Here is a 61557-nt window from a genome sequence, read left to right as displayed (position 1 = left end):
AATTTGTGTAAGGTATGTGACCCCTTTATCGGCCAGACCCCCTTTATCGGCCACTTAGTCGAAGAATCGATATATTTCCATCATAAGTATGTATTCATGCATAAATAGTTTTAAAAAAAAAAAGTAAAATTAATCTAGTTTAGATTAAACATACTCTGATTATTGTAAAAATTCATTTTATAATTAAAAAAAAATTGGTAGTGCGTCAGATGCGATTTCTGGTGATTTCTTATCAGGTTGGTTAAGGTTTCTTATTTTTTCAATAACTTATTACTAATTAAAAATAACAATAAAAGTCCGATTTTTTTTTGTAATCTCGTTAGCTCGTTTCATAGTAATTTTAGGAGTTAAAAATTTAATGATTTTTGCCTAATTTATATTAAAAATAGGGTGGCCGAATATAGATACAAGAAAATTACCTCTGTATGCATTATCGGCCACCTTAGTTTTATTTTTTTTTGAGGTTATCAGCATTTATATGCAAAATAGTCAATTTAATTTGTTAATATCAAAATAAATAAACAAATTGATTAAGTTATATTTCGAAATAAATATAAATATTTAGAATAAATGTAAATAAATTACATAAATCCGATGAGCTAAAATTTTTATCTATAAGGTGGCCGATAAAGGGGGTCTAGGCAGGCCGATAGAGGGGACATCAGGAATTGAAGTTATTTTCATTTATTATTTAATTTCTAATAAATATTTTTACATATATATTTTTTTAATTTGAAGTTAAATGTAGGGGAGGGAGGGGCAAAAAGAGGTACTTAAGGAAATACCAAGTTTTCGAGAACTCAAATACGCTAAATCTTTTTTTTTTAATGATATTCAAAGTAAATAGAAGAAATTTTCAGTTACCGTTAAAAAAAAAAATGTTTCATTTCTGCGGGCAAAGTGGGGTACCCCCTAAAACAGGTAAAAAAAAAAAATTTCTGGATTTTAAACGAATTTGATTAAGTTGAGTTTTTTTTTAAGTAATTTACATGAAGAAAAATTATATTTTTACATGTTTATTAGATACAAAAGAAGAAAAAAAATTTCAATAGTTTTTATCATAAAACAAACGTCATTAATATTTTTCAACTGACAATTGATTTTTGAAAAAGTTTACCAAAAAAAATCTTAAGTAACGCTTAATTATATTTACAGAAGTGATTTTGGAATGTTTAAAAACCATTTGAAATATAAAATTTTTTTTTATCAAATTTTGGGAGAACCCGTTTTGCCTACCCTACCCCCTTTTGTCCCCCTTCTCCTATAAGCTTCAAGGTTCTATCACTGTTTTATACATAAATTGGTTTTTTATATTTTAATTCTTAATTCGAAAAAAAAATACGCTTAACTGGCCGATAGAGGGGTCACTTACCTAATTCGTTTTAAATTTATTTGTTAGCAGAAAAAAATCAACCATCTGCCATCTTTACTCAACTGTCCCAACCACTAATTACGTTTTCTTTTACCACCAATCCCTCGTGTAGTTATATATATTTTTCCTAAATTTCATCAAAATGCCAAGTCCAAAATAGACCAATTATAAATAAAATCTCATTATTTATAAATTTTTTCTTTAAATAAACATTCATCTTATCAATCTATTATTAAAAACCAACGAATAAAATTCAAATTTACTAACCGAGTCTTTTTAATTTAAAAAATTTCATATTAAAAAATTTATGATTCCTAAATAATTAAATCAATTTTTTATAAATTTAAAAATTATTAATTTCAATTAATCATATATACATATACATACATATAACTTAAAAAAAAATTATCCAGAATCTACAGTTACCGACTGAAAAAATTCAATCATTTCAAGGTCTAGTAATATATATAAAACAAAAAAGTATCTAAAAATATATACTATATAATTACATTAACTCTAATAATAAAGTAATCCATTGTCACCACTCTGGTATTAATAATAAATCTAATTTCTTAACGGCTAATAATAATAATTAAAAAACTGGTGATATACAACAATAATAATTTTTTTTTTTTTCAACTTCAGGTATAAATGTGATCTAGGGTCAAAATCCAAGTCGACAGTTACGTCACCAATGGCAAAACTTGTACAAGTATTTTTTCCTTGATATATATCATAATAAACTCTTATATATCTCCAGTATAATAACAATCTGCGTATAAGAATGACGGAATAGACTACAACTTTTTTCACTTAATATGTAGTGAATATTTATATATATATTAAATATAAATATAATATTTAATGTTTATTACAGTGATTAATAATAACAATAATAATATTAAAAATATTTTAAAAATAATAACTCCAATAAAAATAAACAAAATGTTAAAGTTTATAAAATCAAATAATTTAGACGTGGGTTGTTTGATAACAGTGATGACTATTAGAACTAAATATTTAATTAATTGTGACAATGAATTGTGATCTTAGTATTTATTTATATATTTATTATGCAGTGCAGTGCATTTAACATTTTTTATTATTTTATTATTTATTTATTTGTTTTTTAAATTTGAATTTCTGGATTTAAAAAAAATTAATCTGAGGATTTTAAAAATTACACTGAGCCGAATTGATGATTAATAATAATTATAAAAAATAAGTGTAAATTAATTGGAATGGCAGCAGCCCAAAAAAAAAATCAATCACGTAGACGACTTGCAGCAATAACATTTCTATCAAATATATCATTGGACGGAAGTCATCGGGATACAAATTTTTCACTTCTACCTCACAACGGAGCTATACACCGGCGTGAAATAAAACTAAATAATATTATTAATAATAGTAGTAATAATAATAATTCAAATTATAATGATAATGTTAATGAGATAATAAGATATAATGACACATCAATAGGAGTTGTAACAACAGATACAAATACATCAGATGAAATTATTGAATTAGTGCCAGGGTATGTTGCAGAAATTAAAAATAATGATTCTGGTGAATTGCCACATAAAATAATAAATGATCATAATTCAATAAGTTCGGATTCTGATGGTATTTTCACTTCTGCTAAAAATACAATATCTGCTTTGCTTGATCAAGAACGAATACAACCATTGTTGTCATCGATACCTGGCTCGTTTCGTGAACGGTAAAGTATTTACTAAATTACATATTATATAAATTTATATGAGTGTGAATGTACCTGGCAATTAACAATTTTTTAAATTTTCAAAAGAATAAATAAAATGTAAGTGGACGATCCTGAAGTTAACAGGCAGTTACAAATTTTCGGTTTTTTTTTTTTTCAACAAATAAATTACAAAAAAAAAAAAGCTAAAAAAATGCACATGTAGAAAATTTAAAAAACTATAAGTGCAATTTTTCAAAATATTTTTTTTTTTATAATTCATTGTTTAAAAAAAAACCAAAAACTATTGGACGTCGGCTAACTTCAGTATCATGTAAGTGGAATAAAAATTAAAGAATACATATTTAGATAATTTAAAAATAAGTACGCGCATTTTTTCAAATTTCATTATTTTAATTAATTTATTTATTTAGTTATTTAAAATTTATAATTGTCACATATCTGCTACATGCACTCTCATAAATTTATTTTATTATTAAACTGGTAAAATTTATGAGTGTGAGTGGAGCAGATATGACACAAATTTTAAATTATAAATGAACGAACTAAACAATTAAAAAGATACTAATTTTTAAATTTGATAAATGCGATTTTTTTTTTTACTTCTATTCATTTTACATTCTGTTTATTAATTTCAAAATTTTAATTGCCGAATGTCTGCTACATTCACACTCATTAAAATTTAACTATAAATTCATGACATTGAAGTTAGCCGACGTTTAATAATTTTTGGATTTTTTTCAAAATGATAAATTATAAAAAAAAAAATACTTAAAAAAATTCCCCTAGAGTTTTGTTGATTTTCTACATGTGAAAGTTTTTGGTTTGATTATTTTTGGAATCGATTTGTTGAAAAAAAAATCCAAAAATTGTTAATTGTCTGTTAACTTCCTGATCATTTAAATTCGAATGAATTAACTTGAAGTTATTGACAAGTTGAAATATAAATATTATGATAAATTAACTCATTTACTGACTTTATTTTTACATAACTTTTAATTTCCAAGTCATAAATGTCATGCAAATTAAAATCACGTTATTTTATTTTATTTCATTTGAATAATTGATTTTTTAGTGTTCGTAAGTCAATTAGTTTTGATTTATATTTATTTTGAAGCTGATAGTAATTTGAAAACTAATAATTTTAATTAAAGATTCTTTTTTTTTGTATAATTATTTTTTAAAAGTGGTTATCAAATATTTTTGGCTGAGTTTTTTTCGCAAACAAAATCTCTAAATACAAAATACAGGCTGTACATCGATGTACTACTGTCTAATCTAGCAAAGTGCGCTTCAATAATTTGATAATATTCGTTTGTTTAAGAGAAAAACTCGGCCAAAGTTTCCATTTACTGCACAAGTGCAACAAAGATAGTACTGTTCGTGGACTTGAGTGTAACAGAGAGATAAGTGCGAACCCCTGTTCAATACGAGAAATTTCATAGCGAGACTTTGATCAATTCGCAATTACCAAAAACTAATTAAGGTTTTTTTTTTAAAAAAAAGTTATATTAGTAGCCGTGTAAAAAAAATTTGTTCCAAAAATGTTCCTGACAGTGAACTTTCAAAGTGGAAATAATTTTGAACTTTGAGTTGAATATTTTTGGAACTTTAAAATAATTAGTGTGAAAAATTTTTCAACTAGTGTGGGCTTTTCTTGCGGGTTTTATTTTGAAATTTTTTGAAATTTTTTAAACATAAATGATTTGAATTAACAATTTTTTGAGTTCATAATTAGTTCAAATCAGTCATTTTTTGGACTATTTTTGAACAAGTCAAAAATTAGAAAAAAAACTGACCTTTCCAAAAAGTTTTGATTAACATCAAAGAATGTTTTAAATATTTTCAAATCTTTCTTATTTTTTTTTGCCTCACCTGATTAATTCTGGTAAGAGTCGTAAACGTTCATAATTTCTAATTAATTCCTTTCTTTTTAATGTTCTTCAAACCCAAAAAATTGTCAAATCAAATTATTTTTGCTCGAAAAATAAAAAAAACGCACGGGCGAAGCCTTCACCAGTTGAAATTTGTTTACTTTCTAATTTTTTCAGCTTTAAAGCTCAGAATTCTCTTAATTTCTCAAGTTTACTGACATTAACTTTTTGAAACGACTTTTTTTTACACGGGTAGTGTACATTTAAAAGTTTTTTAATTAAAATCCAATTCAATATTTTGATTAATCACACAGAACATATATTTTTAAACAGACCCATTATATTTTCATTAAAGATTATGCTTTAATCTTGTAAATTATGTAAACAAATTGATATTTATATAAAATTCTGAGTGTGAATGTAGACAATTGTCAATTTTTTAAATTTTTGAATAAATAAATAAAATGTAAGTAGAATAAAAATGAAAAAATGCGTAAATATTTGAAAAATCAGTACGCGCATTTTTTTAAATTTCATTATTTTCATTAATTTAAATTTATAATTTGTCTCATGTCTGCTACATTCACACTCATATAAAATTAATAAATTACATTATATTAAGTACCATAATATGACAATTATCCTTGAAAATGATAAAAAATTTCTAACAATACAATGATTTATTATTTATAAATTATTAATAATTAAAAACAATAATAAATTAACAGAGCTGGAACAGCAGGAAGTGAATATTCATTACCAGAAAGACGTGTTGGTTCATTATATTACAAAAAACGTATTGTACATCAAACATCAACATTATCTGAAGACATAAAACACCATTACAATAGCAGTAGTGAAAGTATTGGATCTCAAAGATCTAAATCAATTTCATCTAAAAATAAAGGAAAAACATTAAATAATGCTCAGACATGTGTGACATCAAATGCTGTTATTATACCAGAAGTAACACGAGAATTACGAATAATGCAACGGCCAACAAATGGTCATAAATTTGGTGACGATCGTCTGGTACTGGTGTCTACTAAAAAAGTACCATTTCTTGTCTTCTCAGCATTGCCTTACAACAAAAATCAACGAACCAGTTGGTTAGTTTATTTAATTACTTATTTATTTATTATATTATTAATAATTAATTGTTATTTATTTCATTAATTCAATTGTCACTAGAAAGGTCACATCTAGTTCCACGTTTTTATTTAATTACTAGATAATTTATTTACTTTTATTACTTTATTATTTTTTTTTGTGTTTTTTTAATGAGTTAAATTGATAATTATTATTGTTAATTAGCTGTTCAAGTGTTACGAGTATACCGGGGTTCATAAACATCAGTGTTTCTAATCGAATTCTACGCAGGTATCACGATGGATATTATTAGATAGACTCGTGTACTTGTTTCGTCACACTTTTATTATTAATTATATTTTTAAGCTTATTCACGATTTTATAGCACGATTTAAAATTTTTATAAATAGTTTTTTTTTTTTTTTTAACATGATCCTGAAGTTAGTAGACAATTAAAAGTTTTCTGATTTTTTTTCAACAAATCGATTACAAGAAACAAGAAAATAAAAAAATGCACATGTAGAAAAATAAAAAAACTATTGGTGCAATTTTTTTAAATATTTTTTTTTTTTATAATTTATCGTTTTGAAAAAATACAAAAATTATTAGACGTCGGCTATCTTCAGAATCATTTTTTTATACTGCAAAAAAATTTCGGAGTGAACGCGGATTAAATCCGGAGAGAAGTTTATTTTAATATTGAAACTATGAATTGGAGTAAATGCGGATTTATATAAAATTCAGATCACTCCAAAATCATTCCGCTGAAAAACAAAACTCTGGAGTGATTTTTTTTAGGTGTGCCGTCAACTGATCCCAACAATTTTATATCACAACAAGTGTTCCTTACCAGTTGATTCCATCGATAATTGATTGTCAATTAATTTTTATCAACAATTAATTTACATAATTTAACTTTTTTTATTTATAACAGTGAGTTTCAATTACTCATGTCATAGTAATTAATTAATAATTAATTATTTTATGAAATTGTTTGTGGGATCAGTTGTCGTGTGATCGCTTGTCATGGATCAGTTGTCAAGGAACGATTTTTTTAAAGCTCCGGAACTCCGAGTGGTGGAACGAATTTTGACTTGAATAAAATCCGTAATCTCTCCGAATTCGCTCTCAATTTTTTGCAGTGTATTTATAATATAAATCATTTATTAAAATTCAATAGACGTTTTATGCCGTTATCTATGCCTATGTAAATATAAGACTATGATTTTATTTGTTTGTTTTTTTGTTATTATTTATATTTTAGGTCGGAATTACGTAGAGATACTGGTCGTAGACGAAATACATCGGGTCCAAGGCCACTTTCGGCTATTAATGATAATTTAGATCCATTTGGTTTATTGGGAATAGAACGTGCTAAAGATGGACAGGTAAATAATAAAATATATTTTTATTTGTTATTCTTACTGGAACGCTTAAAAACAAAAACCTTGTATTTTATTCGCTTGATTATAATTTTAAAATTGTAATTTAATACCACTCCTTATTTATCATGAAACATAAAACTGTTTTAAATATTTTATTTTTGCTAGTAATGCTTATAATATGATAATCTCTTATATAAGTATTTAAATTGAATTTTTATTATTACATTCTTTGAATTATTTAAATTTGCATGGGGTCAAGTAATTGCTGGTTCCTGCTGTACATTTTTATTTTTTTTTAAATATTTTTCAGGTAAAATAATTATTTTATTCATTTTCTACCCATTAATTTTTTTTTTAACTCAGTTGTTATTTTATTAAATTATTTTTTAAAAAATTAATAAAATAATTAAGGGAAACTTCATATTTATTTATAGTTTACTGAAAATTGATTTATTTTTTCATATGATATTTATGGAAATATTACAAATATGAAAATAAATTTCAATTATTCTCAAGTTCGTACAAATGATTTTTAAATTTTTTTCATACTAAGGTATTAGAGGTAATTAGAGTGCTACTAGCAATCGAGTATTTCATCCTTAAAAATTTTTAAAAAAATTATTTAATTATTTAACGATTTCCGCGATTTAGAAAATTTGATGATATTCATTCGCGTTATCAGTGCGAATAAAAAAAAATTAACATATAAGTGATACAAAAATAAATAAACATGAATAGTCATACAGTTTAATTATCGGACTCAGTTTTCACTCTATTTTCCATTTCCACTTGAATTTTTGAATGCATTTAGAAACCCATCAAAAAATTGTCTTTATACTGTGGAAGACCTCAAAGTTGATAAAAATGAATAAATACACATGTACCTAAAGATTGGAACGTTTTTCGCGCAATGAAAAAAAATAATTGGAAAGTAAAAAATCTAATGGGTGACTAGATTTTCGAAATTTATCGCAAACAGATGCTGGTATGTCAGCCAAAAATCTTAGGCCACTTCATCAACCGGAACTACTCCTTAAGCAGTTGAATTACATAAATTTTTTCCATTTTCCTTGCGTGAAAAACGTTCCAATCTTCAGGTTCGTAAAATTTTCATAAGGGGATTGGGTTCTTAGTTTACTTTAATTAAATTTTAAATTATTAATTGCAAGTTGGATGATTATCATTATTGCAAATTCTATGAATCATAATTCCAAGTTTATTTATTTAGTGAAAAATAAAAATGCCATGAGTGTTAGAATGTCATTTTGTAGCAACAATTTTGTTATGGCCATTTGTTAATATTTGAATTTAATATTTTATTGAAGTAAAAATAAATGCATATGCCTTAAAAAAGACTTAAAATGAACAAATAAATAAAAAATATAAAACGTTTTAAGTTTGATAAAAATTTATGATAAATAAATAATTCAAATATTTTTTAACTTTAAAATTATGTTCTACAAAACTTTATAATCGATAAGACCAAACAAATATATATATTATATATATAGATGTTAAAAGATAATGATAAATGGCAATTAAAAAAATTCAGTCCGACTTTTTAAAATTCTACATACGGGTGTAAAATTTACTTTTAAATATTTATGAAAAATTTAAATAATATGACCATAAATTACTAGTGTCCTATTAGACACTTCTGTAAATACTAAAAATGATAATTAAATTTTTTTTACTTAAATATTTAATATCTATAGGAAAACAAAACGATAGCGTAAACATGTTAGATTATGCTTACACCCGCGGAAAACTTATCGCTTGCATATTTTCAGAACTAACAATATATAATAAACGTATATTCAACTAATTTAGAATTTAATCTTCATGTATTTTTTTTTCTTTTCTCATATGATAAAGAATTATTTTTTATTATTTTGTATTCTTATCACATTTTTGTTTAGTGTCACATACTTCGCTGTTCTTATTCGTTATAAAATTATTTTATACTGATAAGATTAAAAATGTCTGGTTTTTATATTTAAGTAAATAATAATAAGTAATCAATTTCACTAATATTTTAATTTTAATTTATTTAATTTAAAACATTTAATTCAAATTTTTTCGAAATAATTTATTAGAATTAATAGAAAAAACAATAGGGGAGGGGATGGGCAAAATGGGGTACTCCCTAAAAAAATTTTTAGATATTAAATGATTTTGTTGAAATTAAATTTTCTTGTGAGTAATTTACATAAAGGAAAATTACATTTCCCATAATTATTAGATGCAAAGGAAGAAAAAAAAATTTTTAACAGTTTTTATCATAAACCAAAAGTCATTAACATTTTTTGATTGACACTTTCGATTTTTGAAAAAGTTTAACTAATTGCTTTACATTGTTAATTTTTTATTTGATAATCACTATTTATTATTAACTTCAAAGAAAAAAATCCAAGTTAATTTTAATTCTAAAGAAGATATTTTTAAAAAAGCAATTATATATATTGTTTAAAGTAATAGATTGGAAAATTGTTAAAAGTTAATTGAATTTTAAAAATTCAAAATATTTTCAACTGGATTGTTGAAATACATCTGAAGTAATTTGACAATGGGAGTTCTTTTATTGTAAATTGATAAGAAAAAAAGCAAATTGATTTCATATTATTTTTTTAAAGAAACAAAATTTTTCGAAAACGGTGAAAAAAAAATTCAAAATGCAACTCAATTATACAGAAAAAAAATTGTAATTCTTCAAACCATAATATTGTAGTAAAAAATTTGTAGTAGCGAGTACTCCATATATGGTAAAAGATACTACACAAATAGTACTAATTTTACTACACGTATGGTTGAGGTTATTCCAACTCGTAGGAACCTCAACTACAGCTGCTGTTGTAGTAACTACAATTTTTTTTTCCGTGTATATTTACAAAAGTGATTTTTGAATTTTGAAAAAACATTAACACGAAAATTTTTTTTTATAAAATTTCAGTACCCTGTGCCCCACCCCCTCCCCTAAATACTGAAGCCTTATATTTAAAGAGTTAATTATAACAAAATAATAAAAATACATATTTTTCTTTTTGTTATCATGACAAATAGGAAATGTCTTATGGTCAATTATTGGTGCCGTCACGACAATTTCAACGTGAAAGAAAAATTCTTGCAAATGATTCTGAGGCTATTGAACTCAACCATATTACCCCAAAGCAACATCATATTGTTTCAAGGTATACAAACAAAACTCCACTAAACATTTACTTTATTAAACAAAAAAAATAAGTGATCAATTGTTCAAAGTCAAACATCTGAAATAACAAATTTTTCACTTTATTCAATTGCGTAAAATATTACGCATAAATTACGCAATATTATGCGAAGAAAATATTTATAAAATTATAATAAATACAATAATTTGACTATAGCTTTTTATTAATGTGAATTTGATTAATTGCATAAAAATTTTTTCTAACAAAATCGATCACACTTTACAGGACAAAAACAATAACTTGGAATAAGGACCATAGTAAATGGTAACCAATGAATATTTTTAAATAATATTAACAAAAAATAATAATATTGTGTGGTAGATAATGATTATATGAAAAAATTTGTTTTGCATGAAATCAAATTATAATATTCATATATATATACATTTTTTTTTGCCTATTTGTTTATAATTATTACTAATTTATTTTGTCATGTACTAATTATTTATTGTTAACAAATATTTTGCCCAATGCTTTTTTTTTTTTTTTTTACTAATAAAAAGTAAATAATGATAAATTTTTTAAATAAGTGTGAGTTGTTATTATTATTGTGATATATTATTTAATATTTTTTATCTGTTTCAGGTGTCTGTCTTATGACACTAATTCACATCGCGGCCAGCTCGTGACATCTGATTCTCCACCGTTATCGCTTTCGAACGACAGTAAAAGTATGTAGTATTTTTTTTTGTTTATTATTATTAATAATATTTTTTTAATCATTTTGATAACAAAGATAACGCTGGAATTGATATTTTTTTTTGTATAATTAATAATTGATTATTTATTTATCTCAAATTATTTTTTAATCTTTATTTAGATTACGATTGGGATGAACATGGAACTATGCCGTATAATCCGAATCTACTAGATGATCCAGAACTAATTGCTGGAAAACATCGTACACTTCTTACTTTTACTTCTTATATGGTATTTATTTATAAAGTATATTCTTATGATATTTTATTTATATTATTAATCGTTTGAATATTATTTTTAGGCATCGGTTATTGATTACGTACGTCCGTCTGACTTAAAAAAAGAACTTAATGATAAATTTAAAGAAAAATTTCCACATATCCAATTAACGCTCAGTAAATTACGCAGGTATGTTATATAATTAAGTTATGTATTTTTCATGATACCAGCATCGAAACTCGGCATTGCCTCGGTCAACAATTACATGTCATTTGAGACTTCTTATTTTACTGCCCTAGGTATGTAATATCCTTGTCCTTTTAAAAGGCATCTCAAAGTGTACTTTTTCGCTTGCTCTCACATGCGCAGAGGTCCAAAATATTCTCATTGCGTTGATTCTCCGATCTGGCAACGTGGTTTTCTTTTCTCTGTTTATTCTTATGTAAAGACGCGTGGTACTTCTCAAGGGACGAAACAAATTTGTTTCTGCTCGCTGACTGAAGCTATTCCCAATCGAGCTAAACTTAATTTGTTTCGACGGCTGTACAGCCACTGTAACTTGAAGTTTCGATGCTGGTATCATGAAAAAACTATATGATTTTAAACTGGTTCTGAGAATTATTACGTCTCTACTCGAAATTTTTCTGCTCGAATTTATAAACTATTAAACATTTCTATCCATGGAATTTTTTTCCATAACTTTTTTAGGTTTAGCCCTTAAAATCTTGAGGATAAAACTGGTATGAATAGAAAATATTCTTAATAGAATTTTTACTGATAAAAAGAATCAATGATTTTGTACTAGAGTAGAAAAATTGAGTAGAAACGTAATTATGTCTAGATCTAAACAATAATAATAATAAATAATATTTATTTGTTACTATAGTTTAAAACGTGAAATGCGAAAAATAGCAAAATTAGAATATGGAATAGATTTATTAACAGTTGCAATGGCATATGTCTATTTTGAAAAGCTTATACTGCGTAATGTGGTTACAAAACAAACTCGTAAATTATGTGCTGGAGCTTGTTTACTATTAGCAGCAAAGCTCAATGACGTAAAGGGTGAAGTACTTAAATCACTTATTGAGGTAATTTTATAAATAAAATAGTATTATAACTTAATAACAGTATCTTATACATTATGTGGAATCGGTATTATACTCGATCTCACTAGATGTATACAAAGTTTATGTAATGAATGCACGAAGAAAAACGCCGTTAGATGTCTTAAGTCAGAGTTATAAAAATAATTAACTGTATTATTATTAAAAAAGATTTATACTTTATGAAATTGGATACTCTTAATATTATTCACTTGAAAAAACTTGAGGGTTTTCTCAGACAGTGCCCCCACTTTCATAAATATTACTCTCAATTGTCATGACGGTATTATAATTTTATTGATTAAAAAAAAAAAAATTGTGGCATTAATTAACAATTACTTACAGTTTTTATCAATTAGGAGTCAAACAAAATTTGTTAAACAAATTTTAGCCTACAAAATTTGAAAATTCGAATTATAATATTAACATGAAAATTTTACTGAAATTTGTCAAATAAATTTCGTTCAACTCCTGATTGATAATCACTGTAAGTAATTTTTTTCCAAATCTATATTTCGACGACATTGTAATTGCGTTGTCCTTTTTTCAATTAATGCTTCAATTATTTTTTAAGTAATTAACGAAATTCTAGTACAGTTATGACAGTTCGAGGTCATTGAATATTTAAAAAAGGGGCGGGGGTATTGTCTGAAAACTCCCTTAACTTGCAATAAAAAAAGTCATTTTTAGTGTATTGTCGTATCAATTAATAGAGGTATGTAAGGTTATAAAATTCAGCTGGCGCTGACGTTGCCTTGATCTACACCTGCGTGTGCTGATTAATTGAATGCGCATGTGCAGTCTGGAGATTTAGGTCCTGTTAATAAGGCAGCTAAATTCAACGTGACGTCATCAGAGAGAAAAGTGATAGATTAATTATCAATCATAAGAATCAATGAGTAGGGATATACTCTGCCCTTTCACTAAAATGTAGTGGCTTAATATAAAAATGAGTGTTTTAATATATATTAAACTACTCTTTTGACCAATCAGAAAGGATTGTATTTTAATATAAAAATTTATGAGGCTGACTTTAGACAGTGAGCGGCATATTCTTCGGCATGAATTACATAAAATATTTTATTTCATTAAAAAATTATTAACATTAAAACAATTACAGAGAACTGAAAGTGTCTTTCGTTTAAATCGTAAGGATCTTATTGCATCGGAATTTGCGGTGCTAGTCGCACTTGAATTTGGATTACATTTACCAACATGGGAAATTTTTCCTCACTATCAACGTTTAATATATGAATCTTGACCTCATTTACAGTTTCCTAATTCATTTAAATTAAATATTTTTTCGTCTGGAAAATAATTTACAAAAAAAAAATACTTCGTCCAACGTTTACTCTCTTTCCAGCTTAAATTAAACATAGATAAATACAAGCGTAAGCAATAATGTACCTTGAATATACTCAATTTATAATTTTTGACATGCTTTCATAGATTTAAACAACGTTTTAATAAAACAAAATGAGTATGAGTCTAAAAAAGTTTGTTATTATATTCAAAAGACGTGAAATGTTTGATACGAAAAAGAAAAAAAAATGATGGGAAAAATGTTTAATTACTTTTTAACTTTTTAGAGTTTTATATTCTCATATAAAGTATCTTTTTAATATTTAAAAATCATTAGAATGGCATTTATATATTTGTCTAATCGACTAAATACTAAGAGTGATATTATTAGAGTCCAATTATTTTTTTATTAATTTAAAAAAAAAAGTTTAACTCATTGTTGTTAATTTTATAAATAATTAATTATTTATTCTATCAGAATAATTATAATTATTAAAAATTGGACTCTAAAATCATTTTAGAATCTGTCATAAAATCATTTTCATAAAAAAAGAAAAATATTTTTAAAATTAAATTTTTTATTAAAAATAACAAAACTCAAATATTTATTAGATTTATTAAATTAAATTGTTATGTCGTTATTGTTTTAATTTCATGTAAAATTATATTAATTTAATTTAACTGTAAATATTTGTTTTAATTGTTTTTGTGTACGATAATTTGTAAGTACAGTTTATCGATTTGCTCAATTATTTTATTGTTTCATACTGTGTACTTGATTAATTAATACGTCAAATTATACGTTTATTTGTATATAAATAAATATTTATTATTTTTCGTTAAAAATTTTATACCAGATAAAATTGGATAAAATTGGAAGCTGTTAATTTTTTTAAAAACAGATTTATAAATTAATGAGTCTATTAAATTTAATTTAAATTAATTATATTTATAAAAACAATAACAACAAATTTAAAACAGTAATACGTATAGTTTTATCATATTAATGTGAATGTAACTAGATAGTACTTGACAAAAAAATAATAAAACAATCAGCTGTATGTTAGGCATTGTATAAAATGATTTATGTACTTTATAATATTTATAATTAATGAATAGATTAAGTAATTTAAATGATTGTATATCAATTCTAGTCGAATGTTGAGGTCGTTTGTAATACTGAATTATGGACTAGTAGATTTATTGTGATTCTTTATTAATTCTTTATTATATTATCTATCTATATATATTCTATGAAATTTACACGTTATATTACCAGACAATTATATAAGAGTACTTAAATCATGTAAATTATAATATCCTCATCAATAAAATGAGTACAAAAAAATAATACGTTTATATTTATTTTATTATAACCCTATAAAAAAAATCCACGTAGAATTGCATGGGGACGTAGACTTGAAAATATTTGCGAATTACGAAAAAAAAAATTTTGCTTTGTTTTTTATTGATTTCTCAGAAACGAGTTGAACGATCGACTTTAAAAACTACTCAGCTCTAGAACTTTATAAGCCGCGTCGAATGCGACCTCAACCACCTCAATCGATTAATTTGTTCGAGAGATCGTTGGAGAAAGAAATGGTAAAAAACGGTTTTTTTCCAAATATCTTCGGAACGGCTGAACCAATCGATTCCAAATTTTAATCAGCTCTATAATTCAAGAAAACGCGCTGATTGCCACCTTAAACGTCAAAATCGGTTAATTAACAAAAGATATCGGCGCTAAAAAGTTAAAATAATAAGATAAAATGTTATTTTTTTCGGATAAATCAAAATATAATGTGCTAAAATGTGTGTGAAATCATACCAACTCTTTCTCTTTATAGTCTCTTTCGATCATCATTGAATGTCATCTAACTTGTTCTTTAGTTTTAATCATATTGTCAGCAAAAAATTGAAAAAACCCAGTTTTTAATATTTTTCGCGGATATTTCATATATTATTGCTCTGACCTAAGTCAAAACTCATTCAAATCTTAATTTTGATCACTGACATTGATTTCTGCCTCAATACATTTATTTCATAGAACATAATCGGCAATAAAAATTTAAAAGCCGCTTCTTCATTAATGATTTTCGATTCTTAACTTTTCAAACTCTAACATAAAACGTAACTTGTTAGAGCTTGAAAAGCTCATAAAAAAATAATTGCATGTAATAGCATTTTCGAGCTTGGAAATATATTCACAGTGATGTTTTCAAGCTCCTTGAGCTCGAAAACAGCGGGAAGTTTTGGGGCTGGCCCGCAGGGCCAACCGACGCCCAGATTTTTTTGTTTGAAGACAATAAATTTTCTCGGAATAAGTACTATTTTTTGAACGCAAAAATTTTTGTATGCTCCAACCAAGAAAAAAATGCTTAAACTAAGAGGAAAATAACTTGGGAATAAAGTTATATATGTATATATGTAGGAGAGGGAAGTCATCGGTGCTATAAGCAGCAACGGAAGTAGTTCGATGCTCGCCACGAGATCGCGCCCAACAGTTGTAGTGTCCCTGATAAGACACTTATTTCAGAAGTGTTATATTCCAATGTTGAAAGCAATTTTAGTACGAGTACTCCTCTGATATTTGACAGAGTGATAAATACCTTGTTCGATGTTTACATAGTATATCCTGTAATACATCGTGGCATTAGTATTTATTATCAATGCTTCTATGAATAATTATTCATAGAAATTAAACGTGGACTAACAGAAAAAAAATATTTTAATGAAAAGTATAGAGTCTCTACTATATGAACAGATGCTTAGTGAAAATGCAATAAGTATATTGTAATTTTTTAAAACTAAGTTAAATTTAATTGTAATAGAAATTTTATAAAAAGCTCTTCGTTTCCCTCCTCGTATCTATTATTGTTCTCCATCATTCATGCTTGAGCTCTAAAACTCGGAGATTGATCTATTTTCGTCTTGATGTTCCTGGTTTCATTGCTTTGAGAGTAGGTGAGTTTAACCCTTTTTTCTTGTTATAAGTGTTATCATCACCCATTGTCTGTGTGTATTTTTTTATTTAATGCAAGGTAACCAAAAGCTAACAGAATTTTGCAGTATGGTAAAAAAGAGCGAGATGTTATTTCTTAAATTTAAATTTAGTAGTAGTAATAATAAACAAACGATTACTGACTATGTAAATATGTTAGTCAGCAGTGTAGACTGTAAGCTTTAAGCTCTAAATCTATTAAACAAAAGATATTAGTGTTTTCTGAATTCTATTCAACAGGCTATTTTTATTTTTAAGGACTTGCCTATAGGGAAGGAATGCTGATTGAAGTTATTATGATGATATGTACTAATTGTTTGTGTTTTATCTTCAGTATAGTTATCAATTGGATTATCATGTATAAATCCTTGTATTCCTGGAATACTTTGGATGGAACCGTTTTAATTTTCCTTATCCCTTGACACTGTTAAATATATGCTTCGCTGAAACTGCTGTTGATTATCTTTGAATGCGCGTGGTGGTCAATTCTTTTACCGCAATTTGACCTCCTTGAACTTTAGCTTTTATTTATTTAGCTTTATTTTTTTCCGAAACCTAACTCCGAGGGGGGTTTCAGTGAGGTAATATACTCGCATTTCTTCATCATTCGGATTACAGCCTTGAACTTTGGCGCGAATATTCTCAACAATCTTACGAATTCACTGCCTTGGGTAATTTTCCAAAAACTAACTCCAAGGGGGGTTTTACTGGGGTGAAAGATTAAAATACTTTCGTTTTGACATAATGAGACTTACGGACAAGGCGTGAACTTTGGCATTAATGTTCCTAACAATCCCAGAAATCCCCCACCATTTGTATTTTTTTTTTAAAACCAACTCCAAGTGGGATTTTTGTGTACTCAAAGTTAAAAATATACTCTTTGATTCTATCATAAGTTAATTTATTCTATCATTAGTTCATTTAATTATTTTATCTTTAATATTAAATTATTTTAATTGTTCTATTTTTAATAAATTTTATTCCTTATTATTCAATCGTTGCAATAAATTATCTATAAAATTGCAAGTCTTCTTTTAGATTTAATACGTCTCACCGGAATATATTACCTAATACTATGATGTAATTGACATGCATTAGAAGGTAATCCACCTGACATTGGTAAAAATGAAAAACCTTAAAAATCGATCGTGTTCACGGTCAACGAAGATTACTGTGACAGTAACACTACTAAATGAATGGCTTCTTACTACCTAGTGCTTCATCTAAGCTCAATATAAATTCAAGATCATACTAAATTCCCAGCAAATGTCATTTTATTCGCCATCATCATCATTCTCACTTTTATTTTGGTAAAAAAATCTAAAAAGTAATAAAGTGTTATAAGTTATAAACAATGATGATGATAACTGAAGACGTTGTTTCATTTCAAAAAGGTTTGATGGATTGGTTAACTGAAGAAAGTGAATATGTATTACAACGTTTAGATCGTTGGACATCAATAGCACGTGGTTACAATCGTTTATATCCTCAAAGATTGTCTCGCGGCTGCATGACAATGCAAAAAGAACCAGATGATGAATCATGGCGTCATTCGCCAAGTTTTCATACTCTAACTGGATCATCATCGAGACGAGTAACACGAATTCCTGATGAAGTGAGAAAAATAAATTGCTGTGGTACATTCAATTATCAATCTAATAGCCGTGTTGATAATTCGTGCTTAGAAGCTTATCGGTATGACCACAGCATATACTTCAAGACTATCGGTGATATAAAGAGTAGCAAAAATATTAAAGAGACTGAAAATCATGAATGTAAAGAAGAAACTTTAGATTGTAGTGATGATCAAGATCTAAATGATGTTTCTGGTGACGAAACATTGAATGATGAAATAATGAATGATCTCAATGATGTTGAGAGTCCAATGGACGAAGATTCTATTTCAAACAATGAAATAACTTGGTTTGATAAAAATTATTGTGAAGTTTTAAATCAAGAGTTCAGTAGAAATTGTTGTATTGATCAAACAACTGATACATTTATTGATCATAAATATGATTGCCTTAATAATAACAATAACAATAATAATGATAATAATAACAATAATAATGAAGTTCAGTGTCAGAATTTAAATAATAATTCAAGTTCAAGTACAAATTTATCAACTGAAATTATGAATACGAATCAAATGACTTCAGTGGAAGAAAAAAATCAAGATAATGGAGTCACAAGAATTTTGAGCTTTGGAAAGTCAAATAGACGAACAAAAAATATTAAACAGTCTAAAGTACTTGGAGATAACAATATTTCATGGCCTGGTGTATTATTCAGTTATAACGTTGATTCGTCTTTAGCTTCTTCTCATCACAGAGTTCTTAATGTTAAATAATTTACTTACAAAGAGGGTTAGTACACTTTAAAAAATTGGGAATATTGGAATATCGATTTTAATATAATTAATTAATGGGAAATAAGGATACATATATGTGCAATTACTTTTTTATTTATTGCCAACGTTTTGACACTATTTGTGACGACTTCAGGGCTCAAATACTAAAATTTACACATTTGTTAACAAATTATTTTTTTTAATAATTACCAATAGTGAATATTTTTTATAGAAATATATGAGACACTTTACTATAACTTTAAGGGGGATAGCCACTGTGAAATTTAAAAAAAAAAAAATTTTTTTTTTTTTTATTAAATCAAAGTGTATATGTTCAAAAATATTTATCTAAAGTTTTATATGAAAATTCCGAATATTTTTCAAGTTATAGTCATTTTTGTGACAGCACGTCAACTGACTGTCGCATCAACTAGAAACTTTAAACGCATTTTTCTCGAAACTACTTTTTTTGAACTGGTGGCATCTGTAATTTGCATAAATATGAACCGATTCGCAACTTTTTTTTTTGCCGTATTCGTCTATTCAGTAGCTAACGTTGCACATAGGGGATTTTGAAAATTTTGATTTTTAAGATTTTTTAGGGCTGTTTGAATCCAAAAAAATGAGAAAAAATAACGAAAAAATTTTTAATATGTCGCCATTTTTTTTCAAATCCAAATTTTCAAAATCCCCTATGTGCAACGATAACCACATGCATAAAGATTACAACGCCGTTTGGTTTTTTTGTTTCTGATTATCCGTTTTTGAGTTAGAGATGACACCGTGGTGGGGGAAATTTTTTTGTTGCTCTACAAAAATGCTTATAACTTTGTAACAACATGATATTTTTTAATGAAAATTTAGGAGAATTATCTTCAATGTATACATTAGAAAACGAAAAAAACCCGATCCCCAAATTCCTTTATTATTGCAGTCAAAAAAATTCCCGAAAATCACCTATTTTTTCGATCCTCACAGTAGCTATCCCCCTTAATGTTAATGATATTTATTTATTTATTAGATCATGAAGCAATTGCTCCCTGTGATCATATATCAAAAAGAACAATACAGTTATTAAGTATAATCTTAGTAATATATAAAACATACATATAATATAATTATTATTATTATTATAGTTGGAGATTTTCTCACATTATTATTATATCTTACTCAAAGTTGACTCATAAATTCAGTTAAATATCAGCTTACTACTTCATTTTCCTCTAAGTCTAATAAATACAAATAACATCGATTACGGAACTCATCTATAGTGTCTCAACTGAGGTGATCTCAAACGGAAGTGAGCTCCAGAAATTACAACTAGTAATAATAAACGACCTTTAATATGATGTTGTACGTGCAAACAGAACTTGAAGAGTGCAATGATAGAAAATTTCAATTGCAAAATTGACTTTTTATAATTAACATTTGCTATGATATATCATTATCATTAACATTAAAGTTATAGTAAAGTGTCTAGTACATTTTTAAAAAAAATGTTCGCTATTGGTAACTATTAAAGAAAATAATTCGTTGACAAATGTGTAAATTTCAATATTTGAGCCCTGAAGAAGTCACAAATAGTGACGAAACGTTGGCAATAAATGAAAAAATAATCGTACATATATAAGTGTCCTTATATCCTGTTAATTAATCATATTTCATCATATCATTGTACAGAGTTTGGACGTAAACAACAACAAAAAATTATGAATTCTATTTAAATTAAAAATTATTCTGTCACTCGGAGTTCCAAAGTTTAAAACAAATCATTCCGTAAACGGAGTATTTTTAGGGAGTTTTTTTCAGCGAAATAATTTCGGACTGATCTGAATTTTACTTCAATCCACATCCACTTTGATCTGGAGTTTTAATAATAAAATGATCTCCTTTTCAAAGTGGATTTCACTCCGAGAGTATTAAATAAATAAAAAATAATCCGCTTTGTATTCACTCCGAAAATTTTTCACAGTGTAGTTATTTTTGTCCAAATATTTCTCTCAAACAAAAATTCTGAACGAAAAATAAAGAACGAGAGTCGATGCATCAGTTTATGATCTAGTAATTTATGTTTCCATTTTTATTTTTTTTTTTAAATTTTCATTTGTTTAAGAGAATAACGTAGACAGAACTTTCATTTACTGTGCAAGAGCAACAAGGATTTTATTCGCCCACGTAGGAGTAATAGAGAAAATCGACCTGACCCCTCTTAATTAATTAATTAATTAAATTATGATATAAATAACTCTGAGACAATATGATGATTTTGTATTTTGTTACTCAGATGTTAAATTAATATAAATTTATTAATTGTTTGATATATAATATAATTTTAATTGTTTTTTAATTTATGTAATAATTAATGTATTATTATAATAATTTTATAAATATGTAACAAATATATTAGGCATTGATGTATTATTTATTTATTTTTTCTCATAAATAAAATAAATGTAAATATATAAATAAATAATTATTGTAGTGAGATGATAAATAAAAGTAATATATTAGTGAAAAAAATAATTGTTAACAAAAAACGCATGCGTGAATAAAAGAAGCCACGCAAGCAGCTGAACTTTAGTACAAATCGATTCTTCATTAAAGCAGTAAAGCACAGAGTACACAGTACACAGTACACCAGTGAGCTAGTACACGAGCAAAAAAATATTTATTAAAGTTTATTGTAGTTTAAAGTAACATTGAATTTATTTGCATAAATTTGTTTATCAATATTTAACAAATTTATTTTATCTATTAACGATGGGTAAAAGATTTGAAACAATTGCTGCAACAGCTTGTATGACAACTCTTTTGATGCTTTTTAATTTTATTTTTTGGGTAAGTTTTATTTATTTAATAAATATAAATAATTATTATTAATTTACAATTATACTAAATGAAATTTAATTTTATTGCTTATAATAAATATCATTACTATTATTATTATTATTATTATTATTATTATTATTATTATTATTATTATTATTATTATTATTATTATTATTATTATTATTATTATTATTATTATTATTATTATTATTATTAATTATAATTATTATTCTTATTATTATTATTATTATTATTATTATTATTATTATTATTATTATTATTATTATTATTATTGTTTAATTAACTAGCAAACATCTGATCTCTTTCAAAGTTTTTTATTTATTCGATGATATTTCCTGAGTCTATTACTCACATCCTCACACCATAACTACAATCTAATTATAAACATTTCAAAAAATGTTTAAACTTAAAAAATTAAGTTATTTTATAATTTCGTTACTATTAAAATTTTTTACTATATTTTTGTACTTACATTTATTTTTGATATAAAGAAAAATATTTTTTTATAAACTTTTTATTTTGGTATTTTTTAACATCGTAATTAAAAAAATTTATTATTATTATCATTATTATTATTATTATTAGTGTCATATAATTTATAATGATATTAATAGAGCAAAAATTTAGTAAGAAAATAATAATTTATTAAATTTAGTGTACGGGAATATCAATGTTATGTGTTGGAATACTAATGCGTATTCAACTACGAGATTACGTTGATATGAGCGTTGAAGGAAGTGGTGCAGCATTACTAGGACTGGCATGTTTGGGAGCTCTAGTAGTACTTGCAGCAACTCTTGCCTGTTGCTGTACAGCAAGAGGACATCCGGCTTTATTGTATCTTGTGAGATAATTTATTATTTAAATTAAAATTTTTCAAAGTTTATTATTAATGAAAGATATTTATTCAATTTTTTTTTTTTAAATAACAATAGTATGGAGGATTTTTAGCTGTTGTGGCATTGTTGGAACTAGGTGCGGGTGCATCTGTTTATGCTTATCGTACAACATTGACTGAGGGCTTTGATCAGGGTTTAAATGACAGTTTGGCTGTTTATGGAATCGATAAAGCGAAGAGCAGTCATATTGATGTTATGCAAACAACTGTAAGTTTATTTTATTTCATCGCTTAAATTAATTTTTTTATTAAGATAATTATAGTAAAAGTCTGATGTAAAATTAATAAAATTGCGCGATTTAATTCAAGAAAATTATTTTGTTTGGGAAAATAAACAGAAAGTTTTGAAAATTTTTTAAACTCGAAGACTTATTTATTTTCAAGTTTGAAAACTTTAATAAAAGTATATTGGCGAAGTTTGCTTTAAGAGAGTGTACCAGGTGATTTTCAAATGAATCGTTTTCACAGGCAAAGACCCAAATTATTAAACGAAATATGTCATTCGATGCGTAAACTTATTATTTATCGAATGAAATGTTTCTCGTTCGGAAATTGCAGTTTATATCTGAGAACGGCTCATTTGAAATTTCCATTTGCTAATGTAAGTGCAACAAAGACAGTTCCGTTCGTTCACATGTGTGTGAGAAAGAGAATAGATGGCACATCCTCTTAAAGAAATTTGAGATGTGATCAGAAATTACCAAATGAGAACTTTGTGAACTATTTTAGACCCTGACAGAACATTACGGAAATTTCAATGGTCGTAGAATCGAGTGGAATATTTAAAACTGCCGGAAACGATTGAGAGAATTATTGAATTATTTGAAATATTTCGAAAAACTCTAATCCTTCAAAATGTAATTGACAACATTCTAGAAACTTCAAAACGTTCTATATTAGACCTCATTTTAGAATCTATCATAAAATATTTGAATTTTGCCGAAAACATTCCGAAAAATTCTGGGAAACCTAAAAAATTAATTATAATTTTAAAAAATCTGGAAATCGCCCTGGCTGATCCGAATTACGGCAAATTACGATAATTTACTGCGTTTTGTCGTAATTTACCGTAAAATTCGGGATTTAGACGGCAAATTTGCCGCAATTTACGGTATACGCATGATGCAACAATGAATTATTTTTAAAGTAACAACAGTACATGTACTGTTGCCAAATGCATTTGGCAACGTGGTCAGAAAAATTGAATCGACGATTTAACTCGCATAATGAGCACTGTGTCGTTTTTTCACATTCTTGTTAGACATTAATATACTTTTTTTATATTTAAAATGTATATTTATTAATTATAAATATATTTAACAAAAAAGCGGCGTCACGCTCATAGCGCGAGTAACAAAAGGTTATATACATGTGTGTATAGATTGACTCATACGAATTTAATCTTTTGTTTATTAGACTACCGACTAACAATTATATTATATTAGTCATAACCATCATGATTTTGTATAAAACAAAAAAAAAATTTTTAATAGTTTTGCTATATATTTAGATTAATTGAATATTCATTATATTTCACAAAAAAAAATCACGTTTGTATAGAAGAGTAAAAATTGCATAAAAAAAAAATATGAGCAAACCTTGGACAAATACTGCCAGTACAACTCGTGAAAATCAAAGACGATATAACTCAGTTGATATCCATGAAAGTATTGAGTCGTTGATACCATTTACGGATTCAATAAAAGCCAAAATTCATGAATTCCGAACACAATTCAAAGAAACATATAAGCAGTATTTAAATTTGATTGAAAATCCCCAAAGTCAAACTAGAATTTACTCTACTTCAGGCGGAAGAGGAGAAACTAATATACAGTCTGGAACTCAATTCACGACACTGCCAAAGATCAGAAATGAATCCGGGCGAAAAGTCCAATACTCGTCATTTCATAAAGTTGCCAAAATATATGACACAACAATAAAATCATTAAGCGATTTTATGACTACTTTTACAGCGGATTCTAGAGATTTATATTCAACAGCTATTCAAATAAGTTCATTACAGCAAGAATTTGATAATCTACGCAGTCGAAATTATGACCGTAGAGATGATTTAGAAGTTAATCAATTGTATCAAATAAACAAAAAGATCGAGAATATTATCGAAAATCACAATAAGTTAGTAATTAACTACAATGCAGGAATTGAACATTTTAATGCATTGAAACAGAATTTAAGTAACCGTATACTTGTCTATGAATCGCCAACAGGAAAGAATTTTGTATTGTCACGAGATGATGAGCTAGATGAGTTCCGACGTTTGGTTGAGATCGATGAAGTTTTGAAAAAACGGAGGCCAATATACGCAACATTTGCGAGCAGATTCAAAAGTGATCTACAATATTCTGCTGACAGTACTGTATTAATGCCTGTCAGGCCGTTAAAGAACGACAATTGGATTCTGCAATCTCTAAAAGAGCAAAATAATGATGCCTCTGGACCAACCCATCAAGAACACCAACCATCTCGACGAAATACCGAATTTGATGACGCTGCGAAGCATCACGTGGATCCTTCTGTACCTAATGTTGAACGTGGAATTAATGTTCAACAAACTTCTCAAGAGCCAATGGTTATTTCACCTCCAACGCCAAACACTCAGTCAAATTATGAAACCCCTTCACCGATGACTCACCAACGTCAGCATTATGAGGAAGCTGCATCATCGAAACCAGAAGATGGACCACTGAAACGAGTGCCAAACTTGAATCCAAAAATCGTAAAAGATTTTCAACATCCTAGGAAGGAGACAACGACCATTAACTATGTTGCTGATAAAAATCCTGACGACTCTCAACAACCTCATCCGCACACTCAGAATCATAATAAACCTGAACCATCTAATCAAGTGCACCAGCAATCCCAACAGAGTACAGAATCAGAGAAAGCTAAAGGAGATGACATTGATAATTCTGTACTCGACGTTGAACCTAGCATTGATGTTCAACAAACTTATCGACAGCCAATGGATTCCCAGCGTTCTGAAGAACTTCAATCATCTCAACCAGAGCAGCATCAGCTAAAACGAAAAGCAGAGACTGATAAGCCTGTAGTAGATCAATCTAAATACATTAAAATCGACACCGTAGAAAATTCAACAGACTTGATACGTACAGATCAAGGCACTATCACGAATTCCGAGTTAAATGAAATACTTGAAAGTATACTTACGGACGATCTATCGGAATTAGAACTAGACTTATTTAAACACTATGAAATTCCTGAAACAGGTTTATCGCCCATTGAGATCCGCAATTCCCCTTCGTATTCTTATATTTTAAATATTCTATTTGCCAATGGCTCGATAACGCCTGAAATTTCAGATAACATGTCAAAATTACTTTCAAAATTAGAAGAAAAACGTATCAACGTCCCACCGAAACCACACGATTTTATTACTGAACTATATGTAAATAATATTGATGAATTAATTAGTAGACTTCGTAAGTTATTAATAGATCCATCCGCTCAAAAAATAACTAGTTACTCGCCAAATGACAAAGTGTGGAAAAAAACACAACTCATGTACAATAAATTAACTGATAATCGGCAATTTACTGAGTTCGTCGAAAAATACTCATATTTACTACCACTTCCCAATAATAATGCTAATTCTATTACATTAATTAATGAATCTATTAGCAAGGGATTAGAATCACAGAAAAAATTATATAACGGGAATACTAATAATCTTTTAAATGACATCATTAAATTTTATTCCGATGATTTAAAAATAATGCAATGGCAACTTGATTATTTGAATGAACAATCTAAATTAACATTAATTCAATCTTTGTATCTGCATTTTGTACGTGACAAGAAAAGTAGTGTCATTATTGATAAGTTTTTAAGTGAGCCAGTTATAAATGACAGAAATCATCAATTCATTAAACAAATTATTGGAAAAATGAATGAAACGAAGGTCGCTATTGAAAAAACATCTGAAACGTACGAAAACATCATAGAAAAAATAAATAAGATTCGTCATGATTTAAAAATTGAAAATCGAAATGAAAGTCGTTCAGAAGAAGAAATACTCACATCAAGTATAAAACAATTTTTACAAACAAAATTTCGTGAAATTTGTGACACTAAATATGAAATAGCATTACTAATACTAAAACGATTTGAAACTATAGATAATAATGAAATTGATAAATTACATGATGCGATTAATGTTGAATTTGATAAACTTAAAGAATTGTGGGAATTATATGATGGTCATTTAGAAACGTACAATAACATAAATGATTAAATGACGAATGGTGTAATTAATTTATTAAATGACTATTAATGTTAGGATAAAAAATTTTTAATTTTATGGGCAATGCCTGAGAATATTTAATGCTTAGCTGCGTTCATAGTCACGTGCTCTATTAACTAATAAAAAAACTTGAAAACCGCCTGACCCTGCGGGCCAGCCGAAAAGTTCCCGCCATTTTCAAGCTTTTGAGCTCGAGAATACTATTGTTAACACATTTTTGAGCTCTTAAAGTTCGAAAATAGAAATGTCACACCTTCCATTGCGGAAATTCAAGTAACTAACGATAACAAAAAAAAAATCGGTCTATCGGTTAACCCTGCGGGCCAGCCCCAAAACTTCCTGCTGTTTTCGAGCTTGTTGAGCTTGAAAACATTATGGTCAATACATTTTCGAGCTCTTCGAGCTCGATATTACTTTTGTATGCCATTGTCTTAAAAAAATACATTTTTTAGCATTTCTTTCTCCCACGATATCTCGCGAACGAATTAACCGATTTTGATGGTTGAGGCGGCAATCGACGTGTTTTATCAAGTTCTAAAGCTGATTAAATTTTGAAATTGATTTATCGAGTCGTTTTTAAGAAATTTCAAAAAAACCGAAAAAAAAAATTTTTTGAATTCTTTTGTCAACGGTTTCTCTTGAACGAATGAACCGATTTTGATGGTTGAGGTGGCATTCGACGCGGCTTATAAAGTTTTAGAGCTGATTAGATTTTGGAATCAATCCATCGAGCAAAATAACAGTTATCCAAATAAAACATTTTTGAAAAAGCGTAAAATTTTTTTTTTTTTAAATGCTTTTTAAATATTCCAAAATTACTTTTGTAAATATAATTGAGCATTATTTTGAACTTTTTTCGTTAAACTTTTTCAAAAATCGAGTGTCAGTCGAAAAATGTTAATGACTTTTGTTTTATGATAAAAACTATTAAAATTTTGTTTTTCTTGGTATCAAATAATCATGTAAAATATCATTTTTCTTTATGTAAATTACTTACAAAAAAATTTAATTAATTCATTTAAAATCCAGAATTTTTTTTTTTACCTTCATGAGGGGGTACCCCATTTTGCCCGCAAAAATGAAAATTTTTTCTATTTACTTTGATTATCATTAAAAAAAAAAGATTTAGCGTAATTGAGTCCTCGAAAACTTAGTATGTCCTTAAGTATCCCGTTTTACCCGGCCCACCCCTATGTCCATAATGATTTTTTTTTTCCTAAAGAACATTTACTTCCTGTGCATTTTATGTTTTTATTGCCTTATATAGTATAGTTACATTATTATTCAGGCAATAAAACAATATTTATTATTAAAAAAATTAATTTCGAATGCTTTGAATGATTAAATTATATATCTTTTATTTATGAAACTAAATTTATGGACAAATATTAATGAGTAGAAAAAAATATGATTCTATGATTTATAACGCTGAAAATTTATAGGATATTACTAAGATTACATATATTTTCAATAAGGATATCTCATGAGCCCATACCAGAGGACATTAATAATCTGCCCACGGTGATATTTGAGTGCTCGTTAAAATTGTGTTATTTCTTTACAATCACGAGTTTCTTGATGGTTTTTACAACATATTCTAGATTCAAAGTTAAATATCAACTTTTCATAAGTCATGTCAATTGTAAACGGAAGTTTTCTTAAACTCTTTCGTTTTAGTTTCACTTCTCACTAATCCAGCCGAAATTCCGAAATAGGATATATGTCTTGGAAGTTGGTGCAAATTTGATTGAAGGTCTTTGATGTCACTCACGAACATCCCCTAAATAAAAAAGTCATCACCCCAGGGGTTGATGAGAAAAAAACACCCCCAAAACACGCAATAGATTTTTGAAATTTCGAAGCTCAAATATACTGAATTTTTATAAGGATACGCCACTGAAATAGAAATAGATGTATATCTGCGGTATGAGTGTAAGCAGTGCAGCTATATGTACACATCTTTTTATACTTCAGTGGCGTATTCTTATAAAAATTCAGTATATTTGAGCTTTACAATTTGAAAAATCTGTTTTTGGGGATGTTTTTATTTTTAACTTTCCGCTATGAAAGTTACAAATTTTCAAAAAAGGAAAGTTATTGGTTTCATTCCGATTTTCGAAAATCGAGTTTTCATTAGATCCTGATTAATTTATTAAATTACTATTAATAATGATAATAATAATAATTAATCTATTTAAGCTTCATTGCTGCGGAAATCGAGCTTATACTGATTGGCTTGATATGAAGCCTCCGAAGAAAATACCTAAGTCATGCTGCAAATCTGACAACGAATGTAACGTTGATGACGTCAATGACATTTATAATGAGGTAAGTTTTTATTATTTCTAAAAATGTGATTAATTTTAACTTAATGACTAATAGTAGTTATATATCTAATGCGATTGCGTATGAGATGTGAGTATCGACGATTGACTATAGGCAATGAGTGCCTACAGACAGAAGGTAAACAGAGAAAAAAGTATCATGACCAGCATAATACAGTATCCTGACTAAAAAAAATGATTCAAAACAATTAGAAATTATTCAAAACAATTCAACTTTAATACTACACAGATTCACATTCATCATTGAGTAAATTATTTTCTTTAATAAGGGTATACTGGCTGTCACAACACTCGTTGAGCTATTTGGAGGTTAGTGCGAGTATTGATACGTATTCCTGTTTAGAAAATCTCATAGAATCCAATAGATTTTCATAAATTCCCATAGAGATTTGATAAGAATGAATGAGTTCTATGAGAAGTGCTATAGTTAAGTATAGGTCTTACATATACAGCTATAAGAATCGATCGGATTTTCTAAGCAGGGATTGTACTGTCAGTGATTCGGATCGTGAATGGATGACGACGATTGCTAAAGTGGTCCCAGTAAGAAAATACACCTCGGAAATTGCCCCCGCTACCAAACATTTATGAACTGCGCATGCGCACAGAAAAGTGGGAGAACATTTAGCACATAAACCATCTAGAGTGGGAGTAAAAACCGACGACACCCGAGGTGCATTCTCTTGGTGGGATGACAATATACAGATCACTTCTTTCACGATAAGCACATTACTATCGTTATAATAGAGGTTTTAGATGGTCATCTAATCTATCTAGATGGTCATCTAATCTATCTAGATGGTCCCAATCACGATAATTATTTCTCCGTGTACTATAATAGGGCACTTATATGTGTGATGAAAAATTTTGTCACAAGATGTCTCAATGAGTTACTTCGATATTTTTCGCGCGTTAGCTATAGTACATGCAACTAAAAAATAATATTTTTTGCACGACGGACGTAACAACTCATACCATTAGGTATCTGTATCATCCGCTGTATCATAACTAATATCTTTAGCGGCTGACTATAGGCGTTAAATGTCGTACATTTCGAGTACGTTTTATAAAGTAGTTATTTCCGATACATATGTGTAAAGGTAGAGATTCCGACAGGCAAAGTGACGTAGCGGGTCTTAATGAGACCGAGTACGAAGTTAGACGGACAAGCATAATGAGACCGGATGTAACGTACGAGGTCTTATTGAGAATGTGTCATAACCTCAGATAAGTGCTGTCACTTTTAACTGTAGTATCTACCTTTGAACATAATGTATTGAATAAATTTTTTTGTAATAGCAACGATGGAAGTCTGATTTGTGAGAAAAATAGTTTAAAATTTTTTAATTTTAAAAATGTAATTTAATAGTACGAGAGTAGGATCAATCGTATCTTATACATTTTGCGGAATCGATATTATACTCGATGCCACTATATCTGTACAATAATTGATGTAATGAATTCATGTAGAAAAACGCCATTAAATGTCTCTAAAGTCAGCGTCATGCAGTCGGAGTTATAAAAATAATTTACTTTATTATTATTAAAAATGATTTATACTTCATAAAATTGGATACTTTGTTTAATACTGGTCTCTTAAAGAAACAACTCAATGAAAGAAAAGTCATCTTTGGTGTTATATCGTATTAATTAATAGAAGTATTTAAGGTTATAAAATTGAGCTGACGTTGCATTAATCTACACATGCGTAAATAAATGCGCATGTGCAGTCTTGAGATTTTGGTTATGTTAAAAAAGTACAGTCTAGTCACGTTATGACCGCCTCACACTTCTCCTACTTTACAAGCGTGTGCGTGTGTATATGATTATTTTCATAGTCATGGAGGGGAAATGTCTTCAATAGAAATATAAGTCGACGGACTCATAACACGACTCGGCTGTAGCTAAATTCAAAGTGACGTCATAAGAAAAAAAGGTATTAAATTAATTATTGGCTTGAACTATAGAGTGGGGATATACTCCGCCCATTTCACTCAAACTCAGTGGTCTAGTATGAAAATGAGTGATTTAATATATATTAAATCACACTTTTGACCAATCAGAATGGATTGTATTTTAATATAAAATTTTATGAGGCTGACTTCAGCCAGCTAGGGGTATATTCTTCTTATTGATAATTTATTTGCAAGCATTGACTTTGTCGCCGAGATTTTTTTTATAGATCTTTACTACATCTAGCGGACGATTAAAAAAGTAATATAGTTTTCGATATACTATAGTATTTTTAAGTATCCCTGCGGGAATGAAGATACAGGTAGCCTGAGGTAAATCATTTTTCTATACATGTCCGAAGAAAATGACTAAACTACAGTTGGTCAGGAATCATATACTCCCCCCCCCCCCCCGTCAAACACCGCTTAAAAATTAGACTTTCGCAGTTAGCGTTACAAAAAGTATATTATATACATTGAATTAACATTTTTGTATTGATTTATCATTATAGGGTTGCTACAGTCGGATGATTGACTTTATTAACAGTAATATTGGTCTAGTAGCCGGAAGTGCTGTTGGCGTGGCTTTCTTTCCATTAATTGGGGTATTTTTGGCTTGTTGTCTTGCAAGCAACATTAATAAAGCTAAGTATGAGCAAGTGGCTTAATCAAATTAATTATTTTTTTCCAATTTTATCAAGATAACTAATAACTTTATTATAATTTATTTACAATCACTGTCGTTTTACACAATATCAATTACAATTAACAAGTATTGAACAACTTACTTTTATTATTATTATTATTATTATTATTATTATTATTATTATTATTATTATTATTATTATTATTATTATTATTATTATTATTATTATTATTATTATTATTATAACACAATGATTTATTAATAATACATTTTTTTTAATGCTCTATCGATTGATAACTACCTATAATATTTTTATTAAAATATCGTTGAAATTATATAACATTATATATATATTGGATTATAAAATAAAATGACTGTGAACTTATTAATGATTATAAGATGAACACACGGAGAAATTATTCTTGTTCTTAATGCGATGGTGTCATAGTAAAACCGGACCATGTTGGCTATCTGACGGAAATTGAATTGAACACATGCAAAAATTATTATGGCCACAGTAAAATTGACAACGATCATATTACAAGTTACTGTGACCATTGTAAATTTTACTGTGGTCATAGTAATTTCTGCATGTGACCAGCATGATTTGGCTTTACCACGACACCATTGGATTTCAAACAAGAATAATTTTTCCGTGCAGGGCAAGTTGAAAGTTTATGCAAAATATGATTATTCCAGGAAAAGTGCTAAATGTTTAAATTATATTTCTGCATTACTGTTTGTTTATAAATATTAGGGAAGGGCTCAACGAAATAAGTTGCGTTGAGAAAATGATAATCATAAAGTAGGGAAAAAGTGCCTCTATTGTAATAAAGGAAAATTATAAGAGTTAACAAGGATAAATATCACATTACAAAAAAAAAAAAAAAAAAAAAAAAAAACAGGAAAAATCATTGCGATGTTGTCTGGTAATCAGTCCCATGTTACTGTAATAAAAATGTTCTGTAGATAGCAGTGTAATCACTACAAAATAAATTCGTAGTGTAAATCGAAAAATAGAAGTACACAGAAATAAAATGAATCAAGAAAAATTTATTTGAGCCAAGAATGTCATTATGAAGAAAATATTTCGGTTCAAAAACATTCTTTATTTAAAAAGAATATTCTTGATTCAAGAAAACATTTCTTTGATTGATGAGTTTAAATTCTTGAACGAAGTATAATTTTATTACGCCACGCTCATAGTTTCTCATACATTTTTTTTCTATGCAGATCAAGAGTATCAATGAGATATTTAATATTTAATGTGATGCAATCCTTGTAATTTTATACTTTTGACAAGCGTTCGACATGCTTACTTAATTTAAATAGTATTTTCTGAATAAAGTAAGTAATAGCAATACTCTATTTCTGTGCATGGAAATAAATATTTTTTTTGTGCTTTAATCAGTGAATATTCGAATTTGTAACAGACTTTATTTTTTAATACTGCGTAGTTTTTGATATCATAGTCTCCCTTTTTTTTACAATGAAGGCATTTTTTCTCTACATTTTTAAAAATTAAAAAATGTCATTCCTTTCAAAATTACAATTTTTAGACACATTACAATCTTTATTTGCATTGACTTTTTTAGTCGAATAAAAAGTATAAAAAAAATTTTTAAGGCCCATTAAAGATCTTTGAAAATTAATGACATAATTTTTATAAGATTATTTGTTTTGCCTGATAGCCTCTTCTCTTAATTTTTTTTTTTATTAAAATTGCAGAAAGAAATTATTAAATAAATTTAAACATCACTATTTTTTATATTCCTGATCAAAAAATTAATTAAATATTTTTATTTTTACATATTTATAATCTAAATAATTTTGCGTTAATTTTCTATAAATATAATTATATTGATATATATTCAATTATTTTCAGTCAAATGTAAACGACTAATGTTCCATTAGAAATAATTTATAAAAATATTTTTGAGAATAAAAATTTAATTATTGTTATAATAAACATATTAATAGTTATTTGAAAATATTTTAAAAAATTTAAAATTTATTTTTGAAGCGTATACGATTATAAATATTTTCGAAACATTTTATTTTCCCTTAATAGAAACTGATCTATTTTATTGTCAATAATATTTTTAAAATTGTTTTTGATTTTTATAAAAGATATAAAAAAATATTTATAAACTATATATGTACTAACATATAGATCAAATAAATAATAACAAACTCGATGTAAAAATACATATAAATATTGATGTTAAAAAGTTTTATTAACTTCAGCTAAAAATAACAATGTATGTCAATTTATCATAATGATTTTCCATGAAAGTTCTTCCAACAAATACAAAGTGCGTCTAACATTCTCTATACAATTATATAAAGTATATATGATATATCTGTCCAATAAATCGATTGACATTTATCTTTAGATATAATTATAATTATATCTATGTATTTACTCAAATATTAAACTTCAAGTTTATGAAAATTGCTATGTATGTTAAAATTTATATTATATAATAAAAATAAAATAAAGTAATAAAAAAAAAAACTCGGTATTAATTTTCTATTCTACCTTTAGCTCATAAGAAAATTAAATGACAGGAAAAAAATTCTCTATATGAATGTAAAGAAAGGGTAGGCAAAACGGGACCACTGAAAAAAAAGTTTGGAAAATCCAAAAGTGCACGCCTCATAACGCTTATTTAATTTTGAAGTCAAAATAACTTGTATCCCTCAATTATAGAGTAAAACAAAAAAAAAAATGTTTTTGCTACTATCACGCTACTGTTTTTGCAACATTTGACGTCAGAAAGATAGAAAGTAAAAAAGAGTTGTGCAAAAAAAAGCCGCCTGGATGCAGCACCGGTAAAAGGCTCATAACAGAATATATCTATACATATGTGGTTTGCAAAAATATCCGTCAGAGGTAGCATCAGTGGAAAAAAATATACACGGGATTTAGTATACAAAAATGCTATCAGTCATCACTTTTAATTTAATATTAAAAAAACGATAGAAACTACGATAGTGAATATCGAAAGGGTTCATCTTGAGAAAATTCTGAACAAAATAAAAAAAAACTGCTCTCGATACGATAATTTTTTCGGCAGTTATTCTGACTACATCCCAAATGGTGGATACATACAGACATCCGGACGTCCAAGTAAAATTTTTTTCAAACTCGTTTTTTCTTTAAAGTAGCAGAACCAATGTTCTTTAAAAAACATAAAATAAGTTTTCTCAAGTCTTTTCTTGATATACGTGTACTCATATTATCCTATCGATGAAATATCAACGTAATAGAGTCATCTTAAGGCCAGAAAATTGCTTGACCTTGACGTGTTGAAAGTAGAGCACTACCTCAACGCTTCGCTTATGAGGCGTGCAATAACGAATTTTAGTGCATTTGAATACGAATCTTCATTTTTCAACTTTTATTTGAAGTCATTAAGCCAACTTTCCAGTTGTCATAGAAGAAAATTTTTTCTCCGAACTGGTGAAACAGACCCTCCCCCCAAATACAAATATTGTCTTCTTTTATTTAAAAAAATGACTACAATAAAATTGTTTATATCTAATGTAAGTGATAAAAGAAATTTACAATACTGTTAGTAAATACACAGAGAAATTATTCTTGTTTAAAAATGCTATGGTCTCACAGTAATGCCGGACCATGTTGGCCACCTGTCGGAAATGAAAAAAAACACATGTGAAAATTACTATGGCCATAGTAAAACCAAAAATGATTATATCATAAATTACTGTAACCATTGGAAATTTTACTATTTCCATTTCCGACAGGTGGCCAACATGGTCCGGCATTACTATGACACCATAGCAATTTCAAACAAGAATAACTTCTCCGTGTAGAGATGCTGAAGAATCCAAATTAATGAATAAGAGAAATAACTTATACAACATTTAAATACAGCAGAGAAGAGGCTGTTTGTGGCCAACAATACATTAAGTTCACTGAAAAATTCGAGAAAAAAATTTTAGGACACTCAAAAATTGTACGAAAATGATGATAAGAGTCGTAAGTAACGATTAAAAACAATTTTAGAGGAAACAAATTTTTGACTAATTTTTGGGGTTGTCCGTTTTGGCCGCCTTTCCTCTACGCATAAATACTGTCGGACGTCGTTATAAGATTATTTGCTGTTTTTTCTATAAACCAGGTATCGCAATAATTTGAGAGAGAAACTAATACACGCTGAAAAAAAAAAAAAATGCTAACTATGACCATCTTCTAATAGGGAATGATTACCATCTTTATGTGATAATCATTATCATGCTTTTATGTTAACTATTTGTTTCTCATATAGTAATAATTACTATTGCTGATAGTAATAGTTACCATCTCGATAGTAATAAGATGGTGATAGTTAGCATTTTTTTCAGCGTATAGTCTTATAACGAGGTCCTACTGTACCGGAAATTTCATGGAATAATGTTCTAGGGTATCCAATGTACCGTAATTTTCGGCAAATTACGATAACGCCACCGGAAATAACGGTGGATATACCGTATAACACGATAGTTTATCATAATTTTCTGTCCATCTATTATAAAACCCCGTAAACTGGATCCGTTAAGGGCGGATTTGATTTTTATGTCAATATAAGCGCATATTGCCAGAAAAAATAATTTCAGTGTTCTCATAGTATATTATTATTTATGGACGGATTACATTTGGATATGAATAAATGAATAAATTGAAATTTGAAATATTTAGTAGTCGATATAAAAATTATAGTACTGCGTATAAATGTAAGTCCTATTTTTATGAGTTCGAATTATAATAACCCATGTAATTAAACTTATTAAAATAACTTATGATTTTCCAATCATTAACGCATTTGAAGGTACACATTAAAACAATAATAGTCATTGAGCCAATGAGATTCATGATATACTCAATTAAACCATAAAATATACGCAGTGATTCAGTTATTAATGAAATATATAATACTGATGTTAGAGCTTTAATATTCAGTAGCTCAATAACTCTTATTTCCTGTTGTTTACACTACCGATATGATAAGAAGAAATATAAATAGTAGATATATGTACGTTATGTTGACGTTATTTTTATTTTCCTTTCATATGGTCGAGTGTCGTTACAAATTTCACAAGTTTGATCCAGTTTCATATTTTTCATTCTATAAATGCGAAGGAAGTTTTGATTCCGTTAAAATAAAGAGTCTATCTCTTAGATGCCTTCAATGTTATGATGGAAATTACGGTGCATATAGATATCGATCTTATTGCAGGTGTGTACATTTAAATAAATTACTATTAGATTATGGGGTATATTATATGTCAAGGGATAAAATAAGATGAATTTAGATGAGAGTGAGGTTTATTAACGTCATACCGAATTTGAATTCATGTTATTCGTTACAACAGTGCGAAAAGTTTGGATTCCTGTCACATGTAGAGGGAAGAAAGGATCATTGTTTTAATATGGGAAAAAGAATTGAATTAAAATGAGCATGCGCTAATCTTCTCTAAAAATAGTGGCGGAAATTCAAATTTTCCATTGCAGATGTGGTGACAAATAGAATACAATCCTACTGTAAAAAATTTTTGGTGTGAAAATGGTCCCCGAGGACTTTACACGGTGTCCTTGGTGTGAAATTTTTTTCGTGTGAAACATCGAGCGGTGTACTTTTAAAATGGTGTGAGTGTTATCTTTCTCACTGTTCGGTGATATTAGCTCAAAATTCATTCATTGGCCGATCATATGATCTGTAGTTGAAAATTACCCAATAACTGTTTTTAATATTAAAAGTAATTAATTTAACTTAAAGTTAAAAAATTATCAATAAACTTTCTTTAATAATGAACCAATAACAAAATATAATGTCAAATATTATCAATTGAAATATTACTCATTACAAGTAATAAAGTATTAATTAATCAAATATGAATTAATTACAAACTAACAACATATACTATATATAAACCTTTGCCATTGATGTGAACAACCTCTATAAGGAATTTTATGATTCTATTAACACAAGTATTTCGTTTGATTACATGATATTAATTGAAAATTAAAACTTAGAATAGATATTCCTAATATGAAAGCATTTTTTTTTTATTATTTCGTCCAAATGAGAACTTATTTTCATTATTTTGTTTTTCATTGTGTGTCTATCCCATACAACAAAAATATATATCTGGATATATGGGTCAAATTTGCATATATATAAGACATATATTTTTACATATGTCGCCTATCCCTGATTAAAAAAATTGATTTAAAGGGATTCAAAAAAAAATTTTTTTAATACTTTTTAATATTTTTTAATACCTTGAATATTTTTGAATCTCTCTTCTTATGGGCATTTAACATTGCAAATCCCTTTAAATCGATTGTTTTAATCAGGGATATGCAGATTTGCCTGGATATATGTTTTTTTCGTATGCAATCAAAGTGATATTTACACCGTTGGTGGTGTGTGTTCGCTTTAATTCACACACTCAAAATTTAACACTGTGCGTCGTGTAACTTTCACACCGGCGGTTTTGAAAATTTTCACACCAAATCATTCATATCACACCGCGCACTCAGAATTTTTTACAGTGTAAAAAGGATGGTAGGTTATCTCAATCCATGTGTTTGTCACTCTCTCCACTACTATTAACATATGGATGTACTACTTTCGTCCGTAGATATGCAATATACTATTTCTTTGATGAATTTGAATATATACATATATAGTTATTATTTGAGCAGAAAATACAGTAATATGATTTTTCTTTTTTAGCCGAGATTGCTTTAAAACCTCCACTTATGAAGAATGTCTACAAAAATTAGAATTACCTGAAACATCTATGGAAGATATAAGGAAAGATATTGATTTTATAACAACTAAAATAAATTTTACATGCAACGGTGATTCTCTAAAAAATACGATGGGGAGTAATTAATTTTATATTATTAGATAATAATTCCCACGAAGGCAAAATTTTCCATGGTAATTTACATAATATAATAATTTGATTTGGATTATTTTTGCCCGTGGGAATTTTTAGCTGGTTTTATTTTTTTTTCTACATGAATCGTTATTTTGGGAATTTTTTTCTGTATAAACAATTGTTACAATAGATACATTAATTATTACAATAGTTATAAAATTTTTTATTGTAAAACATTTTTGGTTACTTTTTTGGAATAAAAGGGATTACCTTCAACTTTTTATATTGAGGCTAAAGTCCTCGTATTTTTTTAAAGAAACATTTTGAATTTTATACAATAATGTAATATTATTTGACGTTCTTCTGTATAAAACCGTATACGTAAAGCGTTTCACACTTTTTCGTATTATGAGGAAGGAGAATTAGGATAGGAGGGGATTGGGTAGGATCTCTATCTAAAAATTCCCATAGAATCCACTCAAATGCGACAAAAACCGCATAGAAACCAATACAGTCTATAGGATTCTATACGGTTTTTGTCGCATTTGAGTGGATTCTATGGGAATTTTTGGATAGGAATAAGGAAGGAATCTCCTCAATGAAAAGTCTATAAATAAATTTAGAAAAATATGGATAGTCCGAACTGGGAATCGAACCCAGATCATGTCGGATACGCGCCGAGTGCTCTTCCAATTGAGCTATCCGAGCCCACACGGTAAGAAATATTTTGCGGATATCACTATGCCAGTATGGGCGTGAACGCCATACTGTGTGGTATCGAAGATTTTTATAGGTGATAAAATTGTATGCATAGATGATTCAACCATTGCGGGAAGCGGGAATAATAACATTGGCGATAGTTGTCGCGGACGCCGCAATGTCAGCATGGCCGTCAGACCCATACTGCGTTGCCGTATCCACAATACTTCTGGCCGATAAATCTAGTCTAACGACATTTATGTAGTTTTGATGGTAATATGATAGTATACATTGATTGACACGCCAGAAATTATGGCGGGAAAAACTAGTAGCATTGTGCCCTCAGCATTGTAGTATGGGTCTCAGGACCATGTTGTTTCACCGTGCCTGCTATGCAAATGTGTGAGCAATACAATATCTCCAGAACGTGGTGGTGCGAGTCAACTGTGTCTCTGTACCGATGTCATGTGCCTGTTTAACCTCTCTCGTATTCAAATGTATTATAATAATAAATAAATATAAATTCTAATCTGTTATTTTCCTACTTGTTTATTAATCTATTATTATTCTCTACCAATTCCAAGAGAAATATTTGAGCTTAATATTTAAGTTTCCATTTTGAAGTTTCTAAATATTTGCTCGTCACTTCCATAAGTGCTGACAGTGATGTTCTTACACTGTGAATAATTCCCAATAAATTTTACTATGGGTACATAGTAACACCGGACTATAAGAAAATAACGGATTCAAAATTTACGCATAAGTAAACGTATGCGCATAGGCTACAATCGTGTAGTTTGTGCACACATTTACTGTGGGACACTTGTAAATTTTGAATCAGTTATTTTCTTATAGTCCGGTGTTACTATGCACCCATAGTAAAATTTATTGGGAATTTTTCACAGTATACGCTCGCTATCGGCCGCATGACTACTTATATTGTTTAACTTTTCTCAGAGTGTCATAATATCAGTTGTAGCATCACCTGCAATCGCTGACTGCCGGTAGTTAGTCAGAAAGAAGGACCGAAAGAATTAAGAATTATAGAATTATCAATTAAGAATAACTTTGATTTAAATACAATAGAAGTATCATTCCTTAGTTTTTATAATTAGAAATATTGTTATCATAGTTGTAAGACATTCAAATCAATTTACTATCATTATTTTTGTAATACATTTAAAGTGAAGTTTTATGTGTTATTTCTCAATAAATAAGTGAAACTTTATTAAAATTAAAATTCGAGTGACGTAATTGTTCAAGAAGATACCGAAAAATTTCCAAGGCATAACAACATATTTTATTACGTGTGCATATTTTCGTTTCTAACCATGTTTACTCAAAGTCAGTTTATCAATCCGAGATTTTAGTAATACGTGATTAACTTAGTATTGCTTGTACATTTATATATAAATATATAAGTATATGAACAATATTTGAATCGCGGATTAAGAATCTCGGATTGAAAAACTGATCTTCAACCTTATAGTAAAAATTAAAAAGAAACGCCTTCGTTTTAAACTAAGCGCGAGCTAGCGAAAAGTCAGGGAGATGCTGAAAATTTTCGAAAAATTTACCTTCCATTTTGGTTGCCAGATGGAATTTTTTAGATCCTTAGTGACTCTCTTTAGAAGTAATCTAATAGGTGCGATAGTAATTTATCACCGTCATAACTATGGTACTCTTACGATTATTAGGCCTAATTTACCGGTAAATGCGTATACGTTATGTGTGTAGAGATAGGAAAAATGACGATATTCAAATGTCATTATTCTTTTGGGACCACTGTGTTATATAAAAAAAGGTATCGATTTTTTAATTACTTACGTGTTCGAACGTACGTATTAACATATTATTAATCATCAAGCCATTAAGATTAGAGATAGTTGATTAAAAATCAAAATATACAGTAATTATCTAAAAATAAAAATTTATTGAACTAACGTCAGTGCTAGAGTGTTCAGTATAAGCTCAGTAATTCTTACTTCGTGTTCGTTAAACTGCAGAAATGATAAGAAGTGTCATAAATAGTACGTTGTTATGTCTTGTAATAACGTTTTTTTTATTATTATTTCATACTGTTGAATGTCGTCACAAACATCGTAGATTTGATCCAGTTTCATATTTTTCGTTCTATAAATGTAAAGGAAGTTTTGATTCCGTTAAAATAATGAGTCTAGCTTTTCGATGTATTCAATGTTATGATGGAAATTACGGTGCATATAATTATCGATCTTATTGCAGGTTTGTATATTTAAATTAATTATTGAGTCTCTTATGATATAAAATATAATCTTGAAAAAAATTGTATGTTAAAATATATTTAACATAAGTACGTAACATAATTTTAGTATAGATAAGCAATGTGGTCTTTTTTTTTTTTTTTTTGAAAAATCTGAATAATTTTAGTTGTTGTTTGTATAAAAAAATATAATCATTGCTTAATTTATTTTTCAGTCGTGATTGCTTTCAGACTTACACATACAAAGAATGTCTGCAAAAATTGCAATTACCTGAAGCAGCTATGGAAGTTATAAGAAAAGATGTTGAGTTTATAACAACTAAAATGGATTTCGCAAGCAATGACAATTCACTTGGAAATGAAAATAATCCGGTATAGTTACTTAGACAATATTTACTGCATATCGTCGTTCTCAGTAGAAAGCCGTTGAACTCCATTTTTATAAATTCTAAAGGAGAGCTACAAACAAAAAGTCATTTTTTCGACTTGAAAAAATAGTATGTGACTACACTCAGAAAATTAAATGATTGCAGTTACTATCTATTTATGGTAAAATTTTTTACCATCAACCCGATGGTAGTGACAACTATCTGGATGATTGTATAAATCATATTTATGGTAACTGTTACAATCATGTATGTTAATTAGAGATAGTTACAGTTATCATTTTAAATAGTTGTATTTACGATCTAGATGGTTACAGTTACCATCAGAAATTGTAGTAGTTACCATTAAAGATGATTAAAGTTACCATCTAAGACAAGTAGACTTTAAACATCAAATTATGGATTTAAATAATTGTAAAAAATAAATAATTGTCATTTTTTTGTAAAAATTTTATAAATAAAATTTAAGTATGTTTGTCATCATATTTGTAATCAAAAATTTATAATTTTGCACCAGTACTTGAAAATTATTGAATTTTTGATCAATTTTTTTTATAGCATTTAATAATTTTTTTTTTTTCTTTATCAGTGTTTTTATCAGTGATAAATTATCACACGGAAAAAAATTAATCGTGAATGCAACATGATGCAGTCTTGGTAAATAAACATGATGAACTCATGTTGCATTCACATGATTTGTCATGTTTCGGCTACATGATAATCATGTTGCGGTAACATGAGAAAATCATGTGGCATTCACATGATAATCATGTTGCGGTAACATGATAATCATGTTGCGGTAACATGAGAAAATCATGTTGCATTCACATGATCTGTCATGTTTCGGCTACATGATAATCATGTTGCTGCCACATGTTGTCATGTAGCCGACACATGACAAATCATGTTGCATTCACATGATTTTCTCATGTTACCGCAACATGATTATCATGTAGCCGAAACATGATTATCATGTGAATGCCACATGATTTTTCTCATGTTACCGCAACATGATTATCATGTAGCCGAAACATGACAAATCATGTGAATGCAACATGATTTTCTCATGTTACCGCAACATGACTATCATGTAACCGAAACATGACAAATCATGTGAATGCAACATGATTTCATCATGTTTATTTACCAAGACTGCATCATGTTGCATTCACGATTAATTTTTTTCCGTGCACTATCCTTGATAGGAAACATTATTATCCTGATGGTAAATATTACCATCCTGATAGTAGCTGTAATCATCTTAATGGTTACTGTTATCATCCTGATGGTAACTGTTACTATAAAAAATGGTAACTGCAATTATAACAAATTGTAGCACTAACCATCTTTACACTGAAAAATTTTATAATCATCCTAGATGATTGCAGCTACAAATTTAGTATGATAACTCCAATCATTTATTTTTCTCCGTGTAGGGACAAAACAATACGATTTCAGACCAAGGTATTGGCTGCCCGAGCCGTAGGCAAGGGCTGACATCACCCGCAGTAAATCAAGCATTAACAATGTGTATTACGACAATTGCAAATGGAAAAGGCAAAAAAGTAATTTTCTAAAAAATGTAGAATTAGGCGGTTTTCTACTAAGAACGACGTTATAAATTAATATAATCAATACAATGATAAGTCAACCCAGACAGCATTCAAGTCGGAATGACTGCTTTACGACGTCCTTTTAAAGGCGTCCTCATGAAGTCTTATAATGACTTCTTTAAGGTATCATTTTTAAGAAGTCTTAATAAAGAGTTCTTGAAGACTCCATAAATAAGACGTCCGTTTTGTGACGTCTAAATGTATTCTTTTTTAAACTTCTTTATGAAGTCAAAATTGGGAGCTCCTTAAGACGTCATAGTAAATTCATACTGAAGTCTTATTTGCGAAGTCAGAAAAAATAACTTTTTGAGAACTCTTTTTGAAGACGTCTTACTGAGTTCGCTAAGTGGCTCATTCGACATCTTGAGAACTTCTTATAGACTTCTTTAAGATGTTGATGAGACGTCCAAATCATAAATAGGAATTTATTCAGACCTCATCAAGACGTCATTTTGCTATCTGGGAACTCATATAAAATTATCCCGAGAATGTTTCTTAATAAATTTCCTTCAAGCCGCAGCAGTATACTTTTTCAACTATTTTAGTGTTCAATAAAAAATCTGGAACAAATTTAATATTAGTCAATACCTAGATGACACAGACCTATGAAGCCTCTGTAAGGTGCACCCAATATATTTGCATTCCAGGTGTGCATAATGATTTTGTTTAATTTTCTAAATGCCCCAATTTATATTAGGTATTTTGGTTATGAAAAATAAAAGTAATTGACAAAAACGATAGAATTTTAGATAAAATGCTTTTTTTTTATTTTAAAGAATTTTTGAGGTGTCCCCGTTTGTTCCTCAACGAAATTGAAAAAAATATATTTTTTTATATTTACCAGGTTAATCTGCCTAATAATTCAACTAATAAAACAGGGGAGAACAGTAAACATTCACTTGTGGATGAAGACAAAAAGGTTGGTTGTTATTGAATTCAAGTTGCTCAACTTATTACAAAAATTAATATGTTTTGGTGTGCCAGGAAAACAATAGTGCTATTAAGTTGCCGCAATCAACAACAAGAAAGTCTACTCGTAAGAAAGTTAAGCCTGTTTCACCTTTATTTAAATCACTAATTGGAGGAGGATAGTATATCTTTTTTACATAGGAATAAGACAGCATCGAATTTATTTTGTAAAAACAAATGTTAAAAATTATAAAAAGTATTTCAATATTAGATATCATTATCTTCAAATATATATATGTTTTTTAAAAAACAACTAAAAATCTTATACAATCATATAGAATAATATTATGTTGTTTTAAAGTTAAGGCCATTATTCTTCTTCTATAATTTATATTTCTTCCCGCTTTTAAGTAATTAATTAAGTGCTATTTCGTTGATTTTAACACTAGATGTCTCCCTCTTCAATGAGAATATTTCTTTCTTTTCTTTAATTTACAATTTTCGTAGCGGAAAAAAGTTAAAGGTAAATTAAAAATAAGATAAAATAATAATTACCATCAAGAGTTATAAGGAATTCTACCCCGATAGCCAATATTGCTTAGTAAAAATATCCTTCAATTTGACAACAAATTGCTACCAACTTCCGATTGAACTACAAGTTGGCGTTAATCTATTGTCGCAATCTGAAGGCAAGTTGACATATCCTTATAGCCAGAATTTCTTGTCGAAAAAATGGTGTCAATTAGGCTGTGAACAAGTTGACAACAACATGACGACACTTTCATGTTTAGTATGTTGGTTACGATTTTCACAGAAAGTTATATTCAATCAATTGCTGCAACTTGTAGCTAAGTTGACACAGTAACTTATTGCATTCGACTCGGTAATAATTTGCGGCAGTACATTGATGTCAACTTATCGTCAGTTTGGCTACTAAGGTGAATCAGCCATCAAGTTGTTTGCGAAAAAATTTGAGAGTAAGAGTTTTAATTTGCATGCTAAATTTTTACAATCAGGTTTTAGTAAGTTGACATACGTCAACTTACAGTCAACAGTGGTTATCTAAAAAGAAAACCCAAGTTATAATACCTACATAACCATTCGTGAATAAATTGACAGTAAAATTATTAAGTTACCCTGCCCTGATAGCCAGGTTGGCCGCAGAAGTTGAAGTTGGCATTTTCATAGGTTGACGACAACTTTCCGAAAAACTTGTTGACAACTTTCAGCTCATGTAACTGTTGCCGACAAGTTGCTCAGAAACTTGGTGACAGGTTCCGGCAGTAGGTTGTTGACAAGTTTCTGAGCAACTTATAGCCAACTTGTAGTCAATAGTTACGCAAGCTGAAAGTTGTCGGTAACTTGTCGTCAAGTTGGTCGCAATTCATGTACACCAACTTTCTGATCAGAAACTCTGGCTATCAGGGGGATAGCTAGACTTTTTGGTCAGAAAGTTGGTGCCAATTAGTTGCGACAACTTTCAGCTTTTGCAACTGTTGACTACAAGTTGTTACCAACTTTCCCAGAAAATTGGGGACAATCTACTGCCGCAACATGTCACTAACTTTCTGAGAAAATTGAAGGCAACTTTCCGTCGACCAATGGATGCCAACTTTCTCCGAAAATTGGAATCCAGAAGTCGCAACTTGTGGAAATGCCAATGGTTATAATTGCCTTCAACTTGACAACAAGTTGCAGCAGTAAAGTTGTCACTAGCTTGGCTATCAGAGGGTCTCCGCATTTGGTTTTTGTGTGATAAGTTATCGACTGAACTTTAGCGTTAAGATTTTGAATATCTCGTTATTCTTTTCGCCACTAGATGTCTCGTAAGTAGTTAAAATAGTCATAGGAGGTTTATCTTCTCTCTCAAAATTAAATAAAAATTCAAAATTCATGAATATAAGGCCTATCAACTCAGTTGTAAGTAGTATGAACATTTTTAATACCATCTTATTTACTTACTAAAATTATCCTCAAAAATATGTTTATCATACAAATTGGGAAATGGCCTAAAAACTCATAATTTACAAATATACTTATCTAAATATATATATAGTATTGATTAAGAAATGTATCGTGAAATTTGTACAAGTAATTAATATAAGTTGAGCAGTTTATTTTCAGAAATCTTGAACAAATATATTATTTATATGGATTAGGTATAATTTCGAAAATTAATATAATTGCAATGAAGAAAAGTAGTTGATGTAAATGGGGAATAATGAAGGAGGACAGGTGGTAAGCGGTAATCGAAGGTTGTTAGACTGTTGGGGTATCGTAAACAGGGAACAGTTGGACAGGTGAATGTGTGTAGTTTGTAGGGTGGAGTTGAGTTGAGTAAAACGAGAGATAATCGCGGGAATATATACATATAGAGTATACAGTCGAAGCGGCGACGGGGCAAGCGAATATCAGCAAGAGTGACGTTGGACGTGAGACCGATGGATATACAGAGAGTAGAACTGAGCGTATATAGAATCTCTTGACGCGTGCATCGATGTCCTCTACTCTCAAGGGAAATCCACTTCATGATGGGAATCCCATTATTTCTCTAACGATATATAAAAGTAGGTATAGTGTATAGGTCCAGTCGTCCTCGTACTGTCCAGTTGAGGCTATTTCACCGGCCATCCTGACTCTGGTTCAGAGTATATACATATACATATACATATATATACATAAAGTAGGATCAGTAATATCTTCTCTTTCTCTATACCACTACCATTATCCGCTTCTCTTCATTCTGTATATCTCCACAACCCTCGAGAGCTCATCCCGCCCGCACCACTTATCCCTCTTTACCCCTCAGTTAGCTGCTAGCAGTTTCTCTAGCTCGGTGTGTGTCTCCATGCTATTGTCTCGACTCGTTTAGCCCCGGGCGTCGGGATGGTTCATCCGTCCATTGCCGTCCATTCGCTTCAATGCTCTCCGACATTCGGACACGCTTCAGTTTGACCATTTTTATTTCTCTTCTGTACAGTATCACCTGAAGGCTACTCTATCGGCGTCTCATATATATTTTATTCCATACAATCTACATTTCACTGTTTTATACAACTGCGATGCTTGGACACTTTTTCCAAGTGAAGAGAACATAAAAACTGTATAGCCACGTTCATTTCTGTCGAGAGGTACCTAGATATTCTATACTGCATTATCTGGAGACTTATTATCTGCAATATATATCAAGTCGTTTTTATTTTTTAGGAAAAATTTCAATTACTACACTGAAAAAAAGATTTATTTGAGCCAAAGATATCGTATATTTGGATATGGCCAAATAAATATTTAATTGTGAGAAAGATATAATATATTTGAGTAGTTTAATTGCGTGAAATAAGTGATTTATTTGTGGTAAAGAAATGATCCAATTGCTACAAATAAATAAGGGCTTCAAATATATGTATAGTATCGCCAAATTTTAGATTATTTGTCTCAAATTTAATATCTTTACCACAAATATATCAATTACTTACCACAAATAAATTATATATTTCCGTCAAATTATAAAATTATTTGAATCAACTGTCATATTTTGTTGTACCAAATATATTTATTTGTCATTAAGAAATATTAAAAAAAAAGCCACAAATAAATTGATTTATTTGGGACAAATATTTCTTTTTTTCAGTGTACACAGAAAATAAAGTTATCTTGAGTCAAGAAAATATTTTGGAAAACGAACGTTTTCGGGAACCAAGTCAAGATTTTCTTGAGCCAAGAGAATTTGTCTTGGTCGGAGAAGATTTCTACTTTATCTGAGAAAATTTAAGTTTCCAAAAAATTTTTTTTGAATCAAGAATATTTACCTTCAGTCGAGAATTTTTATTTTCTGTGTATGGATTTGTTTCTTGTTTATCATGAATGGTTTTATTTGATGCAACAAGTAAATACATATATATATATATATATGAATGTGAATTTATATCAAAGGCAAACGTATGCACAAAGATGTAAAAGAATAGCCGATGAGAGTGACAATAGCGTAAAGAGCCCTTGTTGCAATCGTTGTAGACACAAAGTGAAACGCGGACTTTGGGCTGCAAGGTGGGTAGTTTGCGGTAGTTGTACGGTGTGGTGAAAGCGCTACGCGTGAGAGGAACCAACCACTATACATAGAGATAGGCAACAATGATGAGATAAAGATAGAGATGGAGAAGGTGTTGGCATGGTAGTAGAGGAACCCAAATGGGGTTAGTTTAGTCGTTACGACACCGATGAGCTTCAGAGCACAGTACCGAATTGCGGTCTTAGAACAGCACACTAGTGCCAAAAAACCAGCAGCAGCAGTAGCAGACATATCGATTGTACTGTGAATGTTATGATGTTACTCTGACAACTCATGAGTACCGCGGAAATTCGACTATTGTTGTATATAAGTCGATACTGTGGTTATCTGCAGTACCAATAAGTTACGGGAAATGATGATGGATGATGATGATGATTATGATGATGATGAAGGTATCTAAGAAAAATGATCCGAAAGTATTAGCGTCGGCGCTAGTTTTCTTGCTCTCGTTTTCCCCGTGTATTGATCCTCATAATTTGGGGAGAGGGAAAATACTCTCACGGCCCCACCTCTGTCTCGCTCGGGACCTGAATGTAGATAGAGAGAAGCAGAAGCGTATGCGTCGAGGAGGCACTGAGAGAACGGCCGCTGAGGGCCGTTGAGAAACGAGTAGAGTTACGATAAGGAGAGGAGGCAGAGCAGGAGAAGTTGGGTAGGGTGGAAACCGACCAATAATAACGCGAGCGCGATATGATAATATTATATAATATAGAAAGGTTATATCTTGAGGCTTTATGATTGGCGGATTATATCCTCCAATAGGACATACGATTCCGGGACTACGCGGTCGCGGTAATATTCATATATAATATATATATGCATCTGCGTGATGTACTTGAGTTGATAGCTGTTTGCACTTATGCAATGTAAATATGAAATTCAGGCACGCCTACATTATAAATAATCGAGATTGCAGTCATGATTATAATTACTGTGATGGTCATCATTCCGTTATTTGCATAAAGAGGATATTACATGCTGGTTATTTATTCCGACTTTAACGGAAGCAGTATAACTTAAATGTGATAATGATAACTAAGCTGACTTAGAACTACAAAATACAAAGTAAGTCAAGTTATTGGACAACTTTCAAGATGCTCTTGGTCTGCAAGACTTTCAGTTCGCTTCAGAACTAAAACTCGAGTTACTGTCAGCAATCGTCACGCATTCTCAAGTCTCTTGTTACAAAGTTATCGAAACATTATTCACCAGACATTCAGAATTCGAACGATCTGGGACTACTCGTTTATGTTGAATTATTTCGGTATATCCTATTGTCGATACAGTAGTAGTTGCTCTTTGTTGTAGTATAGCTATAACTAGACTGCCCATACCAAAGTGAAGTACGAGTTCACGCGTACTTTTAAAACTTGGATTGTATATTGTCGATACATACCAGGTTTACTACACACCAATACCAAAAACCAACTACAATCGGAGATAGAAAACTCCTCGATACTTTTTTATTTATTTATTTTTCTTTTATTTATTTATTTATTTATATACGTTTTTTTATCTTTTTTCACTTCTGCTACCCGATTCTCCTCCGTTGCTTTTTACATCGATATTTCTCTGCTCGCGATAAAATTCAACCTTTCAACCGGCCAGTGTTTTACGGCCAATAGAAAACCAAGAGGGGGGAAAAAGAATCGCCGTATATAGTACAATACACATAGGTATGGCATTTTATTGGCGGTGGGAATGGGTGTTGAGGGGTGGGAAGGTGGCGGGGAGGGTAGGGAGAAATGTATATAGCATTTCCACTGGGGAAGTATGGTATTGGAGGATATTGATCCTCGCGTCCGTCAAGTACCCGATGGTCCCTTCTCTTCATCTAATGCTTTTTTCTTCTCTTTCCTTCTGTTCTTGTTTTTTTTATCCTTAATCTATAAACCATTGTTTTGTTTTATCTTCACCGAAAACAAAATAATTCTTACGTTTATTTTTTTTGTTTTATTTATGGGTCTTACGGCAAAACTTAAGTTAATTAATAATGAGTAGAACAACATCAAATCTATAAAGCGACTTAAGTGATTAAAATGACCAAAACACTCGAGACAGACAGACAGACAGACAGTTATTTGTCTAAGTAGAAACAGCCAAAGTATATATTGCTGCGCGCGCACTCCTGTTAACGTGGCATCGCGTCACTTCTACTATACTAGTACTTCGGTTTCACTAGTAGTGATACTTTGGTCTTGACTTCTTCAACTAGATACCTACGCAACTCAAGTTTTTTGGCTTTTTATACTTGGCCGTTGTACTTAACTGCTCTTTCATTGTCACAACACAACAAGAACTACTGCTATTACTACTCTACGATTATAAACCAGTCACAGCTTTTGGTTAAAGCGTTTGTTATTTGCTTTAAAAAAGAAACGGTAATAATTAAATATTAATATGAAAGGCGGAGATAAGAAAAGTCCGCAATGCAGGGCCGAAATGGTAAGAGCATTGGCGGTATCCTTGGGACCAGTGATAGAGTGAGATAGAATAAGTTGTCTGATGTGTACCAACCCCTTTTGTCCATTACCTTGACGTTGTCATTGCGCTTTCACGTCGTCCGTTTTTATTCCCGTGGAGAGGTAGTTTCACCTACATACAGATAGTAATATAAGAGGGTGCAAGTCCGGACCAATGAGTGAGTCTCGCAGGGGTTGCTCGAGATGGATATGATGGATTTATGGATCTAATAATGTCCTGGCGTGGGATTGGCCCTCACGGAATATGACGGGCGGGGCCGTTAGTAGGGGGTGCTGCTACGAAAACCCCGTTCGGCTCTTCAGCCACAACGATCGTCCACCCTCTGCTACCGCCAACGACGCCACCGTCGTTGTCAACGTTTTCGTCGTCGTCGTCAACGTGGTCGGGCCTCCTCCCCACTGTACGCGAGGAGAACCGTCGCGCGCTTTATTCTAAAGTAGGGATGCAATCCTTCCGTATTTTACCTTCTCCGTCCGTTCTTGTCATTCTCACGATTTTATACTCACCTTCATACTCTGTCACATTTATTTTGTCAATTTTTTTTATCTTTAGACAATTCATTGCCTTGATCACCACTTTATGGAATTATTGTTATTATTTTTTTTCTCTCAAGTGTTAATAAATAAATTTGAGATTAAAGGAATTATAAAATAAATTGAACTACGAAAACTTTTTTTCTTTTGATGTCTTTCTGCAGTGGACAGTCTTTTTTTATGATTTTGTCTACTTGATTTTATTTTCATCCCTCGTCTGTACTTTTCTCTTTGACCACGCTGGAGGCGTAAGAATGAAGAGGAAGAGCATGAAGGGAAAAGGAAGAGGTTCTGTAAGTGGGGAAGTAGGGGAATTAGAAGTCTGAGGCGAGACAAACTTTTTTTCTTTATCCTTTTCTTTGAATTTGATTGTTGCCGCGAGCTGATAACTACTCAAGATTCTTTCTTCTGACTTTTTATTCTTTACGAATTAAACTTATTTTTAATTAGAAAACAAACAATTATTATTTTTAGTTTTGTTTTACCCATTGGCGCACAGATATATTTTTAATTGACGGCTGAAGATTTTTTCCATGTTTTAAAATTTTTATTATACTAATTTATTTATAAGATTTTAAGTCATAATTCTAATGAATAGAAAATTGTATCAGAGTAAATTGAATATTTTACTTTATTTATTACAATTGTTTGAAATCAATACAGTATTAGTTGTCTTTTTAACTTCCCGCCATGAAAATCGAAGATTTTTGAAAAATTTGGGTAGGTATTGGTTTCGGTCCGATTTTCGAAAATCGAACTTCTAAGAGATCTTGACGTTCCGAGGTTCTAGAAAGCTATTCTGACTAATTTCAAGATGATGTCCGAGTGTAGTAGGGGAGGGTGGGGCAGAGCGGCCCTCCGAAGCCAATTATTACAATTATCAAAAAGATCTCTCAGAAATTCAATTTTCGAAAGTCGGACCGAAACGAATAACTTCCCGAATCCCTGAAAATTTCCAATTTTTTTAGCGGTAAGTTAGAAAGTCTCCATCCCGTAGGTAGGATAACTCATGACTGCCTCATCTGAAATCATAGAAACAAAAAGATTTCTTTAGTACTTAAGTTTATCTTAGATTTGAACGAAGAATTTTTTAACTTCCCGCTAAGAAAATTGTAAATTTTCAAAAATTCGGGAAGTTATTGGTTTCGGTCCGATTTACGAAAATCGAATTTCCATCAGATGTCGACGTTTCGAGGTCCTAGGAAGCAATCCTGACTAATTTCACGATGATGTCCGAGTGTATGTATGTGTGTACGTACGTACGTACGTATGTAAGTATGTAAAGATTCATAACTCTTGAACGGATAAACCGATTTTGATCGTTGAGGTGTTATTCGACGCGGCTTGTTAATGTCTTGAAGCCGTAAAAATTTGAACTTAATCGGTAGGGTGCGTTCAGAGATATTTCAAAAATAAAATTTTTTCGAAAATGTTTTATTTGGATAACTTTTAATTTGCTCGATGGATTGATTCCAAAATCTAATCAGCTCTAAAACTCTATAAGCCGCGTTGAATGCCACCTCAACCATCAAAATCGGTTCATTCGTTCAAGAGAAACCGGTGACGAAAGAATTCAAAAAAAATTTTTTCCTTTGTTTTTTTGAAATTTCTCAAAAACGGCTAAATAAATCAATTTCAAAATTTGATCAGCTTCAGAACTTGATAAAACGCGTCGATTGCCACCTCAACCATCAAAATCAGTTGATTCGTTCGCGAGATATCGTGGGAGAAGGAAATGCTTAAAAATGGTTTTTTACAAAACAATGGCATACAAAAGTATTTGCGAGCTCGAAGAGCTCGAAAATGTATTCACAATAATGTTTTCGAGCTCAACGAGCTCGAAAACAGCGGGAAGTTTTGGAGCTGGCCCGTAGGGTCAACTGACAGACCGATTTTTTTTTCAATAACTATACTCATTTTTTAATTAAACATAAGGAGTAATTTTTGGCAAAAATCAGAGTTTTTCGATTGAACCTTTACCAAAAATTCAAAAATGAATATTTTGTTTATTCTTTTGTTCAAATCCAAGATAAACTTATGTACTAAAGAAATCGTTTTGGTTTCTTGATTTCAGATAAAGCAGTCATGAGTTATTCTGTCTACCGCTTAGAGACTTTTTTTTTAAGGTGACTCGGTTCTCCCCACTACGACTGGCTTATTTTTCAATATTTTTTATGAAACTTTAGCAGACTATTCTTGAAATGATGCTTAATAATGTTACAAATTTTTAGAATTTTAATAAAGAAGAAGGTACTCTGAAAAAACTCACAAAAATATGCTTTTTTTCAACTTCCCGCTAAAAAAATTGCAAATTTTCAAAAAAAGGAAAGTTATTGGCTTCGGTCCGATTTTCGAAAATCGAGTTTTTATCAGATGTAGATGTTTTGAGGTCCTAGGAACCTATTCTTATTCCCGGATGGACGTCCGTGTGTGTGTGTGTGTGTGTGTGTGTGTGTGTGTGTGTGTGTGTGTGTGTGTTTAAACTTTTTTTGTCCGACGATATCTTTGGATGGAATGAACCGATTTGAACTTACTTGGTGGCAATCGAAAGGGCTCACCAAAACTTAGAATTGATTAGATTTTGGGGTAGATTGATCATGTAGTTTACGAGTTATACGAAGAACAAAAATTAAAATTTTTTGTTGTTTTTGGTTTTTTGCGTATAACTTGTAAACCATTTGCCTGATTCGCCTCAAAATGTAATCAGTTTTCAGTCTTGTTGAGCCCTTCCGATTGCTACCAAGAACGTTCAAATCGGTTCATTCCATCCAAAGATATCGGACAAAAATTATAATTTTTTAGTGAAGGTATGTGTTACCGGCCTAACAAATTTTTGAGTTCGAAGAGCTCAAAAATTTACAAGTAGCAATATTCCGAGCTCCCTGAGCGGGAAAGTTTTTGGGCTGGCCCGCAGGGTCAGCTGGTTTTCAGATTTTTTTGTATCGCAGACCCCTTTCCCTCCTTAAGCTAGATGAGAACATTTTTATAACATAATTCTCAAAACGTATTTTTACCTATATTTTTCCTCCGTTTAGATAAAGTTCAAATATCTCTCTTTTGGAAGCTTGATATATGTAATGAAAAGGAAAAATGTAGTAAAAATAAATTTTTAGAAGTCTCTTTTAAAAACGTTTACATTCATGTACCTGAAGATCGGAACGTTTTTCGTGGAACGAAAACAAAAAAACAAAATGAAAAGTAAAAATTCTATTGGATCTTATTTTTGAAATGTTTCGCATGGATACTAGTATGTCAGCCAAAAATTGCAGGCCACCCCCCACCACGTCTTTCAAATTACATCAATTTTTTTTCATTTTTGTCACGCGAAAAACGTTCCAATCTTCAGGCACATTTACATTCAAATTAATCGAGAAATGTCGAGGTACAAACTAATTCTTCTTGGACCAAGTTAATTTTTTTTTTTCTATATGCGGATAAATTTATAGAGTTTTCAAAACTTGATCGAGGTTCTCTATGATCCATGAATTATTATTTATTGTAGAATATTGTAATAATCCTTGAATTGTATCGGTTAGAATTCCTGCCAGAGCATAACTCTTAGTTGTATTGATAGATTGACATAAGATGGGAGATCCTAGTAAAGGCTAAGTAAAAAATTAAAGTAATTATTTCAACTGTATCATTTAATAATGAATAGATCAAGGGAGAAGTACTGCAATTGTAAAAGAAGGCAGTTGTAATACTCAATGAAGAAATACCACCGAGTTTAAAAATTTTTCCTAACACATTCCTGTTGTTTTTTTAAAAAATATTTTTATAAGAATCTATTTAATTTGTGTACTGAACATTAACCTCTGTTAATGTTGTCAACAGGGCAATGTACGTGTTATATTAGTTATTAATTAGTTTTTTCTTTAAATTGAACTTCTGAATCATGGATTACATAAAATATTGTACGATATTTGTCTGATAAGTGACAAATCTGACATGGTTCTTTCCAAAATTTGCCTCTGCTAAGGTGTCACAGGAGGACTCGTGAGAATTTTATTGTCATCCCAGCAAGAGATTGAACTTCGGGTATCGTCGGTTTTGACTCCGAATCTGGACGTTTTATGTAATAAATATTCTTCCACTTTTCTTTACGCATGCGCAGTTTATAAATATTCGGTAGTGGGGGAGTTTTCCGAGGTCCATTCTCTTACTGAGACCACAATACTCGTTCTTGTGATGTTGGGGAAGGTGGCCTAAAGCGGGTATGTTAACGTTAAGAGCCGAGAAAATTTAGTATTTGTATGATAACAATAATGATTTATTTTTTTTTTGATAGAGGATTTATCGAACTTTAAAATCAATAAGCAATATTGTATAGATTTGTATTAATTTATGATTTATTATTAAGATTAAAAAACACTCCCAAAAACCGCTTTGCCCTAGGGGGGGGGGGGGGGGCCTAGAGCGGGTAATCCGTTCGGGCAAAGCGGGTTAGTACTACAATTAAGGGAAGTACGCTTATTTTAGATATTTAAATAATAATTTTAGTTTCATTTAATCAGTCTTTAACAACTTAAACGACTAACTTATTAAATATAGCAATACTTCAATATAAATGACTATTTAATCGGTAACTTGTAATTAAATTTTTTTGTTAATTACATAAATAATAATATTCGACTAATTATTCAGTCTTTTGCAGATTTTGGTGTATTACTGTACAGTACGCACCAGGTATCGGTAAAAAATAATTTTAGACTATTTTAATTAGTCTTTAGCAGTTTTTGCCCTACCCGCTTTGCCCTACCCGTTTTGCCCGAGAACACGTTTTTTATCCAAGTGATGCTAAACTCAAATAATTCAAAACAAAACGCTAATATTTTTCTCTCAATTTCAACTTAAATAGGCTCAAATTAATAGAAAATTATCAACGATATAATAAGTGTATTGGTTTTTGAATAATCAGAAAATATAGACCTTCAATTTTTTTAAGAAATTGTTAATTTTTTTTTAATTGCGTGTAATTAAGCCATACAGCTTCATTAATGCTCGTTTGGGACTGAGCGAAACTCGGCAGTACTCGGGTAACCTCGACATATGTATACCTTGTCCCTTGCGTTTCATGCGTCGGCGTACAAGCGCCTACCCGCTTTGGGCCACCTTCCCCTATACAACATAACCTCCGACTCGTGACGTCACCTCAAGCCTGTCGGAATCCCTATCTCCGCACACATCTATCGAAAATATCTATTTCTTGTTACAATTACAGTACCTCTTTTCAACAAAATTAATATACATACTTCTATGCTTAATCTCCAACTATCTACTGAGAAAAATGTTTGTGAATTATTGTTAGCATAAGAATGAGTCACCGCATTGTAATATGTAGGAGACCAATCTAACATTAAAATTCCTCCTACATTCTCTAATGTCGTAAGATTAGTAATTAGATACTCTGTTGATACTATACGTCGAAAAATAGTAGATTTTAATCCTGGACTATAATCATCTGGATCATCTTGTTCCAGAATTCTGATGTGTAAACAACGTTTTGACATGTTTTTTCTAAGAATATCATTCATTGTCAAAGATTTCTCGATATTTAGTGGGTTCACGGAATTTATTGGACTTGTAAGAACGAGTATAGCAATTCGATTTATGTTCATGCGTGATGGATCAGACTCTATGAATTCTATAAATAAAATCATTATTGTAAGAATAATTTTATTTTATTTATCATAATAATTATTATTTTGTCTATGTAAAAAAATATGTTAACACACAGAAAAAAAAGCTTTCGAGTCAAGAACATACATTGAAAGACAAATGTTTTCGAAAACTAAGTCAAGATTTTCTGGAGCCAAGAGGATTCATCTGGGTTAAAGAAAATTCGTCTTGGTCAGAGAAGTTTTTACTTTATCCGAGAAAATTGAGGTTATTAAAAAAATTTTCTTAAATCAAGAATTTTCACATTCAGTCTAGAATTTTTTTTTCTGTGTAGTATATTCTCAATAAATATATATATATATATATATATTTACCATATTTAGATTGTAGATCTCGTCTTATATGAGTTATGTTAGACAGATGATCTGGATCGATTTGAGCGTATCTACTGTTTGTATTCATCCAATTATAAATACCAACGGCATAGAGAGACGGAGAATTTCTATTACAAGAAAAAAAAATTAATGTTTGCCCTGGCAGATCCGAATTGCGGTAATTACCGTAATTTACAGTATTCAGAAGGATTGCGGTATTTTACGGTAAATTACGTCATTTTGTGCTGAAGTACGGGACTCTACGGCAAAATTACGGTATTTTGCCGTAAACTTGTGGTAAAAGATCGGTAATTCACTGCATGATTGCGGCAATCTTGCGGTATTTAAGTGTAAAATGAAGAATTGTACTGTAAAAACTGAAAAAATAAAAAAGGATATGGTTCTTACGGCAGAAATGCAGTAAATTGCCGTATTTTACGCTAATTCGTCACAAATTACCGTCGAATGTGGTGAATTGCGGTAATTTACCGTAATTAGGATCCGCCAAGGTAAAAGTTATTTTACGGAGTTATTTTTGAAAAAATTTATTATTTTAATGTATCGTAAATGTTGATGGAAAAATTACTTACTCGTCGAATGGTTGATCAGCTGACAAAACTACTCGAGGGTGAACTAGTGCACCATAACATAAATAATCCCAATCGTTTAAATTAATAGTATGCAAAATTGGCACCATCCACTCAATATAATTTTTTTTAAAAAGTAGCACTGGTTTTCTAAATCTTGGACTCGTTAATCCTAAAAATGTGTCCATTAATCAATTGTGTATTTGATAAATATGTATTTCGTCATATTAAAAAAAATAAGAGGCCATTTCTTTCGTTATTTTTTTTAAATGAAATGAATACTTTTTGCAAAATTTTTGTTTGTCAATCTAAGACTGAAAAAGTTTTTTCAAATTTTCTATACATTCATTGAATATACAGAAAATTGGTGTATTTCGATAAAAAAAAATGATTATTTTTAAAAATTTAATATTGATCTTCACATGAAAAAATTTACTTATTGGCGATTCAATTGCAGTTGTTGCAATCATATGAAGAGGATGTGACATTACAGCCATATAGTAAAGAATTTTCGTTAAATTCATCATCATTACTTATCTAAGATTCTTTATTTTTCAAAAATAATTATTTCTGTGTAGACGATTTAAAAATTTTTTTTTTACTAAATTTTTTTTTATTTTTTTTAACTGGACGGTTATTACAGTCTATAAAAACGATATCATTAAAAGCTTAAAATACACGTGTTATCGAAATTAAGCAATTGCTGTAATGTAATTTAATTTTATCATCGATGATAGCTCAGTATGAGAATTTGAAAAAAAAAATATATAATCAAAATATATATTGGGAAATTTCCAAAGATATTATATAAAATTGTTATGATACCATAATTAAAAATATAAATAAATAAAACTTTAACATTTAATTGTGAATCAAAGTTAAAAAAAAATTTAATTTTAACAACAATAATTCAATTCCAGAGTGACTATAAAAATATGCATTTTTATTATCATTTATAACAATAAAATACAATATAAAAGTAGAATTAAATCCTACCCCGGTTTATTTTTTGGCATTAATATTTTAATTTTTGTTTTTTGATCAATTTCGTCACTCTGAAGCGATAGGTGAATTAAAAAAAAAATTATATGCCGTTTTGATATTAGGGACGCGATATATATTTATATTTTGAGCTTAGACATCTTTGTTATAGAAAAAGAGCAGAGGTTGTTAGACCTCAGTGTTAAATAATATTAAAAGAATGTTAGTTTTAAGCTAAATCTCTTAAGAGTGAAGACACATCCTAGAGCGCGCATTTTGAATCAAAAAAGAAATAAGTTTTGATTTGTTCAATTAATTAATCTGTTTTCATTCACGATTACCACACCGAAATTTCCAATGCCTCTTAATTTCAACTTCAACTCCTGGTACCGTCAATTTTGGCAGTTTGGATAATTTAGAAAATTTTTAAATAATAAAAGATAAGACTTTTATAAATCAGCTAACTATAGGCTAGTCCGAATAGATATAAATTTTGTTTCAGAAATAATGTTCTATATGAAAGGTTAAAAAAAAATAGATTACACCAGATTCTAAAAATTTTATTGAAATATAGGGTAGAGGTCCCGTTTTTCGCCACTTTAATGCCAGTTGTGGACACTTCAAAAATTTATAAATTAATTTGTAACAGACGCAATAACATGATTAATTTTTAAAATGAGTACAAAGAGAGTTGAAATGGTAATTTTATTTTAGACTTTTTTATTAATTAAAATAAAGTATCAAATATCCAAAAATGGTACAGTGGCCACAAATGGTACCTCTACCGTAGTTATTCGTAAAATAAAAATTATACATGAATAAATTTTAATTTTAAAAGAATAGCAAAGACAAAATTTTCATTATTCCTGAGTTGATATTATTAAAGTGAACTATTATTGACGGATGAAAATAATTATCATTAAAATTTAACTTTGGAATTGAAACAAATTTTTAAACAAGAGATGAAAGAATTACAAAAGACATGAATGAAGTTTGAGTGTTCAAAGAGTTCTTAAAAAATTCAATTTTTGCTCCAGCCATTTTCCATTAACAACAAAATACATCGGTAAGTTGTTTATTGTATCAATCAAAACTCCTGTCAATGAAAACTGATCACTTTTTTCGGGGGCATTACAAATCAATGGAGATCCCGCCAACCCGTAAATTTCCTGAAAGGAGAAATTATGTAATTATTTAGACTTAAATATTTCAAAAAATGTTAGAGAAAAAAAATAGTTTATGTTTGCATTCTCACGCTATCGGCAATTTTACTGGAGTTAAACACAAATACAGAATCATTATTTATATATTGGATTGAAGTATTATCGCTGTGATCGTAATTCTCATAAATAGAAGTATTGTAAATGTTTATTAAGTCTGAAGAACTCAAAATATTATTTTCAGCTATAATTTCATACTTAAATACAGATTCATTTCTTTTCCAATAAGTGTCTACATTCGATTGAACAATTTTAATACGATAGCAATTTTTTTCAAAATTCTTGTCATAAATATCTGTCGATGTTAATGCCTTTGTAATATCTGTTGGTGAAATCGAATTTATCGATTTTTCCATAACTAATATTATTGGCTCATTAACAGTAACAAATTCATATTCATTAGCTCTTTGCTTTGGTTTACCTGAAAATATAAGAAAAAACACAAATTCTTAAGTATTATTGAGCTTTTTTTTGTTATTTTCTTATAGCCAATTTAAAAATATGCATTCCTTTGATTTTTGAAAAATTTGGACGGACATAATTTGTAGTCACTCATTTGAGAAAAATAAAGAACAAATTTGTCATTTTTATGAAAGTGAATACACAGAGAAAAAAATTCTTGTT

General features: G+C 29.3%; 6 protein-coding genes across 9 annotated transcripts; 5 read left to right on the top strand and 1 right to left on the bottom strand.

Annotated features, from left to right (window-relative positions):
* The first annotated feature begins 1906 nt into the window (after positions 1 to 1906).
* On the top strand, positions 1907 to 15347 carry LOC130667530 (CDK5 and ABL1 enzyme substrate 2-like). 4 transcript variants are annotated; one of them, XM_057469168.1, is made up of 12 exons: positions 1907 to 1921; positions 2018 to 3095; positions 5698 to 6078; positions 6284 to 6349; positions 7323 to 7446; positions 10504 to 10631; positions 10896 to 10934; positions 11256 to 11341; positions 11491 to 11600; positions 11671 to 11777; positions 12475 to 12679; positions 13815 to 15347. In XM_057469168.1, exons 2-12 carry the CDS (start codon positions 2614 to 2616, stop codon positions 13953 to 13955), a joined length of 1869 nt encoding a protein of 622 aa, XP_057325151.1. In that variant the 5' UTR covers positions 1907 to 1921; positions 2018 to 2613; the 3' UTR covers positions 13956 to 15347. The 4 variants fall into 4 exon arrangements, with proteins under 4 accessions (XP_057325151.1, XP_057325149.1, XP_057325153.1 ...); XM_057469166.1 differs by lacking the exon at positions 1907 to 1921 and having other exon boundaries at positions 1990 to 3095; XM_057469170.1 differs by lacking the exons at positions 1907 to 1921; positions 6284 to 6349 and having other exon boundaries at positions 1993 to 3095.
* A 2902-nt stretch (positions 15348 to 18249) lies between these two features.
* Positions 18250 to 21769, top strand: LOC130667919 (homeobox protein 9-like). The gene is made up of 2 exons (XM_057469851.1): positions 18250 to 19363; positions 21461 to 21769. The coding sequence occupies exon 1, from the start codon at positions 18352 to 18354 to the stop codon at positions 19345 to 19347; it is 996 nt and encodes a 331-aa protein (XP_057325834.1). The 5' UTR covers positions 18250 to 18351; the 3' UTR covers positions 19348 to 19363; positions 21461 to 21769.
* Positions 21770 to 21948: 179 nt separating this feature from the next.
* On the top strand, positions 21949 to 34120 carry LOC130667920 (tetraspanin-7-like). The gene is made up of 5 exons (XM_057469852.1): positions 21949 to 22185; positions 22853 to 23041; positions 23133 to 23303; positions 29577 to 29705; positions 32187 to 34120. The coding sequence occupies exons 1-5, from the start codon at positions 22108 to 22110 to the stop codon at positions 32340 to 32342; spliced, it is 723 nt and encodes a 240-aa protein (XP_057325835.1). The 5' UTR covers positions 21949 to 22107; the 3' UTR covers positions 32343 to 34120.
* Positions 24600 to 28165, top strand: LOC130667918 (uncharacterized). Its single transcript, XM_057469850.1, has one exon. It carries the CDS (start codon positions 24684 to 24686, stop codon positions 27366 to 27368), a length of 2685 nt encoding a protein of 894 aa, XP_057325833.1. The 5' UTR covers positions 24600 to 24683; the 3' UTR covers positions 27369 to 28165.
* Positions 34121 to 41637: 7517 nt separating the features above from the next.
* On the top strand, positions 41638 to 45279 carry LOC130668241 (uncharacterized). The gene is made up of 4 exons (XM_057470425.1): positions 41638 to 42160; positions 42374 to 42530; positions 45002 to 45076; positions 45142 to 45279. Exons 1-4 carry the CDS (start codon positions 41925 to 41927, stop codon positions 45247 to 45249), a joined length of 576 nt encoding a protein of 191 aa, XP_057326408.1. The 5' UTR covers positions 41638 to 41924; the 3' UTR covers positions 45250 to 45279.
* Positions 45280 to 60264: 14985 nt separating this feature from the next.
* On the bottom strand, positions 60265 to 61307 carry LOC130668564 (uncharacterized). The gene is made up of 2 exons (XM_057470905.1): positions 60969 to 61307; positions 60265 to 60882 (listed from the first exon to the last, which is right to left on the bottom strand). The coding sequence occupies exons 1-2, from the start codon at positions 61287 to 61289 to the stop codon at positions 60715 to 60717; spliced, it is 489 nt and encodes a 162-aa protein (XP_057326888.1). The 5' UTR covers positions 61290 to 61307; the 3' UTR covers positions 60265 to 60714.
* Positions 61308 to 61557: the final 250 nt, after the last annotated feature.

The sequence above is a fragment of the Microplitis mediator genome, chromosome 5, assembly GCF_029852145.1.
Source record: "Microplitis mediator isolate UGA2020A chromosome 5, iyMicMedi2.1, whole genome shotgun sequence".
NCBI classification, from domain to species: domain Eukaryota; kingdom Metazoa; phylum Arthropoda; class Insecta; order Hymenoptera; family Braconidae; genus Microplitis; species Microplitis mediator.
The sequence above is the reverse complement of the archived record's forward strand: the minus strand, read 5'-3'. Positions and strand labels throughout refer to the sequence as shown.

Coding starts and splice junctions, on each gene's coding strand:
- LOC130667530 (XM_057469168.1), top strand. CDS start 2,614: ATGGCAGCAGCCCAAAAAAAAAATCAATCACGTAGACGACTTGCAGCA. Junction 3,096..5,697: donor CCTGGCTCGTTTCGTGAACG/GTAAAGTATTTA, acceptor ATAAATTAACAG/AGCTGGAACAGCAGGAAGTG. Junction 6,350..7,322: donor TCTAATCGAATTCTACGCAG/GTATCACGATGG, acceptor TTTATATTTTAG/GTCGGAATTACGTAGAGATA.
- LOC130667919 (XM_057469851.1), top strand. CDS start 18,352: ATGATGATGATAACTGAAGACGTTGTTTCATTTCAAAAAGGTTTGATG.
- LOC130667920 (XM_057469852.1), top strand. CDS start 22,108: ATGGGTAAAAGATTTGAAACAATTGCTGCAACAGCTTGTATGACAACT. Junction 22,186..22,852: donor TTTTTAATTTTATTTTTTGG/GTAAGTTTTATT, acceptor TATTAAATTTAG/TGTACGGGAATATCAATGTT. Junction 29,706..32,186: donor TCAATGACATTTATAATGAG/GTAAGTTTTTAT, acceptor TTATCATTATAG/GGTTGCTACAGTCGGATGAT.
- LOC130667918 (XM_057469850.1), top strand. CDS start 24,684: ATGAGCAAACCTTGGACAAATACTGCCAGTACAACTCGTGAAAATCAA.
- LOC130668241 (XM_057470425.1), top strand. CDS start 41,925: ATGATAAGAAGTGTCATAAATAGTACGTTGTTATGTCTTGTAATAACG. Junction 42,531..45,001: donor TTGGAAATGAAAATAATCCG/GTATAGTTACTT, acceptor TATATTTACCAG/GTTAATCTGCCTAATAATTC. Junction 45,077..45,141: donor TTGTGGATGAAGACAAAAAG/GTTGGTTGTTAT, acceptor TTGGTGTGCCAG/GAAAACAATAGTGCTATTAA.
- LOC130668564 (XM_057470905.1), bottom strand. CDS start 61,289: ATGGAAAAATCGATAAATTCGATTTCACCAACAGATATTACAAAGGCA. Junction 60,883..60,968: donor CCAGTAAAATTGCCGATAGC/GTGAGAATGCAA, acceptor TTCTCCTTTCAG/GAAATTTACGGGTTGGCGGG.